The 72,089-nt window shown below is 44.3% G+C and overlaps 2 protein-coding genes and 2 non-coding genes across 9 annotated transcripts; all 4 read right to left on the reverse strand.

Annotated features, from left to right (window-relative positions):
* Window positions 1-10,573: 10,573 nt before the first annotated feature.
* ccdc115 (coiled-coil domain containing 115) lies at window positions 10,574-35,884 on the reverse strand. Of its 6 annotated transcripts, none has more exons than XM_071349454.1 (8): window positions 35,732-35,884; window positions 35,197-35,590; window positions 34,843-34,946; window positions 28,292-28,392; window positions 20,465-20,653; window positions 16,435-18,288; window positions 12,331-13,011; window positions 10,574-10,761 (listed from the first exon to the last, which is right to left on the reverse strand). In XM_071349454.1, exons 2-6 carry the CDS (start codon window positions 35,311-35,313, stop codon window positions 18,167-18,169), a joined length of 633 nt encoding a protein of 210 aa, XP_071205555.1. In that variant the 5' UTR covers window positions 35,314-35,590; window positions 35,732-35,884; the 3' UTR covers window positions 10,574-10,761; window positions 12,331-13,011; window positions 16,435-18,166. The 6 variants fall into 6 exon arrangements, with proteins under 6 accessions (XP_071205555.1, XP_071205558.1, XP_071205557.1 ...); XM_071349457.1 differs by having other exon boundaries at window positions 10,574-10,738; window positions 12,377-12,986; window positions 16,367-18,288; XM_071349456.1 differs by having other exon boundaries at window positions 10,574-10,738; window positions 12,354-12,986; window positions 16,367-18,288.
* Window positions 35,885-36,941: 1,057 nt separating this feature from the next.
* Window positions 36,942-37,013, reverse strand: trnae-uuc (transfer RNA glutamic acid (anticodon UUC)). The gene has a single exon. It is a non-coding gene; the product is annotated as a tRNA-Glu (tRNA).
* Window positions 37,014-39,029: 2,016 nt separating this feature from the next.
* On the reverse strand, window positions 39,030-39,103 carry trnan-guu (transfer RNA asparagine (anticodon GUU)). Its single transcript has one exon. It is a non-coding gene; the product is annotated as a tRNA-Asn (tRNA).
* A 19,871-nt stretch (window positions 39,104-58,974) lies between these two features.
* Window positions 58,975-70,701, reverse strand: fkbpl (FKBP prolyl isomerase like). The gene is made up of 4 exons (XM_071346788.1): window positions 70,622-70,701; window positions 64,081-64,472; window positions 63,511-63,962; window positions 58,975-61,962 (listed from the first exon to the last, which is right to left on the reverse strand). The coding sequence occupies exons 2-4, from the start codon at window positions 64,468-64,470 to the stop codon at window positions 61,743-61,745; spliced, it is 1,062 nt and encodes a 353-aa protein (XP_071202889.1). The 5' UTR covers window positions 64,471-64,472; window positions 70,622-70,701; the 3' UTR covers window positions 58,975-61,742.
* Window positions 70,702-72,089: the final 1,388 nt, after the last annotated feature.

The raw sequence follows: 72,089 nt of genomic DNA on the forward strand, positions 1-72,089 counted from the left end.
ACAGGCTCAGAGACAGTTTCTATCTACAAGCCATCAGACTGTATCAGAGCATGAGGTCTGATACCAACAGGCTCAGGAACAGTTTCTATCTACAAGCCATCAGACTGTATCAGAGCATGAGGTCTGATACCAACAGGCTCAGGAACAGTTTCTATCTACAAGCCATCAGACTGTATCAGAGCATGAGGTCTGATACCAACAGGCTCAGGAACAGTTTCTATCTACAAGCCATCAGACTGTATCAGAGCATGAGGTCTGATACCAACAGGCTCAGGAACAGTTTCTATCTACAAGCCATCAGACTGTATCAGAGCATGAGGTCTGATACCAACAGGCTCAGAGACAGTTTCTATCTACAAGCCATCAGACTGTATCAGAGCATGAGGTCTAATACCAACAGGTTCAGAGACAGTTTCTATCTACAAGCCATCAGACTGTATCAGAGCATGAGGTCTGATACCAACAGGCTCAGAGACAGTTTCTATCTACAAGCCATCAGACTGTATCAGAGCATGAGGTCTGATACCAACAGGCTCAGAAACAGTTTCTATCTACAAGCCATCAGACTGTATCAGAGCATGAGGTCTGATACCAACAGGCTCAGGAACAGTTTCTATCTACAAGCCATCAGACTGTATCAGAGCATGAGGTCTGATACCAACAGGCTCAGGAACAGTTTCTATCTACAAGCCATCAGACTGTATCAGAGCATGAGGTCTGATACCAACAGGCTCAGGAACAGTTTCTATCTACAAGCCATCAGACTGTATCAGAGCATGAGGTCTGATACCAACAGGCTCAGAGACAGTTTCTATCTACAAGCCATCAGACTGTATCAGAGCATGAGGTCTAATACCAACAGGTTCAGAGACAGTTTCTATCTACAAGCCATCAGACTGTATCAGAGCATGAGGTCTGATACCAACAGGCTCAGAGACAGTTTCTATCTACAAGCCATCAGACTGTATCAGAGCATGAGGTCTGATACCAACAGGTTCAGAGACAGTTTCTATCTACAAGCCATCAGACTGTATCAGAGCATGAGGTCTGATACCAACAGGCTCAGGAACAGTTTCTATCTACAAGCCATCAGACTGTATCAGAGCATGAGGTCTGATACCAACAGGCTCAGGAACAGTTTCTATCTACAAGCCATCAGACTGTATCAGAGCATGAGGTCTGATACCAACAGGCTCAGGAACAGTTTCTATCTACAAGCCATCAGACTGTATCAGAGCATGAGGTCTGATACCAACAGGCTCAGGAACAGTTTCTATCTACAAGCCATCAGACTGTATCAGAGCATGAGGTCTGATACCAACAGGCTCAGAGACAGTTTCTATCTACAAGCCATCAGACTGTATCAGAGCATGAGGTCTTATACCAACAGGCTCAGAGACAGTTTCTATCTACAAGCCATCAGACTGTATCAGAGCATGAGGTCTGATACCAACAGGCTCAGAGACAGTTTCTATCTACAAGCCATCAGACTGTATCAGAGCATGAGGTCTGATACCAACAGGCTCAGAGACAGTTTCTATCTACAAGCCATCAGACTGTATCAGAGCATGAGGTCTGATACCAACAGGCTCAGAGACAGTTTCTATCTACAAGCCATCAGACTGTATCAGAGCATGAGGTCTGATACCAACAGGCTCAGGAACAGTTTCTATCTACAAGCCATCAGACTGTATCAGAGCATGAGGTCTGATACCAACAGGCTCAGGAACAGTTTCTATCTACAAGCCATCAGACTGTATCAGAGCATGAGGTCTGATACCAACAGGCTCAGGAACAGTTTCTATCTACAAGCCATCAGACTGTATCAGAGCATGAGGTCTGATACCAACAGGCTCAGAGACAGTTTCTATCTACAAGCCATCAGACTGTATCAGAGCATGAGGTCTGATACCAACAGGCTCAGAGACAGTTTCTATCTACAAGCCATCAGACTGTATCAGAGCATGAGGTCTGATACCAACAGGCTCAGAGACAGTTTCTATCTACAAGCCATCAGACTGTATCAGAGCATGAGGTCTGATACCAACAGGCTCAGGAACAGTTTCTATCTACAAGCCATCAGACTGTATCAGAGCATGAGGTCTGATACCAACAGGCTCAGGAACAGTTTCTATCTACAAGCCATCAGACTGTATCAGAGCATGAGGTCTGATACCAACAGGCTCAGAGACAGTTTCTATCTACAAGCCATCAGACTGTATCAGAGCATGAGGTCTGATACCAACAGGCTCAGAGACAGTTTCTATCTACAAGCCATCAGACTGTATCAGAGCATGAGGTCTGATACCAACAGGCTCAGAGACAGTTTCTATCTACAAGCCATCAGACTGTATCAGAGCATGAGGTCTGATACCAACAGGCTCAGAGACAGTTTCTATCTACAAGCCATCAGACTGTATCAGAGCATGAGGTCTGATACCAACAGGCTCAGGAACAGTTTCTATCTACAAGCCATCAGACTGTATCAGAGCATGAGGTCTGATACCAACAGGCTCAGAGACAGTTTCTATCTACAAGCCATCAGACTGTATCAGAGCATGAGGTCTGATACCAACAGGCTCAGAGACAGTTTCTATCTACAAGCCATCAGACTGTATCAGAGCATGAGGTCTGATACCAACAGGCTCAGGAACAGTTTCTATCTACAAGCCATCAGACTGTATCAGAGCATGAGGTCTGATACCAACAGGCTCAGGAACAGTTTCTATCTACAAGCCATCAGACTGTATCAGAGCATGAGGTCTGATACCAACAGGCTCAGGAACAGTTTCTATCTACAAGCCATCAGACTGTATCAGAGCATGAGGTCTGATACCAACAGGCTCAGGAACAGTTTCTATCTACAAGCCATCAGACTGTATCAGAGCATGAGGTCTGATACCAACAGGCTCAGGAACAGTTTCTATCTACAAGCCATCAGACTGTATCAGAGCATGAGGTCTAATACCAACAGGTTCAGAGACAGTTTCTATCTACAAGCCATCAGACTGTATCAGAGCATGAGGTCTGATACCAACAGGCTCAGAGACAGTTTCTATCTACAAGCCATCAGACTGTATCAGAGCATGAGGTCTGATACCAACAGGCTCAGGAACAGTTTCTATCTACAAGCCATCAGACTGTATCAGAGCATGAGGTCTGATACCAACAGGCTCAGAAACAGTTTCTATCTACAAGCCATCAGACTGTATCAGAGCATGAGGTCTGATACCAACAGGCTCAGGAACAGTTTCTATCTACAAGCCATCAGACTGTATCAGAGCATGAGGTCTGATACCAACAGGCTCAGGAACAGTTTCTATCTACAAGCCATCAGACTGTATCAGAGCATGAGGTCTGATACCAACAGGCTCAGGAACAGTTTCTATCTACAAGCCATCAGACTGTATCAGAGCATGAGGTCTGATACCAACAGGCTCAGAGACAGTTTCTATCTACAAGCCATCAGACTGTATCAGAGCATGAGGTCTAATACCAACAGGTTCAGAGACAGTTTCTATCTACAAGCCATCAGACTGTATCAGAGCATGAGGTCTGATACCAACAGGCTCAGAAACAGTTTCTATCTACAAGCCATCAGACTGTATCAGAGCATGAGGTCTGATACCAACAGGTTCAGAGACAGTTTCTATCTACAAGCCATCAGACTGTATCAGAGCATGAGGTCTGATACCAACAGGCTCAGGAACAGTTTCTATCTACAAGCCATCAGACTGTATCAGAGCATGAGGTCTGATACCAACAGGCTCAGGAACAGTTTCTATCTACAAGCCATCAGACTGTATCAGAGCATGAGGTCTGATACCAACAGGCTCAGGAACAGTTTCTATCTACAAGCCATCAGACTGTATCAGAGCATGAGGTCTGATACCAACAGGCTCAGGAACAGTTTCTATCTACAAGCCATCAGACTGTATCAGAGCATGAGGTCTGATACCAACAGGCTCAGGAACAGTTTCTATCTACAAGCCATCAGACTGTATCAGAGCATGAGGTCTGATACCAACAGGCTCAGGAACAGTTTCTATCTACAAGCCATCAGACTGTATCAGAGCATGAGGTCTGATACCAACAGGCTCAGGAACAGTTTCTATCTACAAGCCATCAGACTGTATCAGAGCATGAGGTCTGATACCAACAGGCTCAGAGACAGTTTCTATCTACAAGCCATCAGACTGTATCAGAGCATGAGGTCTGATACCAACAGGCTCAGAGACAGTTTCTATCTACAAGCCATCAGACTGTATCAGAGCATGAGGTCTGATACCAACAGGCTCAGAGACAGTTTCTATCTACAAGCCATCAGACTGTATCAGAGCATGAGGTCTTATACCAACAGGCTCAGAGACAGTTTCTATCTACAAGCCATCAGACTGTATCAGAGCATGAGGTCTGATACCAACAGGCTCAGAGACAGTTTCTATCTACAAGCCATCAGACTGTATCAGAGCATGAGGTCTGATACCAACAGGCTCAGAGACAGTTTCTATCTACAAGCCATCAGACTGTATCAGAGCATGAGGTCTGATACCAACAGGCTCAGAGACAGTTTCTATCTACAAGCCATCAGACTGTATCAGAGCATGAGGTCTGATACCAACAGGCTCAGGAACAGTTTCTATCTACAAGCCATCAGACTGTATCAGAGCATGAGGTCTGATACCAACAGGCTCAGGAACAGTTTCTATCTACAAGCCATCAGACTGTATCAGAGCATGAGGTCTGATACCAACAGGCTCAGGAACAGTTTCTATCTACAAGCCATCAGACTGTATCAGAGCATGAGGTCTGATACCAACAGGCTCAGGAACAGTTTCTATCTACAAGCCATCAGACTGTATCAGAGCATGAGGTCTGATACCAACAGGCTCAGGAACAGTTTCTATCTACAAGCCATCAGACTGTATCAGAGCATGAGGTCTGATACCAACAGGCTCAGGAACAGTTTCTATCTACAAGCCATCAGACTGTATCAGAGCATGAGGTCTGATACCAACAGGCTCAGGAACAGTTTCTATCTACAAGCCATCAGACTGTATCAGAGCATGAGGTCTGATACCAACAGGCTCAGGAACAGTTTCTATCTACAAGCCATCAGACTGTATCAGAGCATGAGGTCTGATACCAACAGGCTCAGAGACAGTTTCTATCTACAAGCCATCAGACTGTATCAGAGCATGAGGTCTGATACCAACAGGCTCAGAGACAGTTTCTATCTACAAGCCATCAGACTGTATCAGAGCATGAGGTCTGATACCAACAGGCTCAGAGACAGTTTCTATCTACAAGCCATCAGACTGTATCAGAGCATGAGGTCTTATACCAACAGGCTCAGAGACAGTTTCTATCTACAAGCCATCAGACTGTATCAGAGCATGAGGTCTGATACCAACAGGCTCAGAGACAGTTTCTATCTACAAGCCATCAGACTGTATCAGAGCATGAGGTCTGATACCAACAGGCTCAGAGACAGTTTCTATCTACAAGCCATCAGACTGTATCAGAGCATGAGGTCTGATACCAACAGGCTCAGAGACAGTTTCTATCTACAAGCCATCAGACTGTATCAGAGCATGAGGTCTGATACCAACAGGCTCAGAGACAGTTTCTATCTACAAGCCATCAGACTGTATCAGAGCATGAGGTCTGATACCAACAGGCTCAGGAACAGTTTCTATCTACAAGCCATCAGACTGTATCAGAGCATGAGGTCTGATACCAACAGGCTCAGGAACAGTTTCTATCTACAAGCCATCAGACTGTATCAGAGCATGAGGTCTGATACCAACAGGCTCAGGAACAGTTTCTATCTACAAGCCATCAGACTGTATCAGAGCATGAGGTCTGATACCAACAGGCTCAGGAACAGTTTCTATCTACAAGCCATCAGACTGTATCAGAGCATGAGGTCTGATACCAACAGGCTCAGAGACAGTTTCTATCTACAAGCCATCAGACTGTATCAGAGCATGAGGTCTGATACCAACAGGCTCAGAGACAGTTTCTATCTACAAGCCATCAGACTGTATCAGAGCATGAGGTCTGATACCAACAGGCTCAGGAACAGTTTCTATCTACAAGCCATCAGACTGCTGAACACTTGAACTGGACTAAGCACCTGCTCTGATTCTCCACACATGCTGCACAGAAAGACCTAGTTAAGCTGCAGCTGGCCCAGAACAGAGCGGCATGTCTTGCTCTAGATGAACCCAGAAAGAGGGCTGATATAAATACTATGCATGCCAGTCTCTCTAGGCTGAGAGTTGAGGAAAGACTGACTGCGTCACTTCTTGTTTTTATAAGAAACATTAATGTGTTGGAAATTGTTTGCAAAGTCAATTTACACACAGCATTGACACACACACTTACCCCACCAGACATGCCACCAGGGGTCTTTTCACAGTCCCCAGGTCCAGAACAAATTCAAGTAAACGTACAGTATTATACACAGCCATGAGTGCATGGAACTCCCTTCCATCTTTTATAGGGCAAGTGAACAGCAAACCTGGTTTCAAAAATCAAACTAAGTAGCACCTCACGGCACAATGCCTCTCCCCCATGTGACCTACTTGTTGTGTGTATGTACTGCCATATATGGGTAACTGATAGATACACACACACACACACTGCTTGGAATAACCCTGGATTGTTAACTGTCATGGTCAAAACATTTTGATACAACAGTAGCTAAGATGGGGAGAAGTCTGTCCATAATAAAGCGCTGCTATGCCTTCTTAACAACACTATCAACAAGGCAGGTCCTACAGGCTCTAGTTTTGTCGCACCTGGACTATTGTTCAGTAGTGTGGTCAGGTGCCACAAAGAGGGACTTAGGAAAATTGCAATTGGATCAGAACAGGAAAGCAAGGCTGGCCCTTGGATGTACACAGAGAGCAAACATTAATAATATACATGTCAATCTCTCCTGGCTCAAAGTGGAGAAGAGATTAACTTCATCACTATTTGTATTTATGAGAGGTATTGACATGTTGAATGCACCAAGCTGTCTGTCTAAACTAGCAGCACACAGCTCAGACACCCATGCATACCCCACAAGACATGCCACCAGAGGTCTCTTCACAGTCCACCCATACATACCCCACAAGACATGCCACCAGAGGTCTCTTCACAGTCCCCAAGTCCAGAACAGACTCTGGGAGGAGCACCGTACTACTGATATAGAATTTTATTATCAATGTCTATAATTTTCAATTATTCTAATCGGTCTGCAACCCAGAGTGTGTAAAGTTCTGGTTTAAATGAAACCAGAATTCCCAGCTCACAATAAGTCAAATCAAAGTTAATTCACGAGAGCTCTCCCATTCACATACAAAGATATCCCTTTTATAACATTCTTCTAACCTACGCACACACATGCACACTAACATTAGGAGAGCTATCTTCTTCTCCAGAATTCTCACCACAGTTTATCACTACCCAGCTGACAGTTCCAGTCCCCCCCGGATAAAGGAAACCTGGAGGGGTGTTCCCTGTCCTATCGTACATTCCCAGATTTATAGCCGGGTCGGTTCAACCACACACATTCCTCTCTCTCCCAGTCTCACCTAGTTGGAATTATGTTTAATATTTGTAATTACTCCTTATCCATGCTACATAACCTCTAATCCCTAATGGTTAAGTTTCCGGGTAGAATTATTTAATAATTTATCTTAAACCTTATAAATTATTTGATCAACTACATAGAGCCATGACTACATGGAACTCTATTCCACATCAGGTAACTGATGCAGCAGTAGAATCACATTTAAAAATCAGGTAAAAATACACCATATGGAACAGCGGGGACTGTGAAGCAACACAAACACAACTTGCTCAATTTCCACATTATTCATTACGAGATGTAGTTGAGGGCTAGGGTTTAATGAATGATGTCCCAAATACAAGGCTTTTAGAAATATTTACCACTAACTTATTCCTTGCTAAACATTCTGAAACTAACTCCAACTCTTTGTTGAGTGTTGCAGTCATTTCAGTCGCTGTAGTAGCTGACGAGTATAGTGTTGAGTCATCTGCATACATAGACACACTGGCTTTATTGTGACACAGTCAATAGAGACCTGGGCCAAGTTTTAGGTTTGAGGAGAAAACCTGTTTTATGTCTAAATAGTAAATATCTCTGAGTGCTGATATATGGGCCGCAAGGATTTCATCATCAGGAAGTAGAAAGGTCGAGGGTCACGGTAGGCCTACCCTGACCTGTCCTGCTGTGCGCCCTGCCCTTCTGTCCTGTCCTCCTGTCCTGCCCTGTCCTGTGTCCTTCCCTGTCCTGTCCTCTTCTGTCCTCCTGTCCTTTCCTGTCCTGTTCTGTCCTTTCCTGTCTTCCTGTCCTGTCCTGCTGTGTCTCTCCTCTCCTTCCCTATCCTGTCTTGTTCTGTCCTCCTGTCTGGTTCTGTCCTCCTGACCTGTTCTGTCCTCCTGACTGTCCAAAGGGACGTTTGCAACATTTACCCTCCTGAAAAACAAGCTCTCACACACACACACACACACACACACACACACACAGAGACAATGTTTTACATGCTGCGTGATTGTAACACCTTCTAATCAGTAACAGTGTGGACAACAGCGTGTGTGCAATCATTAACTGTAATCTATAATGTTCATTAATGATCATTAGAACATGCTGACAATGTCACATTAAGACAAAGGAACAGCAGACAGACACACACACACACTATGTATTCCACTACCTCTGATCAGAGACTTAAAGAACCTGAGTGGATTCACTATGTAGTGCACTACTTCTGATCAGAGACCCTATTCACTATGTAGTGCACTACTTCTGATCAGAGACCCTATTCCCTATGTAGTGCACCCCGTCAATAAGTAATCAGATGTACAGTGCATTCGGAAAGTATTCAGACCCCTTGACTTTTTTTACATGTTGTTACATTACAGCCTTATTCTAAAATGGATTAAATTAATTGTTTTCCTCATCAATCTACACACAATACCCCATAATGATAAAGCGAGAACACGTTTTTAGACATTTTTGCAAATGTATAAAAAAGAATAACTAGGCATTGTTCTGAAGCTGAAAGGATCAGCACAATGCTCAGATTTAGAGGTGGTCACCCAAGTGTTTCCCGGGACAACGCTGGTCCTCTTTGATTTGGCGCAGCGGAGGAGCTGGATGTTCCAGTGGGACCAGAAGATAAACAAGTGCATAGAGAGGGACCGGTGCTCTATCAATCAACTGGTGTACCCATTTCAGGGAACACAACCTGCCAGCCGGCCATTAAACATTGTGTCCCTGGGACATACTGTAGGGGTGGAGTGCATCTGACTGACGTGGGCAATAACATCTTCCTTAAGAGTTGGTCTCTACAGTCTCCTAGAGCCTAGGACCTTCAGATTGGTCGTCACTAGTTACCACAGCCACAAAGTCATAACCCCCCCTATTTCTCTTCTTAAAATCGGATTTTAAACCTAACCCTAACCTCAACTCTAACCTTAAGTAAACTGCTAACCTTATGCCTAACCTTAAATTAAGACTAAAAAGTACATTTTTACGATATAGCCAATTCTGACTTTGCAGCTGTGGTAGCTAGTGGAAACCACTAGTGGAAACCAGCACCATGCCCTGAACTAAGTCACGGTCACTAGACAGCTACCACCCGGTTCCCCAACCCTGCCCCTTAGAGGCTGCTGCCCTATGTACATAGTCATGTAATCACTGGTCATTTTAATAATGGAACACTGGTCACTTTAATAATGGAACACTGGTCACCTTAATAATGGAACACTGGTCACCTTAATAATGGAACACTGGTCACTTTAATAATGGAAAACTGGTCACCTTAATAATGGAACACTGGTCACCTTAATAATGGAACACTGGTCACCTTAATAATGGAACACTGGTCACCTTAATAATGGACCACTGGTCACTTTAATAATGGAAAACTGGTCACCTTAATAATGGAACACTGGTCACCTTAATAATGGAACACTGGACACTTTAATAATGGAACACTGGACACTTTAATAATGGAACACTGGTCCCTTTAATAATGGAACACTGGTCACTTTAATAATGGAACACTGGTCACTTTAATCATGGAACACTGGTCACTTTAATCATGGAACACTGGTCACTTTAATAATGGAACACTGGTCACTTTAATAATGGAACACTGGTCACTTGAATAATGGAACACTGGTCACTTTAATAATGGAACACTGGTCACTTTAATAATGGAACACTGGTCACCTTAATAATGGAACACTGGTCGCCTTAATAATGGAACACTGGTCACCTTAATAATGGAACACTGGACACTTTAATAATGGAACACTGGTCACCTTAATAATGGAACACTGGTCACTTTAATAATGGAACACTGGTCACCTTAATAATAGAACACTGGTCACCTTAATAATGGAACACTGGACACTTTAATAATGGAACACTGGTCACCTTAATAATGGAACACTGGTCACCTTAATAATGGAACACTGGTCACTTTAATAATGGAACACTGGTCACCTTAATAATGGAACACTGGTCACCTTAATAATGGAACACTGGTCACTTTAATAATGGAACACTGGTCACTTGAATAATGGAACACTGGTCACTTTAATAATGGAACACTGGTCACCTTAATAATGGAACACTGGTCACCTTAATAATGGAACACTGGTCACCTTAATAATGGAACACTGGACACTTTAATAATGGAACACTGGTCACCTTAATAATGGAACACTGGTCACCTTGCTGTCTCTGCCAGGCCGGTTCCCCTCTCTCCACTGGGATTCTCTGCCTCTAACCCTGTTACAGGGGCTGAGTCACTGGCTTGCTGGTGCTCTTTCATGCCGTCCCTAGGAGGGGTGCGTCACTTGAGTGGGTTGAGTTACTGACGTGATCTTCCTGTCTGGGTTGGCGCCCCCCCTTGGTTTGTGCTGTGGTGGAGACCTTTGTGGGCTATACTCGGCCTTGTCTCAGGATTGTAAGTTGGTGGTTGAGGATTTCCCTCTAGTGGTGCGGGGGCTGTGCTTTGGCAAAGTGGGTGGGGTTATATCCTTCCTATTTGGCCCTGTCCGGGGGTTTCTTCGGATGGGGCCACAGTGTCTCCTGACCGCTCCTGTCTCAGCCTCCAGTATTTATGCTGCAGTAGTTTGTGTCGGGGGGCTAGGGTCAGTTGGTTACCTGGAGTACTTCTCCTGTCTTATCCAGTGTCCTGTGTGAATTTAAGTCTGCTCTCTCTAATTCTCTCGTTCTCTCTTTCTCTCTGAGAACCTGAGCCCTAGGACCATACGTCAGGACTACCGGGCATGATGACACCTTGCTGTCCCCAGTCCGCCTGGCCTTGCTGCTATTCCAGTTTCAACTGTTCTGCCTGTGGTTACGGAACCCCTACCTGTCCCAGACCTGCTGTTTTCAACTCTTAATGATCGGCTATGAAAAGCCAACTGAGATTTATTCCTGATTATTATTTGACCATGCTTGTCATTTATGAACATTTTGAAAATCTTGGCTCTCTCTAATTTTCTCCTTCTCTCTTTCTTTCTCTCGGAGGACCTGAGCCCTAGGACCATACGTCGGGACTACCGGCCGTGGTGACTCCTTGCTGTCCCCAGTCCGCCTGGCCTTGCTGCTATTCCAGTTTCAACTGTTCTGCCTGCGGTTATGGAACCCCTACCTGTCCCAGACCTGCTGTTTTCAACTCTTAATGATCGGCTATGAAAAGCCAACTGAGATTTATTCCTGATTATTATTTGACCATGCTTGTCATTTATGGAAATTTTGAAAATCTTGGCTCTCTCTAATTTTCTCCTTCTCTCTTTCTTTCTCTCGGAGGACCTGGGCCCTAGGACCATGCGTCGGGACTGCCGCCCGTGGTGACTCCTTGCTGTCCCCAGTCCGCCTGGCCTTGCTGCTATTCCAGTTTCAGCTGTTCTGCCTGCGGTTATGGAACCGCCACCTGTCCCAGACCTGTTGTTTTTCAACTCTTGATGATCGGCTATGAAAAGCCAACTGAAAATTATTCATGATTATTATTTGACCATGCTTGTCACTTATGAACATTTTTGAACATCTTGGCATAGTTCTGTTATAATCTCCACCCGGCACAGCCAGAAGAGGACTGGCCACCCCTCATAGCCTGGTTCCTCTCTAGGTTTCTTCCTAGGTTTTGGCCTTTCTAGGGAGTTTTTCCTAGCCACCGTGCTTCTACACCTGCATTACTAGCTGTTTGGGGTTTTAGGCTGGGTGTCTGTACAGCACTTCGAGATATTAGCTGATGTACGAAGGGCTATATAAAATAAAATTGATTGATTGACTTTAATAATGGAACACTGGTCACCTTAATAATGGAACACTGGTCACCTTAATAATGGAACACTGGTCACTTTAATAATGGAACACTGGTCACTTTAATAATGGAACACATCTCAATTGAGATGGCTTGGGATAAGCTGGACCGCAGAGTGATGGAAAAGCAGCCAACAAGTGCTCAGCATTTGACTGTTGGAAAAGCATTCCAGGTGAAGCTGGTTGAGAGAATGCAGAAAGAGTGTGCAAAGCTGTCATCAAGGAAAAGGGTGGCTTTTTTATTTAACTAGGCAAGTCAGTTAAGAACACATTCTTATTTACAATGACGGCCCACCGAGGAACAGAACGACAGATTTTTACCTTGTCAGCTCGGGGATTCGATCCAGCAACCTTTCGGTTACTGGCCCAACGCTCTAACCACTAGGCTACATGCCGTCCCTACTTTAAAGAATTTCAAAATAGATAGAAAGAAAAAAAAAGATATAAAAATAAAATAGGTTTAGATTTGTTTAACACTTTTTTGGTTACTACAAGTCTCCATTTGTGTTATTTCATAGTTTTGATGTCTTAACTATTAATCTACAATGTAGAAAATAGTAAAAATAAAGTAAAACCCTTGAATGAGTAGGTGTCCAAACTTTGGACTGGTACTGTACATATCTACCTCAACGTATCTTTACCCCTATTACCTACGCGTACATATCTACCTCAACGTATCTAATCAAATCAAATCAAATTTTATTTGTCACATACACATGGTTAGCAGATGTTAATGCGAGTGTAGCGAAATGCTTGTGCTTCTAGTTCCGACAATGCAGTAATAACCAACAAGTAATCTAACCTAACAATTCCACAACTACTACCTTATACACACAAGTGTAAAGGGATAAAGAATATGTACATAAAGATATATGAATGAGTGATGGTACAGAATGGCATAGGCAAGTTGCAGTAGATGGTATAGAGTACAGTATATACATATGAGATGAGTAATGTAGGGTATGTAAACATAAAGTGGCATAGTTTAAAGTGGCTAGTGATACATGTATTACATAAAGATGGCAAGATGCAGTAGATGATATAGAGTACAGTATATACATATGAGATGAGTAATGTAGGGTATGTAAACATAAAGTGGCATAGTTTAAAGTGGCTAGTGATACATGTATTACATAAAGATGGCAAGATGCAGTAGATGATATAGAGTACAGTATATACATATACATATGAGATGAGTAATGTAGGGTATGTAAACATTATATTAAGTGGCATTGTTTAAAGTGGCTAGTGGTACATTTTTACATAATTTCCATCAATTCCCATTATTAAAGTGGCTGGAGTTGAGTCAGTATGTTGGCAGCGGCCGCTAAATGTTAGTGGTGGCTGTTTAACAGTCTGATGGCCTTGAGATAGAAGCTGTTTTTCAGTCTCTCGGTCCCTGCTTTGATGCACCTGTACTGACCTCGCCTTCTGGATGATAGCGGGGTGAACAGGCAGTGGCTTGGGTGGTTGTTGTCCTTGATGATCTTTATGGCCTTCCTGTGACATCGGGTGGTGTAGGTGTCCTGGAGGGCAGGTAGTTTGCCCCCGGTGATGCGTTGTGCAGACCTCACTACCCTCTGGAGAGCCTTACGGTTGTGGGCGGAGCAGTTGCCGTACCAGGCGGTGATACTGCCCGACAGGATGCTCTCGATTGTGCATCTGTAGAAGTTTGTGAGTGCTTTTGGTGACAAGCCAAATTTCTTCAGCCTCCTGAGGTTGAAGAGGCGCTGCTGCGCCTTCTTCACAACGCTGTCTGTGTGGGTGGACCAATTCAGTTTGTCTGTGATGTGTACACCGAGGAACTTAAAACTTTCCACCTTCTCCACTACTGACCCGTCGATGTGGATAGGGGGGTGCTCCCTCTGCTGTTTCCTGAAGTCCACAATCATCTCCTTTGTTTTGTTGACGTTGAGTGTGAGGTTATTTTCCTGACACCACACTCCGAGGGCCCTCCCCTCCTCCCTGTAGGCCGTCTCGTCGTTGTTGGTAATCAAGCCTACCACTGTAGTGTCATCCGCAAACTTGATGATTGAGTTGGAGGCGTGCATGGCCACGCAGTCGTGGGTGAACAGGGAGTACAGGAGAGGGCTCAGAACGCACCCTTGTGGGGCCCCAGTGTTGAGGATCAGCGGGGTGGAGATGTTGTTACCTACCCCCACCACCTGGGGGCGGCCCGTCAGGAAGTCCAGGACCCAGTTGCACAGGGCGGGGTCGAGACCCAGGGTCTCGAGCTTGATGACGAGTTTGGAGGGTACTATGGTGTTAAATGCTGAGCTGTAGTCGATGAACAGCATTCTCACATAGGTATTCCTCTTGTCCAGATGGGTTAGGGAAGTGTGCAGTGTGGTTGCGATTGCGTCGTCTGTGGACCTATTGGGTCGGTAAGCAAATTGGAGTGGGTCTAGGGTGTCCGGTAAGGTGGAGGTGATATGGTCCTTGACTAGTCTCTCAAAGCACTTCATGATGACGGAAGTGAGTGCTACGGGGCGGTAGTCGTTTAGCTCAGTTACTGTATTGTCCTCAAAGCGAGCAAAAAAGTTATTTAGCCTGTCTGGGAGCAAGACATCCTGGTCCGCGACGGGGCTGGTTTTCTTTTTGTAATCCGTGATTGACTGTAGACCCTGCCACATACCTCTTGTGTCTGAGCTGTTGAATTGCGACTCTATTTTGTCTCTGTACTGGGACTTAGCTTGTTTGATTGCCTTGTGGAGAGAATAGCTACACTGTTTGTATTCGGTCATGTTTCCGGTCACCTTGCCCTGGTTAAAAGCAGTGGTTCGCGCTTTCAGTTTCACGCGAATGCTGCCGTCAATCCACGGTTTCTGGTTTGGGAATGTTTTAATCGTTGCTGTGGGTACGACATCGTCAATGCACTTTCTCATGAACTCGCTCACCGAATCAGCATATTCGTCAATGTTGTTGTTGGACGCAATGCGGAACATATTCCAATCCGCGTGATCGAAGCAGTCTTGAAGTGTGGAATCAGATTGGTCGGACCAGCTTTGAACAGACCTGAGCGATGGAGCTTGTTGTTTTAGTTTCTGTTTGTAGGCTGGAAGCAACAAAGTGGTCAGCTTTTCCGAAAGGAGGGCGGGGGAGGGCCTTATAAGCGTCGCGGAAGTTAGTATAACAATGATCCAAGGTTTTACCAGCCCTGGTAGCACAATCGATATGCTGATAGAATTTAGGGAGTTTTGTTTTCAGATTTGCCTTGTTAAAATCCCCAGCTACGATGAATGCAGCCTCAGGGTGTGTGGTTTCCAGTTTACAAAGAGTCAGATAAAGTTTGTTCAGGGCCATCGATGTGTCTGCTTGGGGGGGAATATATACGGCTGTGATTATAATCGAAGAGAATTCCCTTGGTAGATAATGCAGTCGACATTTGATTGTGAGGAGTTCTAGATCAGGTGAACAGAATGACTTGAGTTCCTGTATGTTGTTATGATCACACCACGTCTCGTTAATCATAAGGCATACACCCCCGCCCCTCTTCTTACCAGAAAGATGTATGTTTCTGTCGGCGCGATGCGTGAAGAAACCAGCTGGCTGCACCGACTCCGTTAGCGTCTCTTGAGTTAGCCATGTTTCCGTGAAGCAGAGAACGTTACAATCTCTGATGTCTCTCTGGAATGTTACCCGTGCTCGGATTTCATCAACCTTATTGTCAAGAGACTGGACATTGGCGAGTAGTATGCTAGGGAGTGGAGTGCGATGTGCCCGTCTCCGAAGCCTGACCAGGAGACCGCTACGTTTGCCCCTTTTACGGCGTCGCATAGGGTCGCCGGCTGGGATCAGATCCATTGTATTGGGTGGAAGGCAAAACACTGGATCCGCTTCGGGAAAGTCATATTCCTGGTAGGAACGATGGTAAGTTGACGTTAATCGTATATTCAGTAGTTCCTCCCGACTGTATGTAATGAAACCTAAGATTACCTGGGGTACCAATGTAAGGAATAACACATAAAAAATCTTTACCCCTATTACCTACACGTACATATCTACCTCAACGTATCTTTACCCCTATTACCTACACGTACATATCTACCTCAATGTATCTTTACCCCTATTACCTACACGTACATATCTACCTCAATGTATCTTTACCCCTATTACCTACACGTACATATCTACCTCAACGTATCTTTACCCCTGTTACCTACACGTACATATCTACCTCAACGTATCTTTACCCCTGTTACCTACACGTACATATCTACCTCAATGTATCTTTACCCCTATTACCTACACGTACATATCTACCTCAACGTATCTTTACCCCTATTACCTACACGTACATATCTACCTCAACGTATCTTTACCCCTGTTACCTACACGTACATATCTACCTCAATGTATCTTTACCCCTATTACCTACACGTACATATCTACCTCAATGTATCTTTACCCCTATTACCTACACGTACATATCTACCTCAATGTATCTTTACCCCTATTACCTACACGTACATATCTACCTCAACGTATCTTTACCCCTGTTACCTACACGTACATATCTACCTCAACGTATCTTTACCCCTATTACCTACACGTACATATCTACCTCAATGTATCTTTACCCCTGTTACCTACACGTACATATCTACCTCAACGTATCTTTATCCCTATTACCTACACGTACATATCTACCTCAACGTATCTTTACCCCTATTACCTACACGTACATATCTACCTCAACGTATCTTTACCCCTATTACCTACACGTACATATCTACCTCAATGTATCTTTACCCCTGTTACCTACACGTACATATCTACCTCAATGTATCTTTACCCCTATTACCTACACGTACATATCTACCTCAACGTATCTTTACCCCTATTACCTACACGTACATATCTACCTCAACGTATCTTTACCCCTATTACCTACACGTACATATCTACCTCAATGTATCTTTACCCCTGTTACCTACACGTACATATCTACCTCAATGTATCTTTACCCCTATTACCTACACGTACATATCTACCTCAACGTATCTTTACCCCTATTACCTACACGTACATATCTACCTCAACGTATCTTTACCCCTGCTACCTACATGTACGTATAGGTAGTAGGGGTATATCTTGAGTATTTCTCTCCGCTAATACAGGCGTAATGAAGATCACAAATTTTGTGATAAAAAAAGATGTAGATTTGATTATTTCTATATTTTTTATTTATTTATCAGGGGTGCTGCAGCCCCCTCAGCCTTTGTATGAAAGGGCTCTAGACAGAAGTAGTGCACTACTATACTATGTGGGAGAGAGTGGCTGTGTACGCTAAACCATGATCTGGTCAGTCTGTCAGTCAGGTAAGTCTGTCCGTCAGGTCCGTCTGGTCAGTCTGTCCGTCAGTCAGGTCAGTCAGGTCAGTCAGTCAGTCAGGTCAGTCAGTCAGTCAGGTCCGTCTGGTCAGTCTGTCTGTCAGTCAGGTCAGTCTGTCAGTCAGGTCAGTCTGTCAGTCAGTCAGGTCCGTCTGTCCGTCAGGTCAGTCTGTCTGTCAGTCAGGTCAGTCTGTCAGTCAGGTCAGTCTGTCAGTCTGTCAGTCTGTCAGTCAGGTCAGTCTGTCCGTCAGGTCAGTCTGTCCGTCAGGTCAGTCTGTCATTCAGTCAGTCAGGTCAGTCTGTCCGTCAGTCAGGTCAGTCTGTCAGTCAGGTCAGTCAGGTCAGTCAGGTCCGTCTGTCCGTCAGGTCAGTCTGTCTGTCAGTCAGGTCAGTCTGTCTGTCAGTCAGGTCAGTCTGTCAGTCAGGTCAGTCTGTCAGTCAGGTCAGTCTGTCCGTCAGGTCAGTCTGTCCGTCAGGTCAGTCTGTCCGTCAGGTCCGAGGTCTGGCTCCTGCTCTTCTGTTTCATCTGCAGCTGTTGTCTGGTGGTCAGGACTGCAGACTGGAGAGCAGCCATCTCCGCTGACAACTCTACCACTACAGGGGAGAGGGGGGAGCAAAGAAAGAGGGGGGGGCAAAGGGGGAAGAGGGGGACAAGGGAGAGGTGGTGAAGAGGGGGACAAGGGAGAGGTGGTGAAGAGGGGGACAAGGGAGAGGTGGTGAAGAGGGGGACAAGGGAGAGGTGGTGAAGAGGGGGACAAGGGAGAGGTGGTGGAGAGGGGGACAAGGGAGAGGTGGTGAAGAGGGGACAAGGGAGAGGTGGTGAAGAGGGGGACAAGGGAGAGGTGGTGAAGAGGGGGACAAGGGAGAGGTGGTGAAGAGGGGACAAGGGAGAGGGGACAAGGGAGAGGTGGGAAAGAGGGGACAAGGGAGAGGTGGGAAAGAGGGGACAAGGGAGAGGGGGGATGGGGGAGGAGGGTAGAAGGGAGAAGGCAGAGAAGGGACATTTTTTATTTTTGATCCATACTGGAAGACGGAAGGCGACCCTAACTTGTTTCATCCATCCTACCAGACAGACCCTAACTTGTTTCACCCATATTACCAGACAGACCCTAACTTGTTTCATCCATCCTACTAGACAGACCCCAACTTGTTTCATCCATCCTACCAGACAGAGCCTGAACTTGTTTCATCCATCCTACTAGACAGACCCTAACTTGTTTCATCCATCCTACCAGACAGACCCTAACTTGTTTCATCCATCCTACCAGACAGACCCTAACTTGTTTCATCCATCCTACTAGACAGACCCTAACTTGTTTCATCCATCCTACCAGACAGACCCTAACTTGTTTCATCCATCCTACCAGACAGACCCTAACTTGTTTCATCCATCCTACCAGACAGACCCTAACTTGTTTCATCCATCCTACCAGACAGACCCTAACTTGTTTCATCCATCCTACTAGACAGACCCTAACTTGTTTCATCCATCCTACCAGACAGAGCCTAACTTGTTTCATCCATCCTACCAGACAGACCCTAACTTGTTTCATCCATCCTACCAGACAGACCCTAACTTGTTTCATCCATCCTACCAGACAGACCCTAACTTGTTTCATCCATCCTACCAGACAGACCCTAACTTGTTTCACCCATATTACCAGACAGACCCTAACTTGTTTCATCCATCCTACTAGACAGACCCCAACTTGTTTCATCCATCCTACCAGACAGAGCCTGAACTTGTTTCATCCATCCTACTAGACAGACCCTAACTTGTTTCATCCATCCTACCAGACAGACCCTAACTTGTTTCATCCATCCTACCAGACAGACCCTAACTTGTTTCATCCATCCTACTAGACAGACCCTAACTTGTTTCATCCATCCTACCAGACAGACCCTAACTTGTTTCATCCATCCTACCAGACAGACCCTAACTTGTTTCATCCATCCTACCAGACAGACCCTAACTTGTTTCATCCATCCTACCAGACAGACCCTAACTTGTTTCATCCATCCTACTAGACAGACCCTAACTTGTTTCATCCATCCTACCAGACAGAGCCTAACTTGTTTCATCCATCCTACCAGACAGACCCTAACTTGTTTCATCCATCCTACCAGACAGACCCTAACTTGTTTCATCCATCCTACCAGACAGACCCTAACTTGTTTCATCCATCCTACTAGACAGACCCTAACTTGTTTCATCCATCCTACCAGACAGACCCTAACTTGTTTCATCCATCCTACCAGACAGACCCTAACTTGTTTCATCCATCCTACCAGACAGACCCCAACTTGTTTCATCCATCCTACCAGACAGACCCTAACTTGTTTCATCCATCCTACCAGACAGACCCCAACTTGTTTCATCCATCCTACCAGACAGACCCTAACTTGTTTCATCCATCCTACCAGACAGAGCCTAACTTGTTTCATCCATCCTACCAGACAGACCCCAACTTGTTTCATCCATCCTACCAGACAGACCCTAACTTGTTTCATCCATCCTACCAGACAGACCCCAACTTGTTTCATCCATCCTACCAGACAGACCCTAACTTGTTTCATCCATCCTACCAGACAGACCCTAACTTGTTTCATCCATCCTACTAGACAGACCCTAACTTGTTTCATCCATCCTACCAGACAGACCCTAACTTGTTTCATCCATCCTACCAGACAGACCCTAACTTGTTTCATCCAGCATATCAGACAGACCCTAACTTGTTTCATCCAGCATATCAGACAGACAGGAGCCTACCCTGTTTGAATGAGGCCTGGGCCTGTTTCAGGGTCTGAGGCACCAGGATTCCAAACCACTTCAGTGGGTCCTGCTGGGGGTTGGGTTCAGGCTTGGAGGAAGGAGCCGGCTCGGTCTCTGTCCACGGATCATTGTTGTCACTCTGGTCTATCTCTGGAACCTCCTGCGTCTTTACTCTTCTCCTCACACCTGTAGGTCCAACACACATACAGTCAGATGAGGGGTCTTTTTATTTATTGTATTTTTTATTTCACCTTTATTTAACCAGGTAAGCTAGTTGAGAACAAGTTATCATTTACAGCTGAGACCTGGCCAAGATAAAGCAAAGCAGTGCAACACAAACAACAACACAGAGTTACACATGGAATAAACAAGCGTACAGTCAATAACACAATAGAAAAAAAGACAGTCTATATACAGTGTGTGCAAATGGCGTGAGGAGGTAAGGCAATAAATAGGCCATAGTATCGAAGTAATTACAGTTTAGCAAATTAACACTGGAGTGATAGATGAGCAGATGATGTGCAAGTAGAGATACTGGTGTGCAAAAGAGCAGAAAAGTAAATAAAAACAATAATGGGGATGAGGTAGGTAGTTTGGGTGTGTGGGCTATTTACAGATGGGCTATGTACAGCTGCAGCGATCGGTTAGCTGCTCAGATAGCTGATGTTTAAAATTAGTGAGGGAAATAGAAGTCTCCAGCTTCAGCGATTTTTGCAATCCATTCCAGTCATTGGCAGCAGAGAACTGGAAGGAAAGGCGGCCAAAGGAGGTGTTGGCTTTGGGGACAACCAGTGAGATATAGCTGCTGGAGCGCGTGCTAGCATAGACTTATAGATGACCTGGAGCCAGTGGGTCTGGCAACGAATATGTAGTTAACACAGTGTCCAAAGAAGGGCGAGATGTACAGTCGTCGCCAAAAGTTATGAGAATGACACAATTAATTTTCACAAAGTCTGCTGCCTAAGATTTTAAGGTGGCAATTTGCATATACTCCAGAACGTTATGAAGAGTGATCAGATGAATTGCAATTATTTGCAAAGTCCCTCTTTGCCATGCAAATGAACTAAATCCCCCAAAAACATTTCCACTGCATTTCAGCCCTACCACAAAAGGACCAGCTGACATCATGTCAGTGATTCTCTCGTTAACACGGGTGTGAGTGTTGACGAGGACAAGGCTGGAGATCACTGTCATGCTGATTGAGTTCGAATAACAGACTGAAAGCTTCAAAAGGAGGGTGGTGCTTGGAATCATTGTTCTTCCTCTGTCAACCATGGTTATTTACATGGAAACACGTGCGTCATCATTGCTTTGCACAAAAAGGGCTTCACAGGAAAGGATATTGCTGCCAGTAAGATTGCACCTAAATCAACCATTTATCGGATCATCATGAACTTCAAGGAGAGCGGTTCAATTGTTGTGAAAGCGGCTTCAGGGCGCCCAAGAAAGTCCAGCAAGCGCCAGGACCGTCTCCGGGATCGGGGCACGACTAGTACAGAGCTTTCTCAGGAATGGCAGCAGGCAGGAGGTGTGAGTGCATCTGCATGCACAGTGAGGCAAATACTTTTGGACGATGGCCTGGTGTCAAGAAGGGCCGCAAAGAAGCCACTTCTCTCCAGGAAAAACATCAGGGACAGACTGATATTCTGCAAAAAGTACAGGGATTGGACTGTTGAGGACTGGGATAAAGTCATTTTCTCTGATGAATCCCCTTTCCGATTGTTTGGGGCATCCGGAAAAAAGCTTGTCCGGAGAAGACAAGGTGAGCGCTACCATGTCATGCCAACAGTAAAGCATCCTGAGACCATTCATGTGTGGGGTTGCTTCTCAGCCAAGATAGTGGGCTCACTCACAATTTTGCCTAAGAACACAGCCATGAATAAAGAATGGTACCAACACATCCTCCGAGAGCAACTTCTCCCAACCATCCAGGAACAGTTTGGTGATGAACAATGCCTTTTCCAGCATGATGGAGCACCTTGCCATAAGGCAAAAGTGATAACTAAGTTGCTCGGGGAACAAAACATCGATATTTTGGGTCCATGGCCAGGAAACTCCCCAGACCTTAATCCCATTGAGAACTTGTGGTCAATCCTCAAGAGGCAGGTGGACAAACAAAAACCCACAAATTCTGACAAACTCCAAGCATTTATTATGCAAGAATGGGCTGCCATCAGTCAGGATGTAACCCAGAAGTTAATTGACAGCATGCCAGGGCGGATTGCAGAGGTCTTGAAAAAAAAAAGGGTCAACACTGCAAATATTGATTCTTTGCATAAACTTCATGTAATTGTCAATAAAAGCCTTTGACATGTATGAAATGCTTGTAATTATACTTCAGTAATCCATAGTAACATCTGCCAAAAATATCTAAAGACACTAAAGCAGCAAACTTTGTGGAAATTAATATTTGTGTCATTCTCAAAACTTTTGGCCACGACTGTATACAGAATGGTGTCGTCTGCGTAGAGGTGGATCAGGGAATCACCCGCAGCAAGAGCGACATCGTTGATATATACAGAGAAAAGAGTCGGCCCGAGAATTTAACCCTGTGGTACCCCCATAGAGACTGCTAGAGGTCCGGACAACAGGCTCTGTCTGAGAAGTAGTTGGTGAACCAGGCGAGGCAGTCATTTGAGAAACCAAGGCTGTTGAGTATGCCGATAAGGATACGATGATTGACAGAGTCGAAAGCCATGGCCAGGTCAATGAAGACGGCTGCACAGTACTGTCTTTTATCGATGGCGGTTATGCTATCGTTTAGGACCTTGAGCGTGGTTGAGGTGCACCCGTGACCAGCTCGGAAACCGGATTGCACAGCGGAGAAGGTACGGTGGGATTCGAAATGGTCATTGATCTGTTTATTAACTTGGCTTTAGAAGACTTTAGAAAGGCAGGGCAGGATGGATATAGGTCTATAACAGTTTGGGTCTAGAGTATCACCCCCTTTGAAGAGGGGGATGACCGCGGCAGCTTTCTAATCTTTAGGGATCTTGGACGATACGAAAGAGAGGTTGAACAGACTTGTAATAGGGGTTACAACAATGACAGCAGATACTTTTTGAAAGAGAGGGTCCAGATTGTCTACCCCGGCTGATTTGTAGGGGTCCAGATTTTGCAGCTCTTTCAGAACATCTGCTATCTGGATTTGGTTGAAGGAGAAGCTGGGGAGGCTTGGGCAAGTAGCTGCGGGGGGTGCGGAGCTGTTGGCCGGGGTTGGGGTAGCCAGGAGGAAAGCAAGGCCAGCCGTAGAGAAATACTTATTGAAGTTCTCGATTATCGTTGATTTATCGGTGGTGACAGTGTTACCTAGCCTCAGTGCAGTGGGCAGCTGGGAGGAGGTGCTCTTATTCTCCATGGACTTTACAGTGTCCCAAAACCTTTTTGAGTTAGAGCTACAGGATGCAAATTTCTGTTTGAAAAAGCTAGCCTTTGCTTTCCTGACTGACTGCGTGTATTGGTTCCTGATTTCCCTGACAAGTTGCATATCGCGGGGACTATTCGATGCTAGTGCAGTCCGCCACAGGATGTTTTTGTGCTGGTCGAGAGCAGTCAGCTCTGGAGTAAACCATGGGCTATATCTGTTCTTAGCGCTACATTTTTTGAAAGGGGCATGCTTATTTAAAATGGTGAGGAAATTACTTTTAAAGAACGACCAGGCATGCTCGACTGACGGGATGAGGTCAATAGCCTTCCAGGATACCAGGGCCAGGTCGATTAGAAAGGTCTGCTAGCAGAAGTGTTTTAGGGAGCGTTTGACAGTGATGAGGGGTGGTCGTTTGACCGCAGACCCATAGCGGATGCAGGCAATGAGGCAGTGATCGCTGAGATCCTGATTGAAAACAGCAGAAGTGTATTTGGAGGGCAAGTTGGTCAGGACGATATCTATGAGGGTGCCCATGTTTACGGATTTAGGGTTGTACCTGGTGGGTTCCTTGATAATTTGTGTGAGATTGAGGGCATCTAGCTTAGATTGTAGGACTGCCGGGGTGTTAAGCATATCCCAGTTTAGGTCACCTAGTAGAACGAACTCTGAAGATAGATGGGGTGCAATCATTTCACATATGGTGTCCAGGGCACAGCTGGGAGCTGAGGGGGGTCTATAACAGGCGGCAACGGTGAGACTTATTTCTGGAGAGATAACATTTTTAAATTAGAAGCTCGAACTGTTTGGGCATAGGCTATCTCTGCAGTAGATTGCAACTCCTCCCCCTTTGGCAGTTCTATCTTGACGGAAACTGTTGTAGTTGGGTATGGAAATCTCAGAATTTTTGGTGGCCTTCCTAAGCCAGGATTCAGACACGGCAAGGACATCAGGGTTGGCGGAGTGTGCTAAAGCAGTGAGTAAAATAAACTTAGGGAGGAGGCTTCTGATGTTAACATGCATGAAACCAAGGCTTTTTCGGTTACAGAAGTCAACAAATGAGAGTGCCCGGGGACATGCTGGGCCTTTCAAGGGTGATCTGGCAAAGAAGGCAGCAACAATCAATACATTACATAATTAAAACATACACCAATACAACAACATGATCCAGCCTAAAAAAAACAATTTCCTCCATAACAGAGTCTCCCATCAATATTTTAAATGCATTCAGTGGCACTAACAAGTATCCATAAGTTAACGATTCCAAGACATAACTCCAAATAATTCAATATAAACTGATTTCTCAGTAATGCTACATTCAGAAAGTATTCAGACCCCTCCACATTTTGTTACGTTACAGCTTTATTCGAAAAATGGATGAATTGTTTTATCCCCCTCAAGCTCTGCCCGATCGAACATCTCTGGAGAGACCTGAAAATAGCTGTTCAGCGACACTCCCCATCCAACCTGACAGAGCTTGAGGATCTGCAGAGAACAATGGGAGAAACTCACCAAATACAGGTGTGCTAAGCCTGTAGCTTCATACCCAAGAAGACTGGCGCCCGGAGAGGATGGCTGACGTTTTACATGCTCCTATCCAACTATGCTATTTTGCTAGGTTTTTTTGCGTTGTTTGTAACTTATTTTTAAAACTTGTTTTGTACATTTAAGTCATTTAGCAGACGCTCTTATCCAGAGCGACTTACAAATTGGAAAGTTCATACATATTCATCCTGGTCCCCCCGTGGGGAATGAACCCACAACCCTGGCGTTGCAAGCGCCATGCTCTACCAACTGAGCCACACGGGACATAATGTTACAGTCTCTTATGCTGGAAAATAACTTCTGGACGTCAGAACAGCTTCACCTCAAACTGGAAGAAGCTTTCTCCTTTAACGAGTCCGACGAGAAGGATATACTGCTTTCCCGGGAACAGACCCAAATCCCCGTCATTTGCGTGAAGAAAAGACGGAGAAAACGGGGGCGGAGGTCGGGCTGCCTTCAGAGAATTTGTAGGCGAGCGAGTAAACTCCCATTGCCATCTGTTCTATTGGCCAACGTGCAATCATTGGAAAATAAAATCGATGACTTATGATCAAGATTATCCTACCAACGGGACATTATAAACTGTAAAATCTTATGTTTCACCGAGACGTGGCTGAACGACGACACGGATAATATACACCGGCAGAACAGAGAAGCTACGTCTGGTAAGTCGAGGGGCGGGGGTGTGTGTCTATTTGTCAATAACAGCTGGTGCACGTCTACTATTAAAGAAATCTTGAGGTATTGCTCGCCTGAGGTAGAGTACCTTATGATAAGCTGTAGACCATTCTATCTTATTTGTAGCCGTCTATTTACCGCCACAAACCAGTGCTGGCACTAAGACCGCACTCAAACAGCTCTATAAGGTCATAAGCAAACAAGAAAATGGTCATCCAGAAGCTGCGCTCCTAGTGTCCGGGGACTTTAATGCAGGCAAACTTAAATCCGTTTAACCTCATTTCTACCAGCATGTCACATGTGCAACGAGAGGAAAAACAACTCAAGACCACCTTTACTCCAAACGCAGGGACACGTACAAAGCTCTCCCTCGCCCTCCATTTGGCAAATCTGACCATAATTTTATCCTCCTGATTCCTGCTTACAAGCAAAAACTAAAGCAGGAAGTACCAGTGACTCGCTCAATACGGAAGTGGTCAGATGACACGGATGCTACGCTACAGGACTGTTTTGCTAGCACAGACTGGAATATGTTCTGGGATTCATCCAATGGCATTGAGGAGTATACCACCTCAGTCATCAGCTTCATCAATAAGTGCATTGACGACGTAGTCGCCACAGTGACTGTACGTACATATCCCAACCAGAAGCCATGGATTACAGGCAACATCCGTATCAAGCTAAAGGCTAGAGCTGCCGCTTTCAAGGAATGGGAAAACTAATCCGGACGTTTATAAGAAATCCCGCTTTGCCCTCAGACGAACCATCAAACAAGAAAAGCATCAAAACAGGATTAAGATTGAATCCTACTACACCGGCTCTGACGCTCGTCGGATGTGGCAGGGCTTGAAAACTATAGCGGACTACAAAGGGAAGCACAGCCGCAAGCTGTCCAGTGACACAAGCCTACCAGATGAGCTAAATGCCTTTTATGCTCGCACCAGCACCAGCTGTTCTGGACGACTGTGTGATAACGCTCTCGGTAGCCGATGTGAGCGAGACCTTTAAACAGGTCAAAATTCACAAATCCACGGGGCCAGACGGATTACCAGGACAGGTCAAAGCATGCGCTGGCAAGTGTCTTCACTGACATTCTCAACCTCTCCCTGACCGAGTCTGTAATACCTACATGTTTCAAGCATGTGAGCAAGACAAAGGAGCTGATCGTGGACTACAAGTAAAGGCGGGCCAAACAGGCCCCTATTAACATCGACGGGGCTGTAGTGGAGCGGGTCGAGAGTTTCAAGTTCGTTGGTGTCCACATCACCAACGAACTATCATGGTCCAAACACACCAAGACAGTCGTGAAGAGGGCACAACAACACCTTTTCCCCCTCAGGAGACTGAAAAGATTTGGCATGGGTCCCCAGATCCTCAAAAAGTTCTACAGCTGCACCATCGAGATCATCCTGACCGGTTGCATCACCGCCTGATATGGCAACTGCTTAGCATCTGACCGTAAGGCGTTACAGAGGGTAGTGCGTAAGGCCCAGTACATCACTGGGGCCAAGCTTCCTGCCATCCAGGACCTATATAATAGGCAGTGTCAGAGGAAAGCCCAGAAAATTGTCAGAGACTCCAGTCACCCAAGTCATACTGTTCTCTCTGCTACCGCACGACAAGCGGTACCGGAGCACCAAGTCTAGGACCAAAAGGCTCCTTAACAGCTTCTACCCCCAAGCCATAAGACTGCTGAACAATGAATCAAATGGCCACCGGACTATTTATATTGACCCCCCCTCCATTGGTTTTGCACACTGCTGCTACTCGCTGTTTATTATCTATGGATAGTCACTTCATCCCTACCTACATGTACAAATTACCTCGACTAACCTGTACTCCCCCCCCCCACATTGACTCGGTACCGGTACCCCCTGTATATAGCCTCGTTATTGTTATTTTATTGTGTTACTTTTTATTATATTTTACATTTGTTTATTTGGTAAATATTTTCTTAACTCTTCTTGAACTGCACTGTTGGTTAAGGGCTTGTAAGTAAGCATTTCACGGTACGGTCTACACTTGTTGTATTCGGCGCATGTGACAAATAAAGTTTGATTTGACTCGAGGCTGTAATCGCTGCCAAAGGTGCTTCAACAAAGTACTGAGGGTCTGTTGGAAGGTGTGAATACCTTCTGAATGCACTGTATACAGTACTATTGACCTATCCCTTTTAAAGGCCTGTAGTTGGCATATGGAGAAGACACAGCCTACACTAGTCAGTGGCGCTCCATTACCCTCCTTGTCTTTAGGTCCAATGTCCTCCACCTGTCTCTCTTCAGGAGACTTCAGCGTTCTTCTCTTTGTCTGGAACTCGGCCTCACCACTCTCCAGAGTCCTATGGCACACTAACATCATTATTATCCCACATACACCCTCTACCACACAGTACACAGAGTTGATAAACAGACATGCCTTGGAAGTTTGAGTCCATTGAATGGTGAGTACTGACAGCCTAAATAAAGTTATATTGTATAGATGCAGCTAAGTTATAGTCAGGGATGCAAACTGGTGAGGGCCCAAAAAGGTGACACTTTTTGTTTTGCATGCGAAAAATCCCTGCTAGGGGGAAATGTAGGTTTCAACTAAAATATGATCTACATGATCAGTCTCTGTGTGTAAAATAAAGTGATTCATGTGAACCTAACTCATGGCTAAAAAATGTAAAGAAAGCAATCCAATGTTGTTACCTAGACTTTACTGCAAATGACACTCAAGTCTTGAGAAAAAACAATACCCTAATATTACATTTAACCATGACAGCCTTTATAATAGAAGGCTTGTTACCATGACAGCCTTTATAATAGAAGGCTTGTTACCATGACAGCCTTTATAATAGAAGGCTTGTTACCATGACAGCCTTTATAATAGAAGGCTCGTTACCATGACAGCCTTTATAATAGAACGCTTGTTACCATGACAGCCTTTATAATAGAAGGCTTGTTACCATCACAGCCTTTATAATAGAAGGCTTGTTACCATCACAGCCTTCCTGCAGGAAGGGTAAACACGAATATCAACCCTGGTGAGACAAAACCACGACTCGTCAGTGAAGAGCACTTTTTGCCAGTCCTGTCTGGTCCAGCGACGGTGGGTTTGTGTCCATAGGCGACGTTGTTGCCGGTGACGTCTGGTGAGGGCCTGCCTTACAACAGGCCTACAAGCCCTCAGTCCAGCCTCTCTCAGCCTATTGCGGACAGTCTGAGCACTGATGGAGGGATTGTGCGGTCCTGGTGTAACTGTTGTTGCCATCCTGTACCTGTCCCGCAGGTTTGATGTTCGGATGTACCGATCCTGTGCAGGTGTTGTTACACGTGGTCTGCCACTGCGAGGACGATCAGCTGTCCGTCCTGTCTCCCTGTAGCGCTGTCTTAGGCGTCTCACAGTACGGACATGGCAATTTATTGCTCTTGCCACATCTGCAGTCCTCATGCCACCTTGCAGCATGCCTAAGGCACGTTCACACAGATGAGCAGGGACCCTGGGCATCTTTCTTAATTACCCTACCGTCTGTCTGTAAGCTGTTAGTGTCTTAACGACCATTCCACAGGTGCATGTTCATTAATTGTTTATGGTTCATTGAACAAGCATGGGAAACAGTGTTTAAACCCTTTACAATGAAGATCTGTGAAGTTACTGAAAAAGGGACGTCTCTTTTTTTGCTGAGTTTAGTTAATATTTCACACAGATTGCTAAGGTCCATTAAACAACTAACGCGTTAATACTTGAGGAAAGGCAAGGAGTACCGGTTAATGCTATAGCGAATTGGTTAGGTTACTAACGTTAGCTCATCTGATGTTGTAACGTTAGCTAGCTAGCTTTCTGACTTTAGTAGCCAGCTCATTTTCAAACAATAGACTCAATTATTTGTTCAGATAAGTTGGCTAATGTTGCTCAACATTACTCTTGTTAGCTGACAGATAATTGGATCCAGCTACTATAGCAAGATACTAAACAATGCTAACAATACTTTTTCCACCACACTTTCTTCCTCACCTCAAACTTTCCAAATGGAGTTGGCTTCATCACCTTCTCACCCCGTTCGTGGTCAGGCTTCTCACCTACCTCTTCGTTATTGTTCAGGGACGTGCTGCTGTAACCTTCTCACCCCCGTCTCCGTGGTCAGGCTTCTCACCTACCTCCTCGTTATCGTTCAGGGACGTGCTGCTGTAACTGGCAAACTGCCTTTGCCCACTGCTGCTGTGTTTCCAGAGCACATGCTGATTCTGTAACTAGCAAATTGGTTCTCTTCTCTCTTCAGTCGGGTGCTGCATTCTGTTGTTACGTGAATGACTGGCTGAGCCTTGGATACAGCAGCCAGTATATTGGCTGAGCCTTGGATACAGCAGCCAGTATATTGGCTGAGCCTTGGATACAGCAGCCAGTATATTGGCTGAGCCTTGGATACAGCAGCCAGTATATTGGCTGAGCCTTGGATACAGCAGCCAGTATATTGGCTGAGCCTTGGATACAGCAGCCAGTATATTGGCTGAGCCTTGGATACAGCAGCCAGTATATTGGCTGAGCCTTGGATACAGCAGCCAGTATATTGGCTGAGCCTTGGATACAGCAGCCAGTATATTGGCTGAGCCTTGGATACAGCAGCCAGTATATTGGCTGAGCCTTGGATACAGCAGCCAGTATATTGGCTGAGCCTTGGATACAGCAGCCAGTATATTGGCTGAGCCTTGGATACAGCAGCCAGTATATTGGCTGAGCCTTGGATACAGCAGCCAGTATATTGGCTGAGCCTTGGATACAGCAGCCAGTATATTGGCTGAGCCTTGGATACAGCAGCCAGTATTACTCCAAACGCGGATCACTCGTTCGCTTACAGTCAGTAGTGATCCAAATCCCACCGCCAAACGTTTCTCATCAGATCTACACGAATCTCGTAGGTCACACATTTTGGATTCAAAACGGCGAATTTTGCTGAAAGGTGACTAGTTTGCATCCCTGGTTATAGATAGTTAACTGACTGTTAACTGTTAACTGACTAGCTGCTGTTATCTCACCTGTTGTTTTAGCTAGCTCTCCCAATCAAGACCTGCAATCACTTTATGCCTTATTGTATGTCTCCCTCAAATATCAATATGCCTTGCATACTGTTATTCAGGCTAGCTATCATTGTTTTGGTTTGCAATGGACCCCGTAGTTCCACTCTCCGTACCTCTGATACCCCCTTCGTCCCACCCCCCACACATGCGGTGACCAGCATGTCCAGAGATACAACCTCTCTTATCATCACCCAGTGCCTGGGCTTGCCTCCGCTGTACCCACGCCCCACCATACCCCTGTCTGCACATTATGCCCAGAATCTATTCTACCACGCCCATAAATCTGCTCCTTTTATTCTTTGTCCCCAACGCTCTAGGCGACCAGTTTTGATAGCCTTTAGCCGCACCCTCATCCTACTACTCCTCTGTTCCTCGGGTGATGTGGAGGTAAACCCAGGCCCTGCATGTCCCCAGTCACCCTCATTTGTTGACTTCTGTGATCGAAAAAGCCTTGGCCTCATGCATGTCAACATCAGAAGCCTCCTCCCTAAGTTTGCCTTACTCACCGCTTTAGCACACTCTGCCAACCCTGATGTCCTTGCCGTGTCCGAATCCTGGTTTAGGAAGGCCACCAAAAATTCTGAGATTTCCATACCCAACTATAACACTTTCCGTCAAGATAGAACTGCCAAAGGGGGAGGAGTTGCAATCTACTGCAGAGATAGCCTGCAAAGTTCTGTCATACTTTCCAGGTCTATGCCCAAACAGTTCGAACTTCTAATTTTAAAAATTAATCTCTCCAGAAATAAGTCTCTCACTGTTGCCGCCTGCTACCGACCCCCCTCAGCTCCCAGCTGTGCCCTGGACACCATCTGTGAATTGATCGCTCCCCATCTAGCTTCAGAGTTTGTTCTGTTAGGTGACCTAAACTGGGATATGCTTAACACCCCGGCAGTCCTACAATCCAAGCTTGATGCCCTCAATCTCACACAAATCATCAAGGAACCCACCAGGTACAACCCTAAATCCGTAAACATGGGCACCCTAATAGACATTATCCTGACCAACCTGCCCTCCAAATACACCTCTGCTGTCTTCAATCAAGATCTCAGTGATCACTGCCTCATTGCCTGTATCCGCCACGGGTCCGCGGTCAAACGACCACCCCTCATCACTGTCAAACGCTCCCTAAAACACTTCTGCGAGCAGGCCTTTCTAATCGACCTGGCCCGGGTTCCCTGGAAGGATATTGACCTCATCCCGTCAGTTGAGGATGCCTGGTCATTCTTTAAATGTTACTTCCTCACCATATTAGACAAGCATGCTCCGTTCAAAAAATGCAGAACCAAGAACAGATATAGCCCCTGGTTCACTCCAGACCTGACTGCCCTCGACCAGCACAAAAACATCCTGTGGCGAACTGCAATAGCATCGAAGAGCCCCCGCGATATGCAACTGTTCAGGGAAGTCAGGAACCAATACACGCAGTCAGTCAGGAAAGCAAAGGCCAGCTTTTTCAAGCAGAAATTTGCATCCTGTAGCTCTAACTCCAAAACGTTCTGGGATACTGTAAAGTCCATGGAGAACAAGAGCACCTCCTCCCAGCTGCCCACTGCACTGAGGCTAGGTAACACGGTCACCACCGATAAATCCGTGATAATCGAAGACTTCAACAAGCATTTCTCAATGGCTGGCCATGCCTTCCTCCTGGCGACTCCAACCTTGGCCAACAGCCCCGCCCCCTCCGCTGCTACTCGCCCAAGCCTCCCCAGCTTCTCCTTTACCCAAATCCAGATAGCAGATGTTCTGAAAGAGCTGGAAAACCTGGACCCATACAAATCAGCTGGGCTTGACAACCTGGACCCCCTATTTCTGAAACTGTCCGCCGCCATTGTCGCACCCCCTATCACCAGCCTGTTCAACCTCTCCTTCGTATCATCTGAGATCCCCAAGGATTGGAAAGCTGCCGCGGTCATCCCCCTCTTCAAAGGGGGAGACACCCTGGACCCAAACTGTTACAGACCTATATCCATCCTGCCCTGCCTATCTAAGGTCTTCGAAAGCCAAGTCAACAAACAGATCACTGACCATCTCGAATCCCACCGTACCTTCTCCGCTGTGCAATCCGGTTTCCGAGCCGGTCATGGGTGCACCTCAGCCACGCTCAAGGTACTAAACGATATCATAACCGCCATCGATAAAAGACATTACTGTGCAGCCGTCTTCATCGACCTGGCCAAGGCTTTCGACTCTGTCAATCACCATATTCTTATCGGCAGACTCAGTAGCCTCGGTTTTTCTAATGACTGCCTTGCCTGGTTCACCAACTACTTTGCAGACAGAGTTCAGTGTGTCAAATCGGAGGGCATGTTGTCCGGTCCTCTGGCAGTCTCTATGGGGGTACCACAGGGTTCAATTCTCGGGCCGACTCTTTTCTCTGTATACATCAATGATGTTGCTCTTGCTGCGGGCGATTCCCTGATCCACCTCTACGCAGACGACACCATTCTATATACTTCCGGCCCTTCCTTGGACACTGTACTATCTAACCTCCAAACGAGCTTCAATGCCATACAAAACTCCTTCCGTGGCCTCCAACTGCTCTTAAACGCTAGTAAAACCAAATGCATGCTTTTCAACCGTTCGCTGCCTGCACCCGCACGCCCGACTAGCATCACCACCCTGGACGGTTCCGACCTAGAATATGTGGACATCTATAAGTACCTAGGTGTCTGGCTAGACTGCAAACTCTCCTTCCAGACTCATATCAAACATCTCCAATCCAAAATCAAAGCAAGAATCGGCTTTCTATTCCGCAACAAAGCCTCCTTCACTCACGCCGCCAAACTTACCCTAGTAAAACTGACTATCCTACCGATCCTCGACTTCGGCGATGTCATCTACAAAATAGCTTCCAATACTCTACTCAGCAAACTGGATGCAGTTTATCACAGTGCCATTCGTTTTGTTACTAAAGCACCTTATACGACCCACCACTGCGACCTGTATGCCCTAGTCGGCTGGCCCTCGCTACATGTTTGTCGTCAGACCCACTGGCTCCAGGTCATCTACAAGGCTATGCTAGGTAAAGTGCCGCCTTATCTCAGTTCACTGGTCACGATGGCTACACCCACCTGCAACACGCGCTCCAGCAGGTGTATCTCACTGATCATCCCTAAAGCCAAAACCTCATTTGGACGCCTTTCCTTCCAGTTCTCTGCTGCCTGCGACTGGAACGAATTGCAAAAATCTCTGAAGTTGGAGACTTTTATCTCCCTCAACAACTTTAAAAATCTGCTATCCGAGCAGCTAACCGATCGCTGCAGCTGTACATAGTCCATCTGTAAACTACCCACCCAATTTACCTACCTCACCCCCCATACTGCTTTTATTTATTTACTTTTCTGCTCTTTTGCACACCAGTATCTCTTCTTGCACATGATCATCTGATGATTTATCACTCCAGTGTTAATCTGCTAAATTGTAATTATTCGATTTATTGCCTACCTCATGCCTTTTGCACACATTGTATATAGATTCTCTTTTTTTTTTCTACCATGTTATTGACTTGTTTATTGTTTACTCCATGTGTAACTCTGTGTTGTCTGTTCACACTGCTATGCTTTATCTTGGCCAGGTCGCAGTTGCAAATGAGAACTTGTTCTCAACTAGCCTACCTGGTTAAATAAAGGTGAAATAAAAATAAAAATAGTCTATAAGGTTAATACAGTCTTTGGCTAAGCGCATCTTCTTCGTACCTGGTGTGGACTCGGACCAGAGGTACCACTCACCTGGTGTGCACTCGGACCAGAGGTTCCATCTCACTCCCATACTGCAGAGCAGACACCTGCTTGTTGCCCATCGAATACCTCGCTTTGGACATGGAGAACCATCCCTGTAACACGAACACACACACACACACACACACACACACACAGACACACAGACAGACAGACAGAGACAGACAGAGACAGACAGACAGACAGACAGACAGACAGACAGACAGACAGACAGACAGACAGACAGACAGACAGACAGACAGACACACACACACACACACAATGTAAAGCCACAATATAAAGCCCCTGATCAAGTCATCAAAGACAGTCTAGCCCTTGATACATCATATAATTTCCATCCTATACCTGTTCTATTAGAGAGTTGAGTCTCTCTCGTTTCTCCTCCAGCAGCTCCAGTTGGTCCATAAAGACAAGCAGCTTTTTATCCAACAAGACACACTCTTCTTTCTCTGACAGACCCATCTCTCTATCTGTTTCTGTTTCTCTCGCTCTCTCTCTCCTACCGTCTCACAGTTCGACAAGCAGAGATCCCGGTGACTATCCCAACTTAGATCTAGATAAAACACGATTAAATAGTGGTTTTCTTATAATCTAGGCGTTTGTATCACGGTTTGTTTGAAAGAGACAGTCGGAGAGCGATTGTTTACGAGGCTTCAAATGCCACTTCCGTTTTCTGGTCATGTGAGGGGATCACTAGAAGCACAACTGATGACGTCACGTCTGTATGGCTTGAATAAACCTTCAAAATAAAAGCCCGAATTTCAAAACATTGCAATGTGGATAACTCATTCAAAATGTTATATATATACATATATATATATATTTTTTTAATGACCGTTATTTAACTAGGCAAGTCAGTTAAGAACACATTCTTACTTACAATGACGTCCTACACCGGCCAAACCCGGACGACACTGGGCCAATTGTGCGCCGCCCTATGGGACTCCCAAACACGGCCGGTTGTGATAAAGCCTGGATATGAGACACGGAGTAAAGGAGGGAGACAGATTTTCTGCTGAGTTGGGCCTCTCTTCCTCTTCCTCTCTGACTTCACCAACGTAGTGGAGCCGAAAACACACACACACATATATATACAAGAACCCTACCCTTAAAAAAAAAATATATATATATATATATATATATTTTTTTTAATATTTTTTAAATTATTTAAACCCATACTTTTTTAAAACAATCGTTAATCAAATACAACCACCAACAGTTTGCTCATTGCTCTTGCTCTAAGATGGCAACTCAGCGCAAATGTGCATGTGACAATTGAATCTCAAAAGGAAACAGTCGGTGGTTGCATTCAATGTTTATTGAAAAAGTATGGATTCAGCAAACAAAGAAAGGCAGCCGACTACAGAGGACAAACATAGGTACAAAGTCGGCGTTTCATAACTGTGTAATGAAACAGGCAGGGAGCAGGTCTCGAACCCTCGACCTTCTAGCCCGAAGTCCGGTGCGCTATCGACTGTGCCGCAAAAGCATGCTCGAGCGGCATAGTCGATTTCCGCGCTTATAAATCAAGGGTCGTTACACTCCCTCCTTTCAAAAAGTACGTCCTCGCGACTCTACGTCTTACAGGAACGCGCTCATCGGCCAAGCACACGCACTGTCGTGGATGCAAGGTCCGATCACTTCCGACACCAGTGTAATGAAACAGGCAGGGAGCTGGTCTCGAACCCTCGACCTTCTAGCCCGAATTCCGGCGCGCTATCGACTGTGTCGCAAATGCATGCTCTAGCGGCAGAGTCGATTTTCCATGATACATTGTGGTTTTGATCCTCTCGAAAACGGCCATTGCCTTCTCAAATCCCAAACCCGGTTTGTATGGTCTTTTTCGAAAGCGTTCGTTAAATCTCGCGATGCTGCGCCTCTTGGTTTAGAAGCTCTATGATAATATCCTGCTGCTAGGAGTACGGTAATTCACCGTGACCCACGTTAGATGATGATGGCTAACCAATTAGATTTTTTATATGGTTTTGCTGAATGGAAATGGACACTCTTTCATTAAATATATGAAATATTTCCATAAAATTCTAAATATCACAGTGCGAAAACAATAGATTGATGGGAAAAAAATGGTGTTCCCATACCGGGAGTCGAACCCGGGCCGCCTGGGTGAAAACCAGGAATCCTAACCGCTAGACCATATGGGACTAATAGCAATCCTATTATAGAAGCATTTATGTAGGGTTCTTGTAGCTTGCTGGCAACATACTAATTACTTCTAGCTCTGTTAACATACTGCTTTACTTATCTCATATGTATATACTGTATTTAGTCAATGCCACGCCGACATTGCTCATCCTAATATTTATATGTTATGTGCTATATGCTAAATATGTGTATGTGACCAATAAAAGTTGATATGAGCTTCCCATTTCACTGTTTCTCTATGAACAACTGTGATTTTGAGTGAAAACCAAAGTAATAATCTAAAACCAGGAAAAATAAACGGAAAATATAATTTGGGAAAATATAAAACTGATTTTGGGGAGAAGAAAAACAGATTTTATAGGGCCTCCCTTAGTTGTTTAATAGTCATTATTTTACCAGGTATATTGACAGAAAACATAGTGTACTACTTAATCTAGTACACTAAGGACCCGGGGAACAGTTACAGGGGAGAAGAGAAGAATGTGCCTATTTGAAAGATAGAAAGAAAATTGTAACTCATGACATGTTAAATTTTTTAAAGGTAGCGCTCATGCTAGAAAAAGTTGGAGACCCCTGGACTAGACTACAGTGCATTCAGAAAGTATTCAGACCCCTTGACTTTTTCCACATTTTGTTACGTTCAGCCTTATTGTAGCATGGATTAAATAATACAAATATTCAGCAATCTACACAAAATACCCCATAATGACAAAACGAAAACAGGTTTTTTGATTTTGTTTTGCGAATGAATTTTTTTTGCAAATAGAAAACAGAAATACCTTATTTACATAAGTATACAGACCATTTGCTATGATACTTGAAATTGAGCTTCCACTGTATATACTGAGTATACAAAACATTAAGAACACCTGCTCCTTCCATCACACACACTGACCAGGTGAATCCAGGTGAAAGCTATGATCCCTTATTGATGTCTCCTGTTAAATTCTCTTCAATCAGTGTAGATGAAGAGGAGGAGACGGGTTAAAGAAGGATTTTTAAGCCTTGAGACAATTGAAACATGGATTGTGTATGTGTGCCATTCAGAGGGTGAATGGGCAAGACAAAAGATTTAAGTACCTTTGAACGGGGTATGGTAGTAGGTGCCAGGAGCACCGGTTTGTGTCAAGAACTGCAACACTGCTGGGTTTTTTACGCTCAACAGTTTCCCGTGTGTATCAAGAAGGGCCCACATCCAAAAGGACATCCAGCCAACTTGACACAACTGTGGGAAGGATCGGCGTTAACATGGGCCAGCATCCCTGTGGAACATTTTCGACACCTTGTACTCCATGCCCCAATGAATTGAGGATGTTCTGAGGGAAAAGGGGGGGGAAACTCAATATTAGCAAGGTGTTCCTAATGTTTGGTATACTCATTGTATACACACCATATACACACTCACACACACTACAGTGACATGCCCACACCAGGCCCATACACATACACTACATATACCCACACACGCATACCGACACAACACATACACGCATACCGTCACAAAACACACACGCATACCGTCACAAAACACACACGCATACCGACACAACAAACACACGCATACCGACACAAAACACACACGCATACCGACACAACACACACACGCATACCGACACAACACACACACGCATATTACCGACACAACACACACACGCATACCGACACAACACACACACATACTCACTTTTACACTCATCATATGCTGCTGCTTCTCTGTTCTTTATTTTACTCTTATTATTATCTATCCTGATGCCTAGTCACTTTACCCTGCCTTCATGTACATATCTACCTCAAATACCTTATTATTATCTATCCTGATGTCTAGTCACTTTACCCTGCCTTCATGTACATATCTACCTCAAATACCTCATACTTCTGTACATTGATCTGGTACTGGTACTCCCTGTATATAGCGTCACATTAATCTAGTACGGGTACATTTTGGACTATTTTCCTAAATGTGGATTTTAATAGTATTGTAGCACAAGTCAGGCTCAAAATTCTAAAAAGCCAACCGTCCCTGGGTGGGCTCGAACCACCAACCTTTAGATTAACAGTCTAACGCGCTAACCAATTGCGCCACAGAGACTTGATGACTTTCTTACAGAGGGAAGCATATGACTGTAATGAAAGGGGGCTATGGTTCTGATGTTAAACAGGCCGATAGCGAAATTCGGTGGCTGAATAATGCTATTGCAACTCTGTAGACTACAAAATGTTTCAAGAACAATTTATCTGGGTAGAATCATTTTTACTTTTTCAGTTTAGCTGGATTCATGTTTTACCTTGCCTCCTAAGAAAAGAAACAGAGAGGAACCAGCGCCTGGTTTCACAAAAGCATCTTAATGCTTATTCATTGTTAGAATCTTCTTAGGAGCCTCGTTAAATCTCCGAGCTGTGTCCCAAAATCATCGTTAGTAATGTTGTACATGAAAACGCTCGTTATTTACCGATAGCCTCAGACCACTCGTAGCACGGCTAAGTGCGTCGCAACTTGCACGTAATTTTTGTAGCTTGCCCATGAGTTGCTTCTTGATTGCACCCTGAAGTGTTGGCAACTTTTTCAGTGAGAATCACTATATTCCGGCACAGTGGACTTGTCATATACCCATAAAACCCGGTAATTGTTCCAATCGTTTTTTACCCATTAACTTTTGCATCTGGGATTTTAGAACTACTTCATATTTTTATTTATTTATTTTATTTAACCTTTATTTAACTAGGAAAGTCAGTTGAGAACACATTCTTATTTACAATGACGGCCTACCAAAAAGCCTCCTGCGGGGACGGGGGCTGGGATAAAAAATAAATAGAATAAAATAAAAATATAGGACTTAACACACATTATGACAAGAGAGACAACACTACATATAGAGAAGACCTAAGACAACAACATAGTATGGCAGCAACACATGACAACACAGCATGGTAGCACACACAGTTTCCGGTCACAACTTGTAGACTTGTTTACATGCTGCTGTGCGGTTTGTTGCTGACCTTACTTTGCTACCTACTATCCAGGTCTGTACCCAAACAATTTGAACTTCTACTTTTAAAAATCCACCTCTCTAAAAACAAGTCTCTCACCGTTGCCGCCTGCTATAGACCACCCTCTGCCCCCAGCTGTGCTCTGGACACCATATGTGAACTGATTGCACCCCATCTATCTTCAGAGCTCGTGCTGCTAGGTGACCTAAGCTGGGACATGCGTAACACCCCAGCCATCCTACAATCTAAGCTTGATGCCCTCAATCTCACACAAATTAATTATTAATGAACCTACCAGGTACCACCCCAAAGCCGTAAACACGGGCACCCTCATAGATATCATCCTAACCTACTTGCCCTCTAAATACACCTCTGCTGTTTTCAACCAAGATCTCAGCGATCACTGCCTCATTGCCTGCATCCGTAATGGGTCAGCGGTCAAACGACCTCCACTCATCACTGTCAAACGGGGTCTGAGACGCCGACGCCTCCCACCATTAGCTCTGACAAATTGAAAACCCAAGTCATTCGTGACTCCATTACCCGCAGTATTATACTTAAAACGAATCATTCAGCGATCATGCACTGTTTACCAGGGGGCAGGGCTACCGACGTTAAGGCTAATCTGAAGATGGTGCTGGCTAAAGCTAAAACTGGCGAGTGTAGAGAGTATAGGGATATTGTTATCCACGTCGGCACCAACGATGTTAGGATGAAACAGTCAGAGGTCACCAAGCGCAACATAGCTTCAGCGTGTAAATCAGCTAGAAAGATGTGTCGGCATGGAGTAATTGTCTCTGGCCCCCTCCCAGTTAGGGGGAGTGATGAGCTCTACAGCAGAGTCTCACAGCTCAATCGCTGGTTGAAAACTGTTTTCTGCCCCTCCCAAAATATAGAATTTGTAGATAATTGGTCCTCTTTCTGAGACTCACCCACAAACAGGACCAAGTCAAGTCCTATCTGGAGAGGTGCTCTCATCTTATCTACCAACATAGACAGGGCTCTAACTCCCCTAGCTCCACAATGAGATAGGGTGCAGGCCAGGCAGCAGGCTGTTAGCCAGCCTGCCAGCTTAGTGGAGTCTGCCACTAGTACAGTCAGTGTAGTCAGCTCAGCTATCCCCCCATTGAGACCGTGTCTGTGCCTCGATCTAGGTTGGGCCAAACTAAACATGGCGTTGTTCGCCTTAGCAATCTCACTAGAATAAAGACCTCCTCCATTCCTGTCATTATTGAAAGAGATCGTGATACCTCACATCTCAAAATAGGGCTACTTAATGTTAGATCCCTCACTTCCAAGGCTGTTATAGTCAATGAACTAATTAATCACTGATCATAATCTTGATGTGATTGGCCTGATTGGAACATGGTTTAAGCCTGATGAATTTACTGTGTTAAATGAGGCCTCACCTCCTGGTTACACTATTGACCATATCCCCGCGCATCCCGCAAAGGCAGAGGTGTTGCTAACATTTACGATATCAAATTTCAATTCACAAAAGAAAACCTGATGTTTTCGTCTTTTGAGCTTCTAGTCATGAAATCTATGCAGCCTACTCAATCACTTTTTATAGCTACTGTTTACAGGCCTCCTGGGCTATATACAGCGTTCCTCACGGAGTTCCCTGAATTCCTATCGGACCTTGTAGTCATGGCAGATAATATTCAAATATTTGGTGACTTTTTAATATTCACATGGAAAAGTCCACAGACCCACTCCAAAAGGCTTTCGGAGCCATCAGACTCAGTGAGTTTTGTCCAACATGTTTCTGGACCTACTCACTGCCACAGTCAAACTCTGGACCTAGTTTTGTTCCGTGTAATAAATGTTGTGGATCTTAATGTTTTTCCTCATAATCCTGGACGATTGGACCATCATTTTATTACGTTTGCAATCGCAACAAATAATCTGCTCAGACCACAACCAAGCATCATCAAAAGCCGTGCTATAAATTCTCAGACTACCCAAAGATTCCTAGATGCCCTTCCAGACTCCCTCCACCTACCCAAGGACGTCAGAGTACAAACATGAGTTAACCACCGAACTCAGGAACTCAATTTAGCCTTGCACAATACCCTAGATGCAATCGCACCCCTAAAAACTAAAAACATTTGTCATAAGAAACTAGCTCCCTGGTATACAGAAAATACCCGAGCTCTGAAGCAAGCTTCCAGAAAATTGGAACGGAAATGGCGCTACACCAAACTGAAAGTCTTCCGACTAGCTTGGAAAGACAGTACCGAAGAGCCCTCACTGCTGCTCGATCATCCTATTTTCCCAACTTAATTGAGGAAAATAAGAACAATCCAACATTTATTTTTGATACTGTCACAAAGCAAACTAAAAAGCAGCATTCCCCAAGAGAGGATGGCTTTCACTTCAGCAGTGAAAAATTCATGAACTTCTTAGAGGAAAAGATCATGATCATTAGAAAGCAAATTATGGACTCCTCTTTAAATCTGCGTATTCCTCCAAAGCTCAGTTGTCCTGAGTCTGCACAACTCTGCCAGGACCTAGAATCAAGGGAGACACTCACGTTTTTTGTCATAATGTGTGTTAAGTCCTATATTTTTATTTTATTCTATTTATTTTTTATCCCAGCCCCCGTCCCCGCAGGAGGCTTTTTGGTAGGCCGTCATTGTAAATAAGAATGTGTTCTCAACTGACTTTCCTAGTTAAATAAAGGTTAAATAAAATAAATAAATAAAAATATGAAGTAGTTCTAAAATCCCAGATGCAAAAGTTAATGGGTAAAAAACGATTGGAACAATTACCGGGTTTTATGGGTATATGACAAGTCCACTGTGCCGGAATATAGTGATTCTCACTGAAAAAGTTGCCAACACTTCAGGGTGCAATCAAGAAGCAACTCAGGGGCAAGCTACAAAAATTACGTGCAAGTTGCGACGCACTTAGCCGTGCTACGAGTGGTCTGAGATTTTTGCAGTTCGTTCCAGTCATTGGCAGCAGAGAACTGGAAGGAAAGACGACCAAAGGAGGAATTGGCTTTGGGGGTGACCAGTGAGATATACCTGCTGGAGCGCGTGCTACGAGTGGGTGCTGCTATGGTGACCAGTGAGCTGAGATAAGGCGGGGCTTTACCTAGCAGAGACTTGTAGATAACCTGTAGCCAGTGGGTTTAGCGACGAGTATGAAGCGAGGGCCAACCACCGAGAGCGTACAGGTCGCAATGGTGGGTAGTATATGGGGCTTTGGTGACAAAACGGATGGCACTGTGATAGACTGCATCCAGTTTGTTTGAGTAGAGTGTTGGAGGCAATTTTATAGATGACATCACTGAAGTTGAGGATCGGTAGGATGGTCAGTTTTACACGGGTATGTTTGGCAGCATGAGTGAAGGATGCTTTGTTGCGATATAGGAAGCCGATTCTAGATTTAATTTTGGATTGGAGATGCTTAATGTGAGTCTGGAAGGAGCGTTTATAGTCTAACCAGACACCTAGGTATTTGTAGTTGTCAACGTATTCTAAGTCTGAGCCGTCCAGAGTAGTGATGCTGGACGGGCGAGCAGGTGCAGGCAGTGATCGATTGAATAGCATGCATTTAGTTTTACTTGTATTTAAGAGCAGTTGGAGGCCACGGAAGGAGAGTTGTATGGCATTGAAGCTCGTCTGGAGGTTAGTTAACACAGTGTCCAAAGAGGGGCCAGAAGTATGCAGAATGGTGTCATCTGCATAGAGGTGGATCAGAGAATCACCAGCAGCAAGAGCAACATCATTGATGTATACAGAGAAGAGAGTCGGCCCGAGAATTGAACCCCGTGGCACCCCCATAGAGACTACCAGAGGTCCGGTCTGGCTTCTACACCTGCATTGCTTGCTGTTTGGGGTTTTAGGCTGGGTTTCTGTATAGCACTTTGTGACATCAGCTGATGTAAGAAGGGCTTTATAAATACATTTGATTGATTGATAGCAACACAACATAACAACAACATGGCAGCAACACAACATGACAACACGGCATGGTAGCAACACAACATGGCAGCAACACAACATGACAACACGGCATGGTAGCAACACAACATAATAGCAACACAACATGGCAGCACAAAACATGGAACAAACATTATTGGGCACAGACAACAGCACAAAGGGCAAGAAGGTAGAGACAACAATACATCACACGCAAAGCAGTAAGTGTCCATGATTGAGTCTTTGAATGAAGAGAGTGATATGCAGCTCATTCCAGTCGCTAGCAGCAGCGAACTGAAAAGACGAGCGACCGAGGGGACCTTTAACAGAATGTGACTGGCAGAACGGGTGTTGTATGTGGAGGATGAGGGCTGCAGTAGATATCTCAGATAGGGGGGAGTGAGGCCTAAGAGGGTTTTATAAATAAGCATCAACCAGTGCGTCTTGCGACGGGTATACAGAGTAGAGGTCGACCGATTATGATTTTTCAACGCAGATACCAATTATTGGAGGACCAAAAAAAAGCCGATACCGATTAATCGGCCGATTTAAAAAAAATGTATTTGTAATAATGACAATTACAACAATACTGAACACTTATTTTAACTTAATATAATACATAGATAAAATCAATTTAGCCTCAAATAAATAATGAAACATGTTCAATTTGGTTTAAATAATGCAAAAACAAAGTGTTGGAGAAAAAAGTAAAAGTGCAATATGTGCCATGTAAGAAAGCTAACGTTTAAGTTCCTTGCTCAGAACATGAGAACATATGAAAGCTGGTGGTTCCTTTTAACATGGGTCTTCAATATTCCCAGGTAAGAAGTTTTAGGTTGTAGTTATTATAGGAATTATAGGACTATTTCTCTATACGATTTGTATTTCATATATCTTTGACTATTGGATGTTTTATAGGCACTTTAGTATTGCCAGTGTAACAGTATAGCTTCCGTCCCTCTCCTCGCTCCTACCTGGCCTCGAACCAGGAACACATCGACAACAGCCACCCTCGAAGCAGCGTTACCCAAGTCTCAGAGCGAGTGATGTTTGAAACGCTATTAGAGCGCACCCCGCTAACTAGCTAGCCATTGCACATCGGTTACACCAGCCTAATCTCGGGAGTTGATAGGCTTGATGTCATAAACAGCGCAATGCTTGAAGAATTGCGAAGAGCTGCTGGCAAAACGCACAAAATTGCTGTTTGAATGAATGCTTACGAGCCTGCTGGTGCCTACCATCGCTCAGTCAGACTGCTCTATCAAATCATAGACTTAATTATAACATAATAACACACAGAAATACGAGCCTTAGGTCAATAATGTGGTCGAATCGGAAACTATCATCTCGAAAACAAAACATTTATTCTTTCAGTGAAATACGGAACCGTTCCGTATTTTATAAAACGGGTGGCATCCATAAGTCTAAATATTCCTGTTACATTGCACAACCTTCAATGTTATGTCATAATTATGTAAAATTCTGGCAAATTAGTTCGCAACGAGCCAGGCGGCCCAAACTGTTGCATATACCCTGACTCTGCGTGCAATGAACGCAAGAGAAGTGACACAATTTCACCTGGTTAATATTGCCTGCTACCTGGATTTCTTTTAGCTAAATATGCAGGTTTAAAAATATATACTTCTGTGTATTGATTTTAAGAAAGGCATTGATGTTTATGGTTAGGTACAGTCGTGCAACGATTGTGCTTTTTTCGCAAATGCGCTTTTGTTAAATCATTCCTCGTTTGGTGAAGTTGGCTGTCTTTGTTAGGAAGAAATAGTCTTCACACAGTTCGCAACGAGCCAGGCGGCCCAAACTGCTGCATATACCCTGACTCTGTTGCAAGAGAAGTGACAGAAATAAATTAATGTTAGCAGGCAATATTAACTAAATATGCAGGTTTAAAAATGATATACTTGTGTATTGATTTTAAGAAAGGCATTGATGTTTATGGTTAGGTACACGTTGGAGAAACGACAGTCCTTTTTCGCAAATGCGCACCGCATCGATTTAATGCAACACAGGACACGCTAGATAAACTAGTAATATCATCAACCATGTGTAGTTAACTAGTGATTATGATTGATTGATTGATTGTTTTTTTATAAGATAAGTTTAATGCTAGCTAGCAACTTACCTTGGATTCTTACTGCATTCGCGTAACAGGCAGGCTCAGGTGGTTAGAGCGTTGGACTAGTTAACCGTAAGGTTGCAAGATTGAATCCCCGAGCTGACAAGGTAAAAATCTGTTGTTCTGCCCCTGAACAAGGCAGTTAACCCACCGTTCCTAGGCCGTCATTGAAAATAAGAATGTGTTCTTAACTGACTTGCCTAGTTAAATAAAGGTGTAAAGAAATTTAAAAAATAAAAAAATCGGCCAAATCGGTGTCCAAAAATACAGATTCCCGATTGTTATGAAAACTTGAAATCGTCCCTATTTAAATCGGCCATTCCGATTAATCGGTCGACCTCTAATACAGAGGTCTGTGTTTCGTGTAGGCTGACCCCGGCGTGACGTTTTGATAGCCTCCGACAATTAATCCACAGATAAAAGGGGGAACCTAGTTTGTTTTTATTTAGTTTCTTTGATAAATCTCTCCTCATATATTCTCCATCTTCTGTGGATTTTACATGGCAGTTAGCCACTAACTTTAGGTGCATTACCGCCACCAACTGGACTGGAGTGTGAACTTCATTCATCTTTCAATCAACCAGGTGGGTTAGTATGCTCCTAAAAACCAATGAGAGAATGGGCGAGGCAGGACTTGCAGCGAGGCAAGCGTTTAAAAATGAACCAAGTTCAATTTTAGTGCCTGGCTGCGCAGACGGCCGTTGACATGCACAAGCAGTTTGGATGAAATGATCGGATAACGTGTAAAAAAAAAAATGCAACGCCGCGCAGACAACTGCTAGGGTTTTGCATTCATCAAACAATTTGTTATTGTTACACATTTTCTTAGGTTGTCTGCTTGACATTTCTTAATTTGATAGGGAAGCTGAATGGACAATAATAATATTCAGGCTTTCTACTGCCAAGTTTAAAACTTCACTACTACAGTGAAACGTTTTGTCCAGGAAGTTGTCTAAAAGAGATTGAATTTGTTGTTGCCTAATTGTTTTTTGGTTGGTTTCTACACTACTTTCCTTCAGTCTAAAGCATTTTTTAATATTATGTTGTTCATTTGGCTTTGATGCCTCATGATTGACTATTGCTCTGTTCAAGTAGACTGTGATTTTGCTGTGATCTGATAGGGGTGTCAGTGGGCTGACTGAACACTCTGAGACTCTGGGCTGAGATCGGTGTACCTACCTTAGGAGTCCCCTTGAAGCTTACCATTGACTATGTACAGACCCAGCGTGCGACAGAGCTACAGGAGTTGTGACCTGTTTTTGTTGTTTTTGTCATAGTGGTGTCTAGGGGGCATATTGTGGAGGGAATGCTGTCACCTCCAGGTAGGTGTTTGTCTCCCTGTGTGCTGAGGGTGTCAGGTTCTTGTCCGGTTCTGGCATTTAGGTCACCACAGGCAGTACATGTCCCTGGGCCTGGAAATGATTGATCTCCCCCTCCAGGATGGAGAAACTGGCATTGTTAAAGTACAGGGATTATAGTGGGGGGATATACAGTACAGGGATTATAGTGGGGGGATATACAGTACAGGGATTGTAGTGGGGGGATATACATGTTAGGGTTAGGGTTAGGGTTAGGGATTTAACAAAAGCGCATTTGCGAAAAAAGCACAATCGTTGCACGACTGTACCTAACCATAAACATCAATGCCTTTCTTAAAATCAATACACAGAAGTATATATTTTTAAACCTGCATATTTAGCTAAAAGAAATCCAGGTAGCAGTGGGGGGGGGGGGGGTATACAGTACGGGGATTGTAGTGGGGGGATATACAGTACGGGGGTTATAGTGGGGGGATATACAGTATGGGGATTGTAGTGGGGGGATATACAGTACGGGGATTGTAGTGGGGGGATATACAGTACAGGGATTATAGTGGGGGGATATACAGTACAGGGATTGTAGTGGGGGAGATATACAGTACAGGGATTGTAGTGGGGGAGATATACAGTACGGGGATTATAGTGGGGGAGATATACAGTACAGGGATTAGGGTGGGGGGATATAGTGGGGAGATATACAGTACGGGGATTGTTGTGGGTGAGATATACAGTACAGGGATTATAGTGGGGGGATATACAGTACAGGGATTGTAGTGGGGGAGATATACAGTACAGGGATTATAGTGGGGGGATATACAGTACAGGGATTGTAGTGGGGGAGATATACAGTACAGGGATTGTAGTGGGGGAGATATACAGTACGGGGATTATAGTGGGGGAGATATACAGTACAGGGATTAGGGTGGGGGGATATAGTGGGGAGATATACAGTACGGGGATTGTTGTGGGTGAGATATACAGTACAGGGATTATAGTGGGGGGATATACAGTACAGGGATTGTAGTGGGGGAGATATACAGTACAGGGATTATAGTGGGGGGATATAGTGGGGGGGGGGGGGGGGGTATACAGTACGGGGGATATAGTGGGGGGATATAGTGGGGAGATATACAGTACGGGGATTGTAGTGGGGGAGATATACAGTACAGGGATTAGGGTGGGGGGATATAGTGGGGAGATATACAGTACGGGGATTGTTGTGGGTGAGATATACAGTACAGGGATTATAGTGGGGGGATATACAGTACAGGGATTGTAGTGGGGGAGATATACAGTACAGGGATTATAGTGGGGGGATATACAGTACAGGGATTGTAGTGGGGGAGATATACAGTACAGGGATTGTAGTGGGGGAGATATACAGTACGGGGATTATAGTGGGGGAGATATACAGTACAGGGATTATAGTGGGGGGATATACAGTACAGGGATTGTAGATGGGGGTGATATACAGTACGGGGATTATAGTGGGGGAGATATACAGTACAGGGATTATAGTGGGGGGATATACAGTACAGGGATTATAGTGGGGGGATATACAGTACAGGGATTGTAGTGGGGGAGATATACAGTACAGGGATTATAGTGGGGGGATATACAGTACAGGGATTGTAGATGGGGGTGATATACAGTACGGGGATTATAGTGGGGGAGATATACAGTACAGGGATTATAGTGGGGGAGATATAGTGGGGAGATATACAGTACAGGGGTTGTAGTGGAGGGATATACAGTACAGGGATTGTAGTGGGGGGATATACAGTACAGGGATTATAGTGGGGGGGATATACAGTACGGGGATTGTAGTGGGGGGATATAGTGGGGAGATATACAGTACAGGGATTATAGTGGGGGGATATAGTGGGGAGATATACAGTACAGGGATTGTAGTGGGGGGATATAGTGGGGGAATGTACAGTACGGGGATTGTAGTGGGGGGGATATAGTGTGGGGGGGGGAGGTATACAGTACGGGGATTGTAGTGGGGGGATATACAGTACGGGGGTTATAGTAGGGGGATATACAGTACGGGGATTATAGTGGGGGATATACAGTACGGGGATTATAGTGGGGGATATACAGTACGGGGATTATAGTGGGAGGATATAGTGGGGAGATATACAGTACGGGGATTATAGTGGGGGGATATACAGTACGGGCATTATAGTGGGGGGATATAGTGGGGAGATATACAGTACGGGGATTGTAGTGGGGGGATATACAGTACAGGGATTATAGTGGGGGGATATACAGTACGGGGATTATAGTGGGGGGATATACAGTACAGGGATTATAGTGGGGGGATATAGTGGGGGGATATACAGTACAGGGATTGTAGTGGGGGGATATAGTGGGGAGATATACAGTACAGGGATTGTAGTGGGGGAGATTTACAGTACGGGGATTATAGTGGGGGAGATATACAGTACGGAGATTATAGTGGGGAGATATACAGTACGGGGATTATAGTGGGGGGATATACAGTACGGGGATTATAGTGGGGGGATATACAGTACAGGGATTATAGTGGGGGGGATATAGTGGGGGGATATACAGTACAGGGATTGTAGTGGGGGGATATAGTGGGGAGATATACAGTACAGGGATTGTAGTGGGGGAGATTTACAGTACGGGGATTATAGTGGGGGAGATAAACAGTACAGGGATTATAGTGGGGGGATATACAGTACAGGGATTATAGTGGGGGGATATAGTGGGGAGATATACAGTACAGGGATTGTAGTGGGGGAGATATACAGTACAGGGATTATAGTGGGGGGATATAGTGGGGAGATAACACCCAAGGTGGCTTAGCAGTTCAGACGTCTTTTTCTGTTCCGTATTGTTCGTGTCCTGTATATATATATATTTACACCTTTCTTCGCATATCTTTTATCTATTTTATTATCCAAGAACTCAACTACAAAAGCTTTCCTGCAAAAGCTTTCCTGCAACCCGCTTCACCAATTACAAAGGGTATTATTTACCTCAATCTGAAAATCCATCGTGGAAGATAGCCAGGGGCTAATTCAGAAGCTAGCCTGAAAGCTAACCAGAAGCTACTCCGATAGCTAGCCAGAAGCTAATCTGTAGCTGCCCCGAAATTAGCCGGTTTGCTGGCTAGCGTTGGTGTTTCAGCTGCCCACGTTTAGTGGTCATCAGCTATTCCTTTAGCTCGATAATCTACCGGCACTTTTGTGCAACGCGACTCGGACCGGAGCATTCCGGGACTCTTTTTCTCTCAGTTTCCCCGGATTCCAGCCGCAGGCTCTGGACACTTGTACCTTGATTTCGCAGCTAGCTAGCTGCAAACCGTGTGACTATTGGCTTACGTCGACCCCGGAGCAAACTCTAATCATTCTGGAGCTAGCCAGCTGAGGAGTTCCATCACCATCCGGACCCGTTTCTTTTGTTGCTGCTGCAGATACGGAACCCCACCGGGCCTTCACGACTGACTGCCGCGACTGACTGCCGACGTTATCTGCCCGAGGGATTTATCCAACTGGCACCTCCGTCCCGACGTTACCTGAACGCTCATCTGAGGCCCGCTAATCGTTAGCTGTCTTTTCGGCTGCTATTTGAACAAGTATATTGGACAACTATTATTATTATTATTTATTTATTTTATTTTTTCCTTGGGTCACTATATCTATTTTGCCAATTTGGATTGATCCCCTCTACCACACGGAACCCCACTACACGGAACCCCACTAACCTACCGACGGAAACGCACGAGGTATCTACAAACAGACCTCCATCCTATGCTGCTACCGATAGCCATATACCCGGCCAGCTGTCTGGATCGCCACGACCCCAACCAACCTCTACTCACTGGACCCTTATTGATCACTCGATTAGCATGCCTCTCCTTAATGTAAATATGCCTTGTCCATTGCTGTTCTGGTTAGTGTTTATTGGCTTATTTCACTGTAGAGATTCTAGCCCTGCTCTCTATACCATATCCAACCTCTCAGTTCCACCACCCACATATGCGATGACATCACCTGGTTTCAATGATGTTTCTAGAGACAATATCTCTCTCATCATCACTCAATACCTAGGTTTACCTCCACTGTATTCACATCCTACCATACCTTTGTCTGTACATTATTCCTTTAAACTATTTTATCGCCCCCAGAAACCTCCTTTTACTCTCTGCTCTAGTAGCTCTAGGCGACCAATTCTCATAGCTTTTAGCCGTACCCTTATCCTACTCCTCCTCTGTTCCTCTGGTGATGTAGAGGGGAATCCAGGCCCTGCAGTACCTGGCTCCACTCCTATTCCCCAGGCGCTCTCTTTTGATGACTTCTGTAACCGTAATAGCCTTGGCTTCATGCATGTTAACATTAGAAGCCTCCTCCCTAAGTTTGTTTTGTTCACTGCTTTAGCACACTCTGCCAACCCGGATGTTTTAGCCGTGTCTGAATCCTGGCTTAGAAAGACCACCAAAAATTCAGACATTTTCATCCCCAATTACAAGATTTTCAGACAAGATAGAACGGCCAAAGGGGGCGGTGTTGCAATCTACTGCAAAGACTGCCTGCAGAGTTCTGTTATACTATCCAGGTCTGTTCCCAAACAATTTGAACTTCTACTTTTAAAAATCCACCTCTCTAAAAACAAGTCTCTCACCGTTGCCGCCTGCTATAGACCACCCTCTGCCCCCAGCTGTGCTCTGGACACTATATGTGAACTGATTGCCCCCCATCTATCTTCAGAGCTCGTGCTGCTAGGCGACCTAAATTTGAACATGCTCAACACCCCAGCCACCCTACAATCTAAACTTGATGCCCTCAATCTCACACAAATTATAAATGAACCTACCAGGTACCACCCCAATTCCGTAAACACGGGTACCCTCATAGATATCATCCTAACAAACTTGCCCTCCAAATACACCTCTGCTGTTTTCAACCAAGATCTCAGCGATCACTGCCTCATTGCCTGCATCCGTAATGGGTCAGCGGTCAAACGACCTCCACTCATCACTGTCAAACGCTCCCTGAAACACTTCAGCGAGCAGGCCTTTCTAATCGACCTGGCCGGGGTATCCTGGAAGGATATTGATCTCATCCCGTCAGTAGAGGATGCCTGGTCATTTTTTAAAAATGCCTTCCTCACCATCTTGAATAAGCATGCCCCATTCAAGAATTTTAGAACCAGGAACAGACATAGCCCTTGGTACTCTCCTGACCTGACTGCCCTTAACCAACAGAAAAACATCCTATGGCGTTCTGCATTAGCATCGAACAGCCCCCGTGATATGCAACTTTTCAGGGAAGCCAGAAACCAATATACACAGGCAGTTAGAACAGCCAAGGCTAGCTTTTTCAAGCAGAAATTTGCTTCCTGCAACACAAATTCAAAAAAGTTCTGGGACACCGTAAAGTCCATGGAGAATAAGAACACCTCCTCCCAGCTTCCAACCGCTCTGAAGATAGGAAACACTGTCACCACCGACAAATCCACTATAATTGAGAATTTCAATAAGCATTTTTCTACGGCTGGCCATGCTTTCCACCTGGCTACCCCTACCTCGGACAACAGCACTGCCCTCCCCTCTGCTACTCGCCCAAGCCTTCCCCATTTCTCTTTCTCCCAAATACAGTCAGCTGATGTTCTAAATGAGCTGCAAAATCTGGACCCTTACAAATCAGCCGGGCTAGATAATCTGGACCCTTTCTTTCTAAAACTATCTGCTGAAATTGTTGCCACCCCTATTACTAGCCTCTTCAACCTCTCTTTCGTGTCGTCTGAGATCCCCAAAGATTGGAAAGCAGCTGCGGTTATCCCCCTCTTCAAAGGGGGGGACACCCTTGACCCTAACTGCTACAGACCTATATCTATCCTACCCTGCCTTTCTAAGGTCTTCGAAAGCCAAGTCAACAAACAGATTACCGACCATTTCGAATCCCACCACACCTTCTCCGCAATGCAATCTGGTTTCAGAGCTGGTCATGGGTGCACCTCAGCCACGCTCAAGGTCATAAACGATATCGTAACCGCCATCGATAGGAAACAATACTGTGCAGCCGTATTCATTGACCTGGCCAAGGCCTTTGACTCTGTCAATCACCACATCCTCATTGGCAGACTCGACAGCCTTGGTTTCTCTAATGATTGCCTCGCCTGGTTCACCAACTACTTCTCTGATCGAGTTCAGTGTGTCAAATCGGAGGGTCTGTTGTCCGGGCCTCTGGCAGTCTCTATGGGGGTGCCACAGGGTTCAATTCTTGGACCGACTCTCTTCTCTGTTTACATCAATGATGTCGCTCTTGCTGCTGGTGATTCTCTGATCCACCTCTACGCAGACGACACTATTCTGTATACTTCTGGCCCTTCTTTTGACACTGTGTTAACAACCCTCCAGGCGAGCTTCAATGCCATACAACTCTCCTTCCGTGGCCTCCAACTGCTCTTAAATACAAGTAAAACCAAATGCATGCTCTTCAACCGATCGCTGCCTGCTCCTGCCCGCCTGTCCAACATCACTACTTTGGACGGCTCTGACTTAGAATATGTGGACACCTACAAATACCTAGGTGTCTGGTTAGACTGTAAACTCTCCTTCCAGACTCACATCAAACATCTCCAATCCAAAGTCAAATCTAGAATTGGCTTCCTATTCCGCAACAAAGCATCCTTTACTCATGCTGCCAAACATACCCTTGTAAAACTGACCATCCTACCAATCCTCGACTTCGGTGATGTCATTTACAAAATAGCCTCCAAAACCCTACTCAATAAATTGGATGCAGTCTATCACAGTGCCATCCGTTTTGTCACCAAAGCCCCATATACTACCCACCACTGCGACCTGTACACTCTCGTTGGCTGGCCCTCGCTTCATACTCGTCGCCAAACCCACTGGTTCCAGGTCATCTACAAGACCCTGCTAGGTAAAGTCCCCCCTTATCTCAGCTCGCTGGTCACCATAGCAGCACCTACCTGTAGCACGCGCTCCAGCAGGTATATCTCTCTAGTCACCCCCAAAACCAATTCTTCCTTTGGACGCCTCTCCTTCCAGTTCTCTGCTGCCAATGACTGGAACGAACTACAAAAATCTCTGAAACTGGAAACACCTATCTCCCTCACTAGCTTTAAGCACCAGCTGTCAGAGCAGCTCATAGATTACTGCACCTGTACATAACCCATCTACAATTTAGCCCAAACAACTACCTCTTTACCTACTGTATTTATTTATTTATTTATTTTGCTCCTTTGCACCCCATTATTTCTGTCTCTACTTTGCACTTTCTTCCACTGCAAACCAACCATTCCATTGTTTTTTTAAAGTTTTTATTTTACTTGCTGTGTTGTACTCACTTCGCCTCCATGGCCTTTTATATTTTTATTTATTTATACATATATTTGTTTGCCTTCACCTCCCTTATCTCACCTCACTTGCTCACATTGTATATAGACTTATTTATTTTTTTCACTGTATTATTGACTATATGTTTGTTTTACTCCATGTGTAACTATGTGTTGTTGTATGTGTCGAACTGCTTTGCTTTATCTTGGCCAGGTCGCAATTGTAAATGAGAACGTGTTCTCAATTTGCCTACCTGGTTAAATAAAGGTTAAATAAAAAAATATACAGTACAGGGATTATAGTGGGGGGATATAGTGGGGAGATACACAGTACAGGGATTGTAGTGGGGGAGATATACAGTACGGGGATTATAGTGGGGGGATATAGTGGGGACGGGGATTATAGTGGGGGGATATAGTGGGGAGATACACAGTACAGGGATTGTAGTGGGGGAGATATACAGTACGGGGATTATAGTGGGGGAGATATACAGTACGGGGATTGTAGTGGGGGGATATACAGTACGGGGATTATAGTGGGGGAGATATACAGTACAGTGATTATAGTGGGGGGATATAGTGGGGAGATATACAGTACAGGGATTGTAGTGGGGGAGATATACAGTACGGGGATTATAGTGGGGGAGATATACAGTACAGGGATTATAGTGGGGGGATATAGTGGGGAGATATACAGTACAGGGGTTGTAGTGGGGGGATATACAGTACAGGGATTGTAGTGGGGGGATATACAGTACGGGGATTGTAGTGGGGGGGATATAGTGGGGGGAACGTACAGTATGGGATTGTAGTGGGGGGAACGTACAGTACGGGGATTGTAGTGGGGGGAACGTACAGTACGGGATTGCAGTGGGGGGAACGTACAGTACGGGGATTGTAGTGGGGGGAACGTACAATACGGGGATTGTAGTGGGGGGGATATACAGTACAGGGATTGTAGTGAGGGGAACGTACAATACGGGGATTATAGTGGGGGGGATATACAGTATGGGGATTGTAGTGGGGGGAACGTACAATACGGGGATCATAGTGGGGGGGATATACAGTACGGGGATTATAGTGGGGGGATATACAGTACGGGGATTATAGTGGGGGGGATATACAGTACGGGGATTGTAGTGGGGGGAACGTACAGTACGGGGATTGTAGTGGGGGGAACGTACAGTACGGGGATTATAGTGGGGGGAACGTACAGTATGGGATTGCAGTGGGGGGAACGTACAGTACGGGGATTATAGTGGGGGAATGTACAGTACAGGGATTGCAGTGGGGGGATATACAGTACAGGGATTGTAGTGGGGGGATACACAGTGCAGGGATTGTAGTGGGGGGGATATACAGTACAGGGGTTGTAGTGGGGGGATATACAGTACGGGGATTATAGTGGGGGGATATACAGTACGGGGATTATAGTAGGGGGATATACAGTACGGGCATTGTAGTGTATTGTAGTAACCCTAACCCCTATTATCTAACCCTTACCCCTATTACCTAACTCTAACCCCTATTACCTAACCCTTACCCCTATTACCTAACCCTTATCCCTTACACCTAACCCTAACCCCTATTACCTAACCCTTACCCCTATTACCTAACCCTTACCCCTATTACCTAACCCTTACCCCTAACCCCTAATACCTAACCCTTACCCCTATTACCTAACCCTAACCCCTATTACCTAACCCTAACCCCTATTACCTAACCCTAACCCCTATTACCTAACCCTTACCCCTATTACCTAACCCTTACCCCTAATAATTAACCCTAACCCCTAACCCTTAATACTTAACCCTAACCCCTATTACCTAACCCTTACCCCTATTACCTTACCCCTAACCCCTATTACCTACCCCTAACCCCTATTACCTACCCCTAACCCCTATTACCTAACCCTTACCCCTAACCCCTAATAATTAACCCTTACACCTAACCCCTATTACCTACCCCTAACCCCTATTACCTAACCCTAACCCCTATTACCTAATCCTTACCCCTTACACCTAACCCCTATTACCTAACCCTTACCCCTAACCCCTAATAATTAACCCTTACCCCTAACCCCTATTACCTAACCCTAACCCCTATTACCTAACCATAGCCCCTAACCCTTAATACCTAACCCTAACCACTATTACCTAATCCTTACCCCTTACACCTAACCCTAACCCCTATTACCTAACCATAGCCCCTAACCCTTAATACCTAACCCTAACCACTATTACCTAATCCTTACCCCTTACACTTAACCCCTATTACCTAACCCTTACCCCTAATACCTAACCAATAAATACCTAACCCCTATTACCTAACCCTTACCCCTATTACCTAACCAATAAATACCTAACCCCTATTACCTAACCCTTACCCCTAATACCTAACCCTAACCTCTAACCCTTACCCCTAACCCCTAACCCTTACCCCTAACCCTTAATACCTAACCCTTACCCCTAACCCTAACCTCTAACCCTTACCCCTAATACCTAACCAATAAATACCTAACCCTTAATACCTAACCCTTACCCCTAATACCTAACCCTAACCCTTAATACCTAACCCTTACCCCTAACCCTAACCTCTAACCCTTACCCCTAACCCTAACCCCTATTACCTAACCCTTACCCCTATTACCTAACCCTTACCCCTAACCCCTATTACCTAACCCTTACCCCTAACCCTAACCTCTAACCCTTACCCCTAATACCTAACCCTAACCTCTAACCCTTACCCCTAACCCCTAACCCTTACCCCTAACCCTATTCTAAAATGGATTCAATAAAACATGTTCCTCATCAATCTACACACAATACCCCATAATGACATCACAATACCCCATAATGACATCACAACACCCCATAATGACATCACAACACCCCATAATGACATCACAACACCCCATAATGACATCACAACACCCCATAATGACATCACAATACCCCATAATGACATCACAATACCCCATAATGACAAAGCGAAAACAGGTTTTAAAAATAAGTATTCAGATCTTTTGCTATGAGACTCGAAATTGAGCTCAGGTGCATCCTGTTTCCATTGAAAATCCTTGAGATGTTTCTACAACTTGATTGGAGTCTACTTGTGGTAAATTCAATTGATTGGACATGATTTTGAAAGGCACACACCTGTCTATATAAGGTCCCACAGTTGACAGTGCATGTCAGAGCAAAAACCAGCCATGGGGTCGAAGGAATTGTCCGTAGAGCATCAAGACAGGATTATGTCGAGGCACAGATCTGGGGAAGGATACCAAAAAATGTCTGTAGCATTGCAGGTTATACACAGTATGATAAGTGTAGTAGACAGTGAGATGTGTAGTATACAGTAGATGTGTAGTATACATTAGTATATTAGATGTGTAGTATGCATTAGGCAGTATATATTAGATGTGTAGTATGCATTAGGCAGTATATATTAGATGTGTAGTATGCATTAGGCAGTATATATTAGATGTGTAGTATGCATTAGGCAGTATTTATTAGATGTGTAGTATACGTTAGGCAGTATATACAAGATGTGTAGTATACATTAGGCAGTATATATTAGATGTGTAGTATACATTAGGCAGTATATATTAGATGTGTAGTATACGTTAGGCAGTATATATCCGATGTGTAGTATACGTTAGGCAGTATATATTATATGTGTAGTATACGTTAGGCAGTATATATTAGATGTGTAGTATACATTAGGCAGTATATATTAGATGTGTAGTATACATTAGGCAGTATATATCAGATGTGTAGTATACGTTAGACAGTATATGAAATGTGTAGTATACGTTAGACAGTATATGAGATGTGTAGTATACGTTAGACAGTACATCAGATGTGTAGTATACGTTAGGCAGTATATATTAGATGTGTAGTATACATTAGGCAGTATATATGAGATGTGTAGTATACGTTAGACAGTATATGAGATGTGTATGCGTGCTTGTGTCTCTTCACAGTTCTGCTGTTCAATAACGTGTATTTGTTTAGTTTTTTAAATCTAGTTTTACTGCTTGCATTAGTTACTTGATGTGGAATAGAGTTCCATGTAGTCATGGCTCTATGTAGTACTGTGCGCCTCCCATAGTCTGTTCTGGACTTGGGGACTGTGAAGAGACCTCTGGTGGCATGTCTTGTGGGGTATGCATGGGTGTCTGAGCTGTGTGCTATCTTTACTGATTTCTGCAACATTAGTAAAGATGAGTCTCATTAACAAAAGGTCTGAATACTTATGTAAATAAGTTTTTATTTGTAATACATTTGCAAAATTGTCACTATGGGATAGTGAGTGTATTGAGGAAAAAAAATATTTAATAAATTTTAGAATAGGGCTGTAATGTAAAAAGTCAAGGGGTCTGAATACATGTGTGTGTGTGTGTGTACACTCCACAAATGTCTTGTTAACAAACTATAGATTTGGCAAGTTGGTTAGGGCATGTACTTTCTGCATGACAAGTAATTTTTCCAACAATTGTTTACATATTATTTCACTTATAATTCACTATATCACAATTCCAGTGGGTCAGAAGTTTACATACACTAAGTTGACTGTGCCTTTAAACAGCTTGGAAAATTCCAGAAAAACATGTCATGGCTTTAGAAGATTCTGATAGGCTAATTGACATAATTTGAGTCAATTGGAGGTGTACCTGTGGATGTATTTCAAGACCTACCTTCAAACTCTGTGCCTCTTTGCTTGACATCATGGGAACATCAAAAGAAATCAGCCAAGACCCCAGATTTTTTTTTTAGACTTCCACAAGTCTGGTACATCCTTGGGAGCAATTTCCAAACGCATGAAGGTACCACGTTCATCTGTACAAACAATAGTACGCAAGTATAAACACCATGGGACCACGCAGCCGTCATACCGCTCAGGAAGGAGACGCGTTCTGTCTCCTAGAGATGAACATACTTTGGTGAGAAAAGTGCAAATCAATCCCAGAACAGCAGCAAAGGACCTTGTGAAGATGCTGGAGGAAACAGGTACAAAAGTATCTATATCCACAGTAAAACGAGTCCTATATCGACATAACCTGAAAGGCCGCTCAGCAAGGAAGAAGCCACTGTTCCAAAACCGCCATTTAAAAGCCAGACTACGGTTTGCAACTGCACATGGGGACAAAGATCGTACTTTTTGGAGAAATCGTACTTTTTGAAGAACACCATCCCAACCGTGAAGCATGGGGGTGGCAGCATCATGTTGTGGGGGTGCTTTGCTGCAGGAGGGACTGGTGCACTTCACAAAATAGATGGCATCATGAGGTAGGAAAATGATATGGATATATTGAAGCAACATCCCAAGACATCAGTCAGGAAGTTAAAGCTTGGTCGCAGATGGGCCTTCCAAATGGACAATGACCCCAAGCATACTTCCAAAGTTGTGCCAAAATGGCTTAAGGACAACAAAGTCAAGGTATTGGAGTGACCATCACAGTCCTGACCTCAATCCTATAGACAATTTGTGGGCAGAATTGAAAAAGCGTGTGCGAGCAAGGAGGCCTACAAACCTGACTCAGTTACATCAGCTCTGTCAGGAGGTATGGGCCAAAATTCACCCAACTTATTGTGGGAAGTTTGTGGAAGGCTACCTGAAACATTTGACCCAAGTTAAATAATTTAAAGGCAACGCTACCAAATACTAATTGAATGTATGTAAACTTCTGACCCACTGGGAATGTGATGAAAGAAATAAAAGCTGAAATAAATCTCTCTCTACTATTATTGTGACATTTCACATTCTTAAAATAAAGTGGTGATCCTAACTAACCTAAGACAGGGAATGTTTACTAGGATTAAATGTCAGGAATTGTAAAAAACTGAGTTTAAATGTATTTGGCTAAGGTATATATAAACTTCTGACTTCAACTGTATGTATGTGTGTAGATAGACAAACATAAATATCTCCTCCTAAGATGTACAATCTTTTTTTCCACATCATTGGCTAATGTTTGTTTGATGTCAAGACCAGACTGATTTGTTAGAGTAGCCACTCATTTGTGTTGTAATAAAAAAGACTCAGCTGTCTTCTGTCATGTAAATGATGTAGAATTGTATTTTTAAAAAAGGCAAAAAAAAATTAGGGGGGGGACCCTGCTAATAAATGTTCCCCATGTGTGGAAATCAATAAAAAAACGTTAAGAAAAAAAACAAAGCCCCGGGGCCTGTGATTCCTTAATCTGTCCCTGCATGTGTTAAGGCCACACAGGCTGCCCAATTCTGGTCTTTTTTTCACTAATTGGTATTTTCCCACTAAATAGATCAGCTCTGAAAAGAGATGTAATGTGAAAAGATCTGATTAATCAAAAGTCTGATGTGACTAAACGCGGCCACAGATAATCAGAGGTACCCAAAAAGATAACTAATTTGTTTAAATTCCCCAAAACCTGAAAGTTACCAAAATTCTGGTAGTTTACTGGTAAACGTTGAACGTTTCCAGTAATATACCCTCCCTTTACAACCCTAATCCTGCCCCAGCGTTTCTAACTGGGGTGCCCTGACGCTACACAGCTGATTCAAATAACCAACTCATCGTCAAGCTTTGGTTATTTGAATTAGTAATGTAGTGCTTGGGCAAAAACCTAAATGTGTGGCTCTTGGCGTCCCCAGGACCGAGTTTGTGAAAAGTCGTCCTACCCATAATTCCAGCTAATTTCTATACCACTTCTTAGATGTAGTTTATAAAACAGCTCCAGGGTCTTAACAGTTCAAGAATTTTTTTTTGAAAAAAATGACTGACAGTTAAATCCCATAATCCAGTGCTCATATTTACAGACATCCCAATTCTGATATTTATTTTATTTGTGATTGGTCAAAGACCAATATTGGAAAAAATATCAGAATTGGGCTACTTATATAAACGCAGCCTACGACTATTTGTGGATATGAAAAAATAGTCTGCTAATTGTCACCCTCTCCTTCTTGCCTCCATCCCCTGAACATTTGACTCAGTCCCTGTCCCAATTGGCTATCAGTCCTCTCTCGCTCTCCCTCTTCAGCTGAACATCTTGCCGAGTCTCTGTCCCAGTCTGCTATTCGTCTCTCGCTCCCTCCTCCCCACCTCTCTCAGTCCTCTCAGGGCGTAGGGAGAGTCAGGCTGGAGCTCCTGTAGTTTCCTGAAGGCCCTGTTGGCTTCCTCCAGCTCCCCTGCCTCCAGGTTGGCCTGCCCAAGGCGGTACCAGGCCTTCAGCCCTTGTGGCTCCAGCAGGGTGGATCTGGCGGGGAAAAAAGAGTTACATATTGGGATATTATTTGACAATATATCTCAATATTATTTTTGCATTAGTCAGCTGTGCCTGCCCAAAACGAGTATTTTTTGTTATTCATTTTCTTTTGAAATAAGAAACCAACATGTTTTTCCATGACTGATCAAAACAAATGTTGTCATGCTCTCTTGTCTCTCTGCAGCAGACATGGCGAACAATACGTTGTGAATGTCGAATCGTAATAAACAAATCACAGTATCAAATCGCAATATATAGAGAATCGTTACGATTGTGAGCATATGTGACCGACCGGGTTGATTTTGTCTTATGTATCAACATTTTTAATGGTGTTTTTTTTTTTTTTTTACATTGGGTTAGGGTTAGTTCCTGATAGAGATACCTTAGCTAGCAGCGCTGCTATTAATCCTGCCAGTTCAGCTACCTTCACTAGCTAGTAGACCTAAAAGCGAGTCAGACTCAGCTGGAGAGGGAGATGGGGGGCTGGGGGTGAGTGCATCCACCGACGAAGTGCTCAGAGCAGGTGCAATTTGCAGTTCAAGAACAAGCAAACGTATAACCTCTGGTTTGTCATGCAGAATTCAAAGTTGGGCTGTACAAAATGCAAAAAGGTAGGGAGCTTGGGTCTAGAAACAACTGGAGGGATTAAACTAGCAAAGAAACAATATAAAGAAACAAATAGCCCTCAGAAAAAAGGTTTTTGAACAGGCGTATTTGTAGACAAGGCTAGAGAGGACACCCAGGTTATAGTTCACACTCAAAATGAAAAAATAGACACTACAGCCAGAGTCTTCAGAACAGCCTGAGGAGACTACACATCACAGGCCCACTCATGGCTTTGAGCAGGAATCTCAAGAGTTAAATGGATTTGACATGGGGAGTCGTTGTGGGAGGTTTTGAAAACTAAGGTAGTAGATTTTTCTTCCTTTACAAACTTGTTCTGTACCGTGAAGGTAATCTGAATATGTGCTTCATACTATCACATAGGCAGGAGGCCTATATATTCTCATGTGTGTTCTGCTGTATCCTACATATATTTATTTGATTTGAAGATTTATTACAAAATGTATTCTACAGCTACATTGATGTCTTGAAAATGATATGAAATGTAGGTCTTGTAAGCCCCACAGCTGAGTATGTGGGTATATGCATATGGCAGCTGTTCTGCAGTGTCGTCTAAAAATGTTGCTGTACACTGATGTCTAGAAAATTAGTCTCTAAGACATGTGGACTTGTCTAAGCCCCGAAGCTATACTCAAGTATGTGAGCATACTGCAGTGACGTCTAAAATGCTTTGAATTAATCAGCACCTTGGAGAGTGCTGTCCGTTTCACCACCATAGATAGTAGGCTACTTGGCTGTTTACTCTGTCTGCTGCTACGTTGTGTTAGACACTTTTTTTCTCAATGTGTTTGGGACGGTACCTCAGAGCCCCACCCCCCCACCACCTCAGAGCCCCCCCTCGCTCACTATGTGTTCTGGGAATTCCCGATTTACAAAGTAAGTACTGGTGAGGTCCCTGGCAATTCCTAGCCTTACCTGGAGGCACACCCCCTGGCCCGGGACCACTGGCCTAGGTTCAGCTGACATAGGGATAGGTTGGAGTAGAGAGAGGCCTTGATGGAACGGTACTGACGATCTGTAGGGGCCTCGAGGCTATCTTTCTTCTCCGTCTCCTCATCCTCCTCCTCTATCGGAGTCATCTCCTCCCCTTCTCCCCGTGTGTGTAGTTTTAGGGTGATGAGGAGTTTGATGGCTCGGCTGTAGCTGTCTGCCGCCCCCCACATGTCCCCCGCCCTGAACCTGTCCCCCCCCCTCTGCTTGTGTGACATCACCCAGCCCCACTTCTCTCCAGCTGACAGCTGCCAGGACTCATGGCCAGGAGAGAAGGACTGGAGCTCTACTGTTATACTCAGGGACTGGTCAGGGCCTGTTCTCTTCTGCTCCTCTTCTCCTCCCCGGAGTCCGTCTGTTAGTGGGGTCAGCATTACCTGGGGACACGAGGGTCAAAGGGGTGAAAGGTTAAGAGCAGCTTATGAAGGGTGAATGGGTAACAGCAGGTACATGCTGATTCAGTGTGGTGCTATTGGTGTGTGAGCCTATCCTTACCTCACACTTCTCTCCAGCCCTCATCCCCTCCACACACCCCTCTGTAATGTCACACTGCCCCTCCCCCAGCCTCAGAATGATCCAATCACCAAGCGGGACCTGCAGCATGGTACCCTGGGAGCGCTGTAGGGGTGGGACCTGGGCATCTGAAAGGACTGCGATTGGCAGGTCAGGTTTGAGTGACAGCTCCGGGTCAGCTGTAGGTTCTCCTTGGCGTTGAACTCTGACCCGACACAGAGAGCCAATCCCGGGGTAGACGTCTCCAGAGGGGTCAGCTGGCTCCGCCCCTCGTTTCCTCCTCTGACAAACCTCCCACAAGCCCCTGGGGCACACAGACACCCAGGAAGTGACATTATCGCCTTCTGTCGCCGCTGACTGGGAGGTCTTCATTACTTGAGGAGAGAGGGAGAGTTAGACGGGGAGAGAAGACAGAAGAGGAGGAGGAGAGAAGACAAGGAGAGGAGGAAGAGCAGAAGCAGAGATGGAGAGGAGATATTCCCGTAGCATGGTAACCAACCAACAACATAATATAGTAACCTAAACAACATGGAATGAGTGTCAAAGCGTCTTTTTTTATAAACTAGCTAACTATCTGGATGGCTGCCTACTAGGGCTGTTTTTAATAAACTAGCTAACTATCTGGATGGCTGCCTACTAGGGCTGTTTTTAATAAACTATCTATCTGGATGGCTGCCTACTAGGGCTATTTTTAATAAACTAGCTAACTATCTGGATGGCTGCTTTTTAATAAACTAGCTAACTATCTGGATGGCTGCCTACTAGGGCTGTTTTTAATAAACTAGCTAACTATCTGGATGGCTGCCTACTAGGGCTGTTTTTTAATAAACTAGCTAACTATCTGGATGGCTGCTTTTTAATAAACTAGCTAACTATCTGGATGGCTGCCTACTAGGGCTGTTTTTAATAAACTAGCTAACTATCTGGATGGCTGCCTACTAGGGCTGTTTTTAATAAACTAGCTATCTGGATGGCTGCTTTTTAATAAACTAGCTAACTATCTGGATGGCTGCCTACTAGGGCTGTTTTTAATAAACTAGCTATCTGGATGGCTGCTTTTTAATAAACTAGCTAACTATCTTGATGGCTGCCTACTAGGGCTGTTTTTAATAAACTAGCTAACTATCGGCTGGCTACTAGGGCTGTTTTTAATAAACTAGCTAACTATCTGGATGGCTGCCTACTAGGGCTGTTTTTTATAAACTAGCTAACTATCTGGATGGCTGCTTTTTAATAAACTAGCTAACTAGCTGGATGGCTGCCTACTAGGGCTGTTTTTAATAAACTAGCTAACTATCTGGATGGCTGCCTACTAGGGCTGTTTTTAATAAACTAGCTAACTATCTGAATGGCTGCCTACTAGGGCTGTTTTTAATAAACTAGCTAACTATCTGGATGGCTGCTTTTTAATAAACTAGCTAACTATCTGGATGGCTGCCTACTAGGGCTGTTTTTTAATAAACTAGCTAACTATCTGGATGGCTGCTTTTTAATAAACTAGCTAACTATCTGGATGGCTGCCTACTAGGGCTGTTTTTAATAAACTAGCTAACTATCTGGATGGCTGCCTACTAGGGCTGTTTTTAATAAACTAGCTAACTATCTGGATGGCTGCCTACTAGGGCTCTTTTTTAATAAACTAGCTAACTATCTGGATGGCTGCCTACTAGGGCTGTTTTTAATAAACTAGCTAACTATCTGGATGGCTGCCTACTAGGGCTGTTTTTAATAAACTAGCTAACTATCTGGATGGCTGCCTACTAGGGCTGTTTTTAATAAACTAGCTAACTATCTGGATGGCTGCCTACTAGGGCTGTTTTTAATAAACTAGCTAACTATCTGGATGGCTGCCTACTAGGGCTGTTTTTAATAAACTAGCTAACTATCTGGATGGCTGCCTACTAGGGCTGTTTTTATAAACTAGCTAACTATCTGGATGGCTGCTTTTTAATAAACTAGCTAACTATCTGGATGGCTGCCTACTAGGGCTGTTTTTAATAAACTAGCTAACTATCTGGATGGCTGCCTACTAGGGCTGTGACGGTCATGGAAGTTTTGGTAATGGTTATTTGTCAGGCAAATTCCCCGTTATAACCGTTCAAATAGCAAAATTAAGCCATGCTAATAGAGGACGATTAACCAAAAATGATGACCCCGACATTTCCTTCCTCTTACCGAAGCATTTTGTGTAGGTAATTTCCTGTGATTTTGCGACACAACGTTCCTGTAGATTTTTATAAAACAATCATTTGGTCAACAGTAATAGCCTATCCATTATGTATTTTTATTGAATTTTAAAACATACAATCTACCTGCACCGAAGCCGCTCAACATTTACATTACATTCAGTCACCTAGCAGACTCCCACCCAGAGACCCACAGGAGCAACCAGTCTCAAGAGAATGCCAAGAGTATGCAAAGCTGTCATCAAGGCAAAGGGCGGCTACTTTGAAGAATCTAAAATATAAAATATACTTTGATTTGCTTAACACGTTTGGTTACTACATGATTCCATGTGTTATTTCATAGTTTTGATGTCTTCACCATTATTCTACAATGTAGGAAATAGTCAAAATAAAGAAAAACCCTTGATTGAGTAGCTGTGTCAACTTTTGACTGGTACTGTACATTGTACTGGAAAAATTAAGTTATAAATTATAGTTAAGAACAAATTGTCCTCCAGTAGACTAATTACATCTCCAATATCCCTGTCCAAGAGGAAATTCTGTAAGAGTTATGTGAAGGCCAATTACATCGTTTGATCTCATTTGGTTTTCTATCTATACTTTTTAAACCTTTGATGCAAGAGACAGAGAGACAAGAAAGTACTCAAGACGACTAGCTTGATTAAGTCTCCTCCATGCAGTGCATTTGGAAAGTTCAGACCCCTTGACTTTTTCCACATTTTGTAATGTTACATACTTATTCTAAAATGGATTAAAAACAAATTTCAAATCCTCAATCTACACACCATACCCAATAATGACAAAGCAAACAACAGTTTGTAATTTTGCACACATATATATAAAAACTGAAATATCACATTTAGTATTCAGACCCTTTACTCAGTACTTTGTTTAAGCACCTTTGGCAACGATTACAGCCTCAAGTCTTCTTGGGTATGACTCTACAAGCTTGGCACACCTGTATTTGGGTAATTTCTCCCATTCTTCACTGCAGATCCTCTCAAGCTCTGTCAGGTTGGAAGGGGAGCGTCGCTGCACAGCTATTTTCAGGTCTCTCCAGAGATGTTCGATCGGGTTCAAGTCCGGGCTCTGGCTGGGCCACTCAAGGACATTGAGACTTGTCTCGAAGCCACTCCTGCGTTGTCTTGGCTGTGTGCTTAGAGTCATTGTCCTGTTGGAAGGTGAATCTTAGCCCCCAGTCTGAAGTCCTGAGCGCTCTGGAGCAGGTTTTCATCAAGTATCTCTCTGTACTTTGCTCCGTTCATCTTTCCCTTGATCCTGACTAGTCTCCTTGTCCCTGCCGCTGAAAAACATCCCCACAGCATGGTGCTTCCTCCAGACGTGACGCTTGGCATTCAGGCCAAAGAGTTTAATCTTGGTTTTATCAGACCAGAGAATCTTGTTTCTCATGGTCTGAGAGGCCTTTAGGTGCCTTTTGGCAAACTCCAAGCGGGCTGTCATGTGCCTTTTACTGAGGAGCGGCTTCTGTCTGGTTACTCTACCATACAGGCCTGATTGGTGGAGTGCTGCAGAAATGGTTGTCCTTCTGGAAGGTTCTCCCATCTCCACAGAGGAACTCTAGAGCTCTGTCAGAGTGACCATCGGGTTCTTGATCACCTCTCTGACCAAGGCCCTTCTCCCCGATTGCTCAGTTTGGCCAGGCGGACAACTCTAGGAAGAGTCTTGGTGGTTCCAAACTTCTTCCATTTAAGAATGATGGAGGCCACAATTCCTTCGACCTCATGGCTTGGTTTTTGCTCGGACATGCACTGTCAACTGTGGGACCTTATGTAAACAGGTGTGTGCCTTTCAAAATCATGTCCAATCAATTGAATTTATCACAGGTGGACTCCAATCAAGTTGTAGAAACATCTCAAGGATGATCAATGGAAACAGGATGCAGCTGAGCTCAATTTTGAGACTCATAGCAAAGGGTCTGAACACTTATGTAAACATTTTTTTTATTTATACATTTGCTAAAATTTCGAAAAACCCGTTTTCACTTTGTCATTATCGAGTATCGTGTGTATATTGATGAGGATTTTTATTTATTTAATCAATTTTAGAGTAAAGCTGCAACTAGTTGTGTTAAGTACTTCAAAAAGTTTGAGTATCTGTACTTCACATTTTATATCTGACAACTTTTACTTCACTATATTCCTAAAGCAAATTATGTACTTTTTACTCCATAAATGTTCCCTGACACCCAAAAGTACTAATTATATTTGCTTAACAGAACAGGAAAATGGTCTAATTCACACACTTATCAAGAGAACATCCCTGGTCCTCCCTACTGGCTGACCTGGCAGACTCACTAAACACATGCTTCGTTTGTAAATGGTGTCTGAATGTTGGAGCGTGCCCCTGGCTATCCGTATATGGAAAAAAATATGTCAATCTGCTTTGCTTAATATAAGGAATTTGAAAATGTTTTTATTTAACTAGGCAAGTCAGAACAAATTATTATTTAGAATGACGAGAAAAAAAAATGTCCCCCACCAAAACTAGAATAGCCCCAGTAAGCAACATGACTTTGAATATAAACCCAGGGTCGTTACAATACATATTTCCCAGGTGTTGAAGTGAGGTTATGAATGAAAGGTGAAAATACGTCTATGTATGGGCCAAATCAAGCCTGGGTCAGACTGGACAAAATCTGAACCAAATATAAACGTCTATGATTGGATCAGATTTGGTCCGGACCTAACCGATAAATAAACCTCTGTGGACATGAGAATCAATGCCGCACCAAAAAAAGATGTACAGACAGGACCAAAAAGGACTTACTGGGGTGTAGCCTACCATGTCAGCTGCAATGGCATTTTATAAATACCCATCCATGTGGTAGGCCCACCATTTGTAAAAACAGGCCATTGCATTGGTTTTATTAGTCCCGATTCCTGTTTATTTTTATTTATTTAACTAGGCAAGTCAGTTAAGAACAAATTCTTATTTACAATGACGGCCTACCCGGGCCAAACCCTAATTTGGACGACGCTGGGCCAATGTGCACCGCCCTATGGGTCTCCCAATCACAGCCGGTTGTGATACAGCCAGGAATCGAACCAGGGTCTGTAGTGACGCCTCTAGCACTGAGATGCAGTACCTTAGACCGCTGCTGCCACTCGGGAGTAATGTGACTAATCAATTTGGCTATTTAAAAGCTATGAATATCAGCTACCCAACTTTATCAGGAGGAGTTATTTTAAGCCTATTTGCAATGTGTTTACAGAGGGGGAAATGCAGAAGTATTTTATTTGACAGATACGAACTTCAAACCACTGATCATGACAATTTTGCCCACGGGACAAAACTCCTGGACATTAGTTGTGAGTAGCCTGATGTCAATTCCATATTTTCCATTTTACTTTGATCTGTTAGGATGTTGTTTGTTAACATGTCAGCACAGTTTTAGATTAGGCTATTTGATCAGAGAAACCTACATACGTTTGCATCTCATTACAGTGCCATACATGTTATCTCCAGCCAGTAGGCTACAGAAAAGGCCACATACTTTTATACCATATGCTATATCTGCAACAGCACCCTGCCCTTAAAACAAAAGATTGCAGCTTTCAAACTGCAGTAACTGCAGTCAACTGGTATTTTGGACGCAGTAATTGCATATTAACAGCAGTATACTGCACTGTAACTGCAGTTACACTGCACTCTGACTAATCTTTTTTTCGTAAGGGTGGAAATGCACGCTGGGAATGGACAAGATAAATACCCACATTCACTTTTTGGTAGCAACAACTCAATGTGTGTGTATAACTTGTTTGTTCCATTTTTTGGTTGGCTCAAGAAACTTGTCATTTTGTGTTAACTAGCTAGCAATTATGGCGCGCTGCAGCTCCGGGAATTTCCTGTTCGAACCCCTTGGTTGCGCCTGCATATAGCACGAGTTATTGTTTTGACCGTTGAAAGGGTCTGTAGGACGGAGTAGAGCGTTCCCTAGCTACCACCAAGCTAATGTGATGTGTAGCCAGCTAACCCGAACCTCTTTCACTAGCCTGTTAGCTTTAGCCAGGATGCGTGCAATCCGGAGTCCTTGGGACGTCCCTAACACATTGAAGCTTACATTTAAAATGGGTAGGGGTTAAATTGAGGAGTTAGGGAAGGATTTAGGGTAGGGGTTAAGGGGAGGATTTGGGGTAGGGATGTCCCAAGGACTCCAGATAGCACTAACCCTTTAGCCAGTTGACAAGTTAACTAGCTAGCTAGTTATAAAGCGTTAATGAACATTGCGAAAGTAAAAACATGTGCATAAAGTAAAAACGCATGTAAAACATACTACATTGCATGGGAAGATGAGCAGCTATCTAAGCTATTCCTACCTGCAGACAAACGGTATTTCGGCTGTGCGACTACAACGAATCAAAACAATACAACTTCTTCTTCGATGAGGTTTAACGGCATTTGGCATCTAATAAATGTTGCATTGTCGCCACCTCCCTTACGAAAAGATATTGCAGTATAACTGCAGTATGCTGCAAATACTGCATTCAAAATCCTTTTTTTTTACTGCAGTAATTTTGCAGTGTAACTGCAGTTGCAGTGCAGTATAACTGCAGTTCAATTTCAGTAAACTGCAGTTATTCTGCAAATATTGCATCCAAAATACAGTTACTCCACTTTTACTGCAGTTTCAAAACTGCAACCTTTTTTGTAAGGGCTACTAGACTGGAATATAATTCCCTTATACTTTGCTTGAAAATAAATACAAATAATAATGAATAAATCAACAAATACCCTACCATCTAACCCTTCACTAAAACCTACCACCCTACTCCACTATTTAAATACCCTACCATCTACCATCTAACCCTACACTCATTACCATCTACCATCTAACCCTACACTCACTAGAAACCCATCACCCTACTCCACTATTTAAATACCCGACCATCTAACCCTTCACTAAAACCATCACCCTACTCCACTATTTAAATACCCTACCATCTACCATCTAACCCTACACTCACTAACAACCCCCCACCCTACTCCACTATTTAAATACCCGACCATCTACCATCTAACCCTACACTCATTACCATCTACCATCTAACCCTACACTCACTAACAACCCCCCACCCTACTCCACTATTTAAATACCCGACCATCTAACCCTTCACTAAAACCCATCACCCTACTCCACTATTTAAATACCCTACCATCTACCATCTAACCCTACACTCACTAACAACCCCCCACCCTACTCCACTATTTAAATACCCGACCATCTACCATCTAACCCTACACTCATTACCATCTACCATCTAACCCTACACTCACTAGAAACCCACCACCCCACTCTAACCCTGGAAACCTCAACCTGCCTCTCTCACACGGGACATTTCTGATAACCCATCACCCTACTCCACTATTTAAATACCCTACCATCTAACCCTTCACTCATTACCATCTACCATCTAACCCTACACTCACTAGAAACCCACCACCCCACTCTAACCCTGGAACCCTCAACCTGCCTCTCTCACACGGGACATTTCTGATCCCCAGCCCCTTCACTAAAACCCATCACCCTACTCCACTATTTAAATACCCTACCATCTACCATCTAACCCTACACTCATTACCATCTACCATCTAACCCTACACTCATTACCATCTACCATCTAACCCTACACTCACTAGAAACCCACCACCCCACTCTAACCCTGGAACCCTCAACCTGCCTCTCTCACACGGGACATTTCTGATCCCCAGCCCCATCGGCACCCCTGCAGTTAACACATACCACTACTTTCCCCAATGCTACACATTCCTTTGTCTCATTCCCTT

Source organism: Salvelinus alpinus, chromosome 17, assembly GCF_045679555.1.
Source record: "Salvelinus alpinus chromosome 17, SLU_Salpinus.1, whole genome shotgun sequence".
NCBI lineage: Eukaryota > Metazoa > Chordata > Actinopteri > Salmoniformes > Salmonidae > Salvelinus > Salvelinus alpinus.

Bases quoted from the DNA above. Each gene is read 5' to 3' on its own strand.
- ccdc115 (XM_071349454.1), bottom strand. From the start codon at position 35,313: ATGGGTCTGTCAGAGAAAGAAGAGTGTGTCTTGTTGGATAAAAAGCTG. The intron at 34,947-35,196 runs GTATAGGATGGA...TTCGTGTTACAG, and splicing joins TCAACTCTCTAATAGAACAG to GGATGGTTCTCCATGTCCAA. The intron at 28,393-34,842 runs GTGAGTGGTACC...AGTGTGCCATAG, and splicing joins CTGGTCCGAGTGCACACCAG to GACTCTGGAGAGTGGTGAGG.
- fkbpl (XM_071346788.1), bottom strand. From the start codon at position 64,470: ATGAAGACCTCCCAGTCAGCGGCGACAGAAGGCGATAATGTCACTTCC. The intron at 63,963-64,080 runs GTAAGGATAGGC...TCGTGTCCCCAG, and splicing joins GGGCTGGAGAGAAGTGTGAG to GTAATGCTGACCCCACTAAC. The intron at 61,963-63,510 runs GTAAGGCTAGGA...TTTCCCCGCCAG, and splicing joins GCCAGGGGGTGTGCCTCCAG to ATCCACCCTGCTGGAGCCAC.